General features: G+C 37.4%; 6 protein-coding genes across 14 annotated transcripts; all 6 read left to right on the top strand.

Moving 5' to 3' along the window:
- The first annotated feature begins 7872 nt into the window (after nt 1-7872).
- On the top strand, nt 7873-8325 carry LOC113561907. The gene has a single exon (XM_026969498.1). It carries the CDS (start codon nt 7873-7875, stop codon nt 8308-8310), a length of 438 nt encoding a protein of 145 aa, XP_026825299.1. The 3' UTR covers nt 8311-8325.
- A 17-nt stretch (nt 8326-8342) lies between these two features.
- Nucleotides 8343-9125, top strand: LOC113562313. Its single transcript, XM_026971362.1, has 2 exons — nt 8343-8566; nt 8637-9125. Exons 1-2 carry the CDS (start codon nt 8354-8356, stop codon nt 9087-9089), a joined length of 666 nt encoding a protein of 221 aa, XP_026827163.1. The 5' UTR covers nt 8343-8353; the 3' UTR covers nt 9090-9125.
- Nucleotides 9126-27435: 18310 nt separating this feature from the next.
- Nucleotides 27436-35345, top strand: LOC105277942. 9 transcript variants are annotated; one of them, XR_003406826.1, is made up of 11 exons: nt 28310-28559; nt 28663-28775; nt 31773-32034; nt 32109-32335; nt 32426-32710; nt 32830-32880; nt 32960-33180; nt 33266-33428; nt 33500-33612; nt 33830-33910; nt 34012-35345. XR_003406826.1 is itself a non-coding variant. In XM_026971317.1 (10 exons), exons 4-10 carry the CDS (start codon nt 32119-32121, stop codon nt 33842-33844), a joined length of 1065 nt encoding a protein of 354 aa, XP_026827118.1. In that variant the 5' UTR covers nt 28310-28559; nt 28663-28775; nt 31773-32034; nt 32109-32118; the 3' UTR covers nt 33845-35345. The 9 variants fall into 9 exon arrangements, 6 of the variants coding, with proteins under 6 accessions (XP_019886760.1, XP_019886761.1, XP_026827118.1 ...); XR_003406825.1 differs by having other exon boundaries at nt 33830-34181; nt 34272-35345; XR_003406823.1 differs by having other exon boundaries at nt 33830-34401; nt 34541-35345.
- A 3143-nt stretch (nt 35346-38488) lies between these two features.
- On the top strand, nt 38489-40284 carry LOC113561994. Its single transcript, XM_026969805.1, has one exon. It carries the CDS (start codon nt 39139-39141, stop codon nt 40258-40260), a length of 1122 nt encoding a protein of 373 aa, XP_026825606.1. The 5' UTR covers nt 38489-39138; the 3' UTR covers nt 40261-40284.
- Nucleotides 40285-40385: 101 nt separating this feature from the next.
- LOC113561906 lies at nt 40386-42838 on the top strand. The gene is made up of 2 exons (XM_026969492.1): nt 40386-42044; nt 42761-42838. The coding sequence occupies exons 1-2, from the start codon at nt 40401-40403 to the stop codon at nt 42836-42838; spliced, it is 1722 nt and encodes a 573-aa protein (XP_026825293.1). The 5' UTR covers nt 40386-40400.
- Nucleotides 42839-51420: 8582 nt separating this feature from the next.
- LOC113561901 lies at nt 51421-52629 on the top strand. Its single transcript, XM_026969489.1, has one exon. The coding sequence runs from the start codon at nt 51421-51423 to the stop codon at nt 52627-52629; it is 1209 nt and encodes a 402-aa protein (XP_026825290.1).
- Nucleotides 52630-62742: the final 10113 nt, after the last annotated feature.

Raw genomic sequence — 62742 nt, 5'->3', positions numbered from 1 at the left:
CCATATTTCTTTAGCTTTTTGTCGATTGTGTTATTCCATGCTCGTCCACTCTGCTTTAATCCGTACAGCGCCTTTCTCAACTTCCAGACCTTTTCCTTTTCAGTCCTGGGAATGCCTGGGGGTGGTATTACGTACATTTCTTCTTTTAGCTCGCTGTTTAGATAAGCTGTCACCACATCCATATGATGTATCATCCATCCATTTTCCGCTGCAACAGCTAAAGATATCTTATGGTCTCGTACCTTATTACTGGTGAGAAAACTTCGTGATAATCTCTTCCTTTTATTTGTGCGCAACCCTTTGCAACCAGTCGCGCCTTATATCTTATTTCTCCTGATTCAGTCAATTTCTTCTTAAAAACCCATTTAACTGCTAGCGGCTTTACGCCTGGTGGACGGTCCACTTCGTCCCACGTGTCATTTTTCCTTAACGAGTGAATCTCTTCTAGCATTGCTTTCACCCAGTTCTGACTCTCTGTACCGGCCATTGCCTCTTCTATTGTACTTGGCTCGCTTGTGTGATCCTCCGATGCTAAGAATGCTACATAACCTGGTCTACTCACTGGTTTCCACTTACGTTCGGATCTTCTAGGCGCGGCTTCGTCTCTTTGCATTCTATTTTCACCCGCTTGATCAGTTCGTCTCTCCTGCTCGGGCTCTCGGGCTTCCTCCACATTTTCGTTTGCTTCTAGGAAAACAACATCTTCGTTTTCTTCGTCTCCTTCTTTGTCTGAGGATCTCGATTCGGAGTCGTGGTCAGAGTCTTCATTTTGCCCATACATTCTTTGCTCTTCTTCACCTAGTTGATAGATTGCGGTTTCCCGCAATCTCTTGCCCTTTTCTGAAATTTCTTTACGGTAATCTTCGCGAAATATAACGTCTCTACTTACTGTTATTTTTCTCGCCTTTGGATCGATTAATCGATATCCTTTAGTGTTCTCGCTGTAACCGATGAATATTAATTCCCGCGCCTTTGAATCCCATTTATCTCTTTTCTCGTGGTACGTAGGCTAAAGCTGGACTACCAAATACTTTTAGATGCTTTGTACCGGGTTCTCTTCCGCTCCAAAGCTCCTCTGGAGTCCTTCCTTTTAGTGTACTTGCTGGACTTCTATTGAGCAAATAAACCGCCGTAGACGTCGCTTCAGCCCAGTAACCTTTCGACAAACCCGCGTCTAATATCATGCACCTAGCTCGCTCTACAATGCTACGGTTTACGTGTTCGGCTAATCCGTTTTGCTGAGGACTATATGGAGTTGTCGTTTGATACGCTATTCCTAATGATCGTAACAAATCTTTGAACTCATTACTTAAGTACTCGCGGCCGTTATCCGTTCGAATTGATTTTATTTTCCTATCTTGTTTATTTTCTGAGTACGCTCTAAATTCTTTAAATGCCTTAATTGCTTCGCTTTTATGTTTTAAAAAATACACGAATTTTTTGCGACTATAATCGTCTATAAAAGTTATAAAGTATTTCGCGCCACTTAGCGATTCTGTATAGACATCGGTCCACAGACATCCGAATGTATTAATTCTAAAGGTACGCGCGATCGCTCGCCGGTGTATTTAAACGGTTTCCTACTTTGTTTACCTTGGACGCATACGCCGCATATCTCTTTTGTTGTCTCAAAGTCTCTTATTGACTTTGCCGGACCTTTGATTAAGTGCCTCATGCCACTTCTGCCGAGATGTCCCAGTCGTCTGTGCCATAAGCCTCCTCGCTGCTCCATTTCCGTTGTAGCCAGGGCCATCTCCGATGCTTTGTACAGCTTGTACACGCCTTCATCTGATTTGGCTTCCGCAACCAGCTCTTCATCAGTATCGTGTATGGTGCACCTGGTTTTACTAATGTTGACCTTATAATTTCGCTGCACTATAGTGTTCACGGAAAGCAGGTTTGCAGCTAGACCTGGAACATATAATACATTTTCGACGCGGATGACCTTATTAGCTCCATTTACCGTGACTTCGACTTCTGCTGTTCCATGTGCTACCGCCTTTAGCTGACCGTGATTCGCTGCTGTTATTGTCTTGCTGCACGTCTTCATTTCTTTCAGACAGCTTGCCCAGCCCGTCATGTGCGTCGATGCACCAGAGTCGAGGTACCACTCTTCACTCTTCTTATTGGCTCGGGTTGCGAATGTCGCGAACACCTTGTATGCTGAGCTGTCCTTCTCTTTAGCCTCGTCTTTCGTCTTACTACGGCATTTGGCTGCGATGTGTCCTATTTTGCCGCATGCGAAACATCTGATCCTCACCTTGTCTTGCCCCTTCTTGCGTGTCGCTTTCGTCTTCGAATACAATGCCGCTTCCGTCTCTGTTGATTGTTTACTCCCGTATTTGACTTCTTGGAGCAGCTTTACCTTGATCGCGTCAGCTGTTATGATCGTGCCAGAACTTTCTAGACCCATGATCATAGGCCTATATTCATCGGGTAGCCCTGATAAAAGTAATGCGCCTACCATTTCTTCTTTGACTTCAAAGTCAAGCTCCTTCAGAGTATGCGCCGTCGTCGTTATTTTATTGACATACTCCTCTACGGAGTTGCAATCTTGAAGCTTAGTAGACGTTAGAGTGCGTAACAGGCCTACCTTGCGTGTGAGTCCTTTGTCCTCGAACGCGTTTTTCAGGTTTTCCCACGCCTGCTTCGGGGTTTCCGCATTTTGTATGTGCCCGTAATTTTGTTTCTGCACCGCTAGAACGATCTTCGCCCTCGCCTTGGTCATCTTCTTCACGTCTGCCTCGTATGCTTCATCTCCAAGTACGCAGCCCCACAAGTCTTCGGCTTCCAGGCACGCTCGCATCGCGAATTTCCACGTACCGTAGTTTTCGCGACCTATCAGTTTCTCGATTTGGCATAGATTCTGCATTCCGGTCTCTGCCATGATTGATGCCACGTGTGCTCACTCACAGTTCTTTTCGCTGCGCGCCCTTATATTATCGCTCCACTCTCCGGTATAGTTACGCCCTCGCGAATTCGACTTTTCTTTTAATCAAACTTGACTTCTTTAGTTATAACCGCACCTGGGCCCATAACCTGTTGTGATATTCGGGAGGCAATGTTTACACGGTCACTGTCGTTCTAAGAAGCAAGTTTATTCAGTCTCGCATACATTTATATACTCACGTATTACATTAGATAGATCGACAGGCATCGATCGACTATCGATTTATCGCTCGCGTCTCTAACGTATCAGTGCGCGCGCGGAGATTGAAAACATAATGAAAACATAAGATTCTTTTTCGCATAACTAACTTTTACATTTCTCCAACAGACAGCAACAAATATACTAGAAATCCCTGAAATTCCTGATTATATTGAAAACAAAATTATTGAGCTGGATAATGATGAAAAAAATGCTTTTTATTGTGTTTGCGGCTATGTTATTTTTAAGATTGCCAAGTATTATAGGGTTTGTGACGAATGTATAAATTCTGCAGGATCAAAAAGATATAATCCTACTCACAAATATTCTAAATTCCTTTATATGCGATGTTATAAGCCATTGACATTGTTTTTCGTGAACAATAAAACATTTGAGTTCTTTTATGAGATGGAAATTATCATTCGCCGATACTTACCATGTTTAAGAGGTGTGAATTGCGATTTGCATACATTTTTCTTAGAAAAAATGCAACACATTAAAAGTGACACTTTAAAAAATTGCCATAATTTGCCCACTAAAATTATGAAATATTTTATTAGATATAGAATAAAAATTAATTGCGTTAAGCAACATTTTAAATCGCCAATGTTTAACAGCAAGACAATGGCAATGCACTCGATTGTTCAATAATTGCTTTATATAATATATCTATAATATTTTATGTTTTATATAATATATATAACATTTTATGTTTGCAATAATAATGTTCTTGTTAATTTATTAGTCACAAATAAATTCAAAGTGTTTCTTTTTATTTTCCATTTCATCAAAGTACAATTATTTCACACTTACCATGGTGTTTTGACATTAACAATTGGTCGCGCCATATTCTTTCCTGGCCAATGAAAACGAAGACATCATTGTCCAGACTCCTATTTCTAGGGACTCTAATCCGTATGACTCACACATAACGATCATATGTAGAGACTCTACATTAGAAAACTCTAACTTATCGACCCAACCGTCATGTGTAAGTCACACGGATATACGGACAGCATCTCCGCCGGTCGGTGTACAACAAGTGTACAACGCGATGTAGTGCAAGAAGTTGGAGTGAGAAAAGATATATTTGCGAGAAAACGAGTGAGTGAGTGAGCGAAAGGGCGAGTGAGTGAGAGAGCGAGAGGGCGAGTGAGTGAGAGGGCGAGAGAGGCGAGAGAGAGGCGAGAGAGAATGAGAGAGCGAGAGGGCGAGAGAGAATGAGAGAGCGAGAGGGCGAGAGAGCGAGTAATATAATGTCTATGCGTGCAGCGCATAGCGATCCCTAACAGCGCATGTAGATACTGAGAATGTTCGGAGAATATCGCAAAAGTATGTTGCGAAAATTCTCAGAACATTCGAGATACGTACCACGATATATACTGAGTACATACTGAGAAAGTGTCTACGTCCCACATATTCTGGTTCGTAGTATATACTGCGACTATCTTTCAGTATATTGATAGTATATTGATAGAACGTTTCCAGTATCCCGAGTGGAAATTTAACCTAGTCGGTAGCCGCAGTCACTAGCTAGCCGATACGTGTTTTATATTATATATTTTATATATTATTTATATTGTAGCCCCCGTCTAGCAAACGTAGCTAGTACTGAGTCATTTAGAAGTCCTAGCCACTAGACAAATATATTTGTCTAGTAATGAGCTAGCCTGGACTAGATTAAAAATATATATAAAAAAACTAATTTGTACCTATTTATCAATTAATATATTCTTACTATATTTACTCCTGAACTTTGCTATTTGATATATATGTATACTATATACATTTTGTTAATTAAAATTTCCACTTACCTCACACGGGATTTGAACCTGCGTCGTTGAGCTCCACAGCCCTCGTTCTAGTCCACTACGCTATCGAGTATATTTAATAAGCGCCTTTTAAATTCTGTTTTTAATATGTTAAAGAACACTTATGAACAAACTTAAAAATTCAAAAATATACATACAAATAAAATATTCTTAAACTTCATTTTATGTCTAATAAAATATTTAGAAAAGAACTAAAGATTACCTCTAAATTCGTCGATAATTCTTAGAGAACCAACCAAAAACCATGCGGTATCAAGCGACAGTCAAGAAAACCGGTACCGGCAATATCGGAAATGACGTAAAATGCGCTAGCTACTATCTGCATAAATCAAAAGTATATATTCTAAGAATATATGGAGAATATACGAAACATAATATACTGTAAAAGATATTAAAAGCATATTCTGAGAATATACGAGAATATACGAAAAATAATATACTGTAAAAGATATTATTAGTATATTGTGAGAATATGCAAGAAATAATATACTATAAGAGATATTGTAGAGATGTTCTCAGTATATTATGTTTAGTACGTACATTTACAGTATGTGTATAGAATATTCGAATGATATCATGTGCTGTTAGGGATCCGAGAGCGAGACATCAGTGGGTCTCGAACCCTCGTCTCGTGAGAGTTACGTACTGTAATCCGGTAAGTATATTCAGTTTAGCGGCTTCATTAAGCTCTTTCGAGACGATTTACACGAAACGAAAGAATCTGGAAGAAAAAAGCGTCGCTCTGCCCCGCAAAGCGGGATATTAATCGTTAAAGTTGATCACTTTTCAGGTTAGGAAATCTGTCAAATACATTACTAAATACAGGGTGTTTCACACAAGGGTAAAAACCTTTCGCCCACAGGTAGATAACGTCAGATCGAATTAAAATGTCCTAAACCATTTTGCGATCTGCGCAATAGTTAACGAGTTATTAAGTATTAAAAATCGCGGTATTAGTCCGGCCTACCGGCGAGTCAGTGCGCGCGAGCCAGAGCGGGGCGGGGTAGGCAGGAATAATAGGATGAGCCGCTCGCGCGAGTCGCGGCGCGACGCGATAGCGGGTATCGGATTACAGCAGCAAGCGAGACAACGCGTGGAAAATAATTGTTACATATTTCTTTTTGTGATGTACACGCAAGTTTTATTTATTAATATTAATAATGTTAATTAATATGGTTATTAATTAATATTATTAATATTATTAATATTAATAAATAAAACTTGTGTGTACATCACAAAAAGAAATACGTAACAACACTTTCTCGGCAACTCGCGCGCGTGAATGAGATGATAAGAAATTATTGTATGATTACTAATTATTTACCATATTGATTAATATTATTCACCATAGTATTATTTAATATTTTCGTGCTATCTTTTCCACACCACCTGGCGGTAGATAGCATGGCGCGTTTTTTTAAGTGGTTTCCCCAATAGGCCTAATCCACTCTAATTACTTAATGTAATAATTGTTCGAAGTGCCGTCCTCCCTCTTGTACACAGATTTCGGCTCTTCGACTAATATTGCGCGTCGCACGGTACGCCATGTCTGGCGTGATGGTATCGAAGGCCGCAACAATAGCTTCACGGACTTCTTGTTCTGCACCATCACGCCGGTGCTCTATCGCATTTTTAATATACCCCCATACGAAATAATCTAATACATTGAAATCAGGCGACCGTGCCGGCCAGATGATTGGGTCACCTCGACCCATCCACCTGTCCGGAAAACGCGCGTCTAAAATATCCCGCACTTGCCTGCTGTAATGTGCAGGAGCTCCAACGTGTTGATAAATCAACTCCGCCCGTACGTCGAGAGGGACATCTTCAAGAAGAGCTGGAAGTTGATTTGCGAGGAACTCTGCGTATAATTGCCCGGTTAGCCTGGGCGGAAGGAAGTACGGACCGATCTGAGAATTATCAAGAAACGTTAGTAGATAAGTGCGGAAGAAATTAGCTGAAATACAAGGTGCACTCACCACTTGATCTCCAATCATGCCGGGCCAAACATTTATGGCCCAACGGCGCTGAAATGCGCCTTGTCGAACAGCGTGCGGATTTTCTTCTTCCCAACGTACGAAGTTGTGAGAGTTAAACACCCCGTTCGGTGTGAAGGTGGCCTCGTCCGTCCACAGGATGCGGTCGGGGAAAGAAATATTCCGCCGACACTGCGCGAGGAACCCTACATGCATTTTATTGAGAATTAACACGAATGCACAACAAATACTGTAAATGTTAAATAAGAGTAATGAAAATACCTTCACAGAAGAAGATGCGCGGTTGTGCATCTCCGGGAAGAAGTTGCTGCACACGTTGATAGTGGTAAGGTCTTAGACCACTACGCCGTAATATACGATGCACCAAACTGTTGGAAATTCCAAGTGCACCAGCAACGCGACGCACGCTGTTTCTGGGATTTCGTTCGAATTCCCGTAAAATCCGTTCTTCTGTACGAACGTCGTGACGCATTACTGCACCGGGTCGTACGCGATTTGGAACGACGGATCCGGTTTCCCGTAATCGCTGGATACAGCGCGTAAGTGTTACATACGACGGATGTACACGGTCAAGAAATCTTTCCGCGTAAAGACGTACCGCGGCATTTCCGTTTTCACCCGCCATCCCATACGTTATCACCATATCGGTGTATTCTCTCGCGGAGAACTGGGCCATCATGCAATAATCGTTAGACATTTTTCGATGTATCAATAGAAAAGTTTGTTGTAGTTAAAAAATTGAACCGCAGGTACGGAATGTCTTTCTTCCTGCACTGGCGGCTTTTGTCGACTGTTTGCGATCGTCAATTGTTTATGTCGCCGTTCTCGTCTTCGACGCTTACACTGCAGTGCACGATTTGATTCCGTACGAGACAAATCGAGCTATTGTTGCATGATGGCCAAGTTCTCCGCGAGAGAATACACCGATATGGTGATAACGTATGGGATGGCGGGTGAAAACGGAAATGCCGCGGTACGTCTTTACGCGGAAAGATTTCCTGACCGTGTACATCCGTCGTACGTAACACTTACGCGCTGTATCCAGCGATTACGGGAAACCGGATCCGTCGTTCCAAATCGCGTACGACCCGGTGCAGTAATGCGTCACGACGTTCGTACAGAAGAACGGATTTTACGGGAATTCGAACGAAATCCCAGAAACAGCGTGCGTCGCGTTGCTGGTGCACTTGGAATTTCCAACAGTTTGGTGCATCGTATATTACGGCGTAGTGGTCTAAGACCTTACCACTATCAACGTGTGCAGCAACTTCTTCCCGGAGATGCACAACCGCGCATCTTCTTCTGTGAAGGTATTTTCATTACTCTTATTTAACATTTACAGTATTTGTTGTGCATTCGTGTTAATTCTCAATAAAATGCATGTAGGGTTCCTCGCGCAGTGTCGGCGGAATATTTCTTTCCCCGACCGCATCCTGTGGACGGACGAGGCCACCTTCACACCGAACGGGGTGTTTAACTCTCACAACTTCGTACGTTGGGAAGAAGAAAATCCGCACGCTGTTCGACAAGGCGCATTTCAGCGCCGTTGGGCCATAAATGTTTGGCCCGGCATGATTGGAGATCAAGTGGTGAGTGCACCTTGTATTTCAGCTAAATTTCTTCCGCACTTATCTACTAACGTTTCTTGATAATTCTCAGATCGGTCCGTACTTCCTTCCGCCCAGGCTAACCGGGCAATTATACGCAGAGTTCCTCGCAAATCAACTTCCAGCTCTTCTTGAAGATGTCCCTCTCGACGTACGGGCGGAGTTGATTTATCAACACGTTGGAGCTCCTGCACATTACAGCAGGCAAGTGCGGGATATTTTAGACGCGCGTTTTCCGGACAGGTGGATGGGTCGAGGTGACCCAATCATCTGGCCGGCACGGTCGCCTGATTTCAATGTATTAGATTATTTCGTATGGGGGTATATTAAAAATGCGATAGAGCACCGGCGTGATGGTGCAGAACAAGAAGTCCGTGAAGCTATTGTTGCGGCCTTCGATACCATCACGCCAGACATGGCGTACCGTGCGACGCGCAATATTAGTCGAAGAGCCGAAATCTGTGTACAAGAGGGAGGACGGCACTTCGAACAATTATTACATTAAGTAATTAGAGTGGATTAGGCCTATTGGGGAAACCACTTAAAAAAACGCGCCATGCTATCTACCGCCAGGTGGTGTGGAAAAGATAGCACGAAAATACTGAGTAATAATATCAATTAATATTATTAACCATATTAATAATAGTAATAAATTAATATAATTAATAGTAATAGTAATAATAATAATATTAATAAATTAATAAAACTTGAAAACTGTATAAAAAAGAAATGTGTGACAACACATTCTCGGCGCGCGAACGAGACTGTCAACACGTGCGCGCGAATGAGACGCCGAGAAATTATTGTCCACGCGTCGTTCCGCCTGCCCTGTAACCCGATACTCGCAGCCATCGCGTCGCGCGCGTAACGATTCGCTCAGCTTCTTTCATTAATATCTCAAAATTTTGCGTGCAAAATGCAAAATGGTATAAGACTTTTTCGTTCAACTTAACGAGATCTACCTGCAGCTGAGCGATTGGACAACTTACGCGAGACACCCTGTATATGTACAATTATGCGAGTAATAAAAAAATATAGCTAATTTTATGTTTTTTTTTAACAAATGCATTCGAATTGCGCGCCAACAATCGTCCGCCAGGTTCCACTGTCAATGACGCGCGCAGATGCGCCACACCATTGCGCCACACCATTGCGCTATTGTTTATGTCTTGTTTCTCCTTCTGTTCTGTTACATCCGACGACCTTAAAATCTAACGTGTCTATCGTGTGTTTGGAATTATTCGCAAAGAAGAGTGAAAGAAAAGGAAATAAAGACCTTAGAAGGAAGAACGAACGAAAAGAATAAGTACAAGAAAAGAAGTTTTAATTCCAGTTTTGCTATATCAAAACGTAAGTTAAAGGCGTTATATATACCCTCCTTCCGTCTCATATCCAGTTTAGATAAATTAAAAAAAAGTTGTTCTAAATTAATATTACAAAAACGAAGAGTGAATACGCTGCCGAGTCTTATAGAATATAATACATTCTGAATCAGATAAATTTGAACAATGGCAGAGGAAGACAGACCTGTAAGTATTTCTTCCAAAAATGCAATTATTCATATATATTATTTATTGAACCAGCCCGAATAGTTTCATGCAAGACTTGCGAATACTTATAGATATATTATGATTCTTTCATTTGAAACTAGACATGTCAAAATCACAATGACGTATATACATAGACCGAGCATAGCAGCCTGAAAGGTAACTAGTTGGCAGAGAGAGTGCGACAAAGAACAATCTTTGAGTATTCTTCTCTTTGTTCTTCTAAGACAACTGTCAAGACAACGGTAGTCAATTCGTTTTAATGTACATGATATTAAATATTATCAATATATTATCAAGTATATTCGGTTATATTTTATAATACAATGCTTTTAGCGACTGTTACATCATAAAAGTAAAATTAATGAACTATTTAGTTAAACTTTCGTAGTTATATGTGTTAACAAGATATATAACCTATTCGACAAAATAGTTCATTAATTTTACTTTTATGTAACAGTCGCTAAAAGCATTGTATTATAAAATATAACCGAATATACTTGATAATATATTGATAATATTTAATATCATGTATATTAAAACGAGTTGACTACCGTTGTCTTGACAGCTGTCTTAGAAGAACAAAGAGAAGAATACTCAAAGATTGCTCTTTGTCACACAATTTCTCTGTCAACTGTCAACTTCACTGATTGTACAGGGAAATGCTCGGTCTATATGTATATACGTCATTGCAAGATCATGGAAAGTCCACCTTCATTGTGGGTGTGACGGTTCTGCTTAGATAATACAAAGCTTTATTCATGTGTTAATTTTCGTAGGAAAATGTAAAAAAATGAAAAAGTTGTTGAGAAATGTTTGAGACCTCTAGCGAGAGAATTATTCTGTAGTATAAATAATAATGATTGAATAAATTGGATAGAATAAAATTATAAAGAATATAAAATGATACTTTATCAACATGTATATTACCCCAATATATTATCCCATGAATCAGTTGTTATATATCTATCGAGAACAAACAAGACATCACATATGTATATAATCTAATGGCTTTATATTACAACTTGGCATTAATATTTTTTTGTCCATCTTGAAGATCATGAAACAAGCCTTCAAAAGATCGTTAAATCGAAAAGTGCACAAATTTCTTGTAAAGCGCCTTAAAGTGGATAGAGTGAATGATGTTGTGAAACAGCAGTATTCACTGATTCTGACAGTGACAGTACTGATGATATGGAGGAAAATACTAACTCTAGTAATCTATCATCTAATGGCGATAATTATAATTGCGCTTATTTTCACGAAAGTCAAAATGAAGAAAATAATATTGAACGTATTGATTGTGGATTGGATCTGTCAGGAAGTGCAGTAGATAGTGTGGATACTACTTTATCTGAAATTGCAAGTGTTCAGAGTGATGATAATAGTGACAGTATTGTTTCTTCACAAGCAGAGGTTCAGGAAGATGTTGATTCCATCAGTTCTGCTGAAAGTAACGAAGAAAGTGACTCATCAGACGAAGAGCAAATGCATTTTACTAATGAGAACGAAAGGGCTGAGTATGTTAGAACTGCCATTGAAGAGTGGGCTCGTGAACCAGGCAAACTTTCAAAGAAAAAGCTAGATAATCTACTCTCTAAACTTCATCCCGTATTTCCAAACTTACCCCTTAGTTACAAGACCCTTTTACAAACTCCTGGGATTAATTTGATACCAGTTGATAGTGGAAAATTATGGTACAAAGGAATTGCATTCAATTTAGATTCTATGGATTTGCAGGAATATTTAGCACACTTTCAAGAAATTGTCATTGACATCAATATAGATGGGCTCCCTCTCCACAAAAGTTCCCCGGTCAGATTTTGGCCTATATTAGGTAGGCTTGTAAAAACCAAAAATGAGCCTTTTATTATTGCACTTTTTAAAGGAAGAGTTGATCCTAATGTTAAGGACTTTCTTGAGCCTTTTGTGAGAGAGGTTGGTCATTTAGTTCGAAATGGTTATATAAACAATGATAATATTTATAAATTTTCCATTAGACATTATATTTTGGATGCCCCAGCTCGTGCAAAAGTGAAGTGTTGTGTTGAGCATGGAGGGTACTATGCTTGTGAGAAGTGTGAAGTTGTAGGAGAATGGATTGATAATCGCATGACATATGTAGAGCTTGATGCGACTCTGAGAACTGATGAGTCGTTTCGTGACCAAAAACAACCATATCACCATAAGAGCTGCTCTCCATTGCTTGACATCCAAGCTCTTCTAGTGTCTCAGTTCCGCTTGGATGGACTACATCTAATTGATTTAGGTGTTTTCAAGAGATTCCTCTTAGCTCTTCGGAAATGGAATGGACCTTGAAAGTTGCACCGTAACACTGTTGCAGCTATTTCCTATGAGCTAGAAATGCTGAAGGATTCATGTCCATCGGACTTCAATAGAAAACCAAAATCTTTTGAGGACTTAACTTACCTGAAGGCTACGGAATATAGACGACTCTTGCTGTATGATGGTGTTTTAGTTTTTCGTGACAACTTTGATGAAAATATTTATAAACTCTTTTTACTTCTTCATTCAGCTATTTATATCTTAAGAAGTCCTGTGTTTGTGAAAAATCTTTGTGGCTATGCAGATCAGCTGTTAAGGACCTTTATTAATCATTCTGCAGCTGTATTTGTAAACAAATTTGTTGTGTATAACGTTCATAGCATGTGCCATCTGTCTAAAGAATGTGAAGAACATGGCGCACTTGATACTTTTAGCGCTTATCCTTTTGAGAACAAATTATTTTCCATTAAAACATCCCTGCAATCTGGATATAAACCGCTTAAACAAGCTGCATATCGTGATTTGGAGAAAAGACATGTTGACACTATCTTTGAAGATCTTGAGAATAAAGTGCATTTGGCTGGAAGGAGATTTGTAGCTAATGAGATGATAGATGGTCTGCAGTTTAGAAGGATCATAGTGAATAATACAACTTTTAAGTGCAACATGAAAGATTCCTGTTTCAAAACTGTTAATGATGATATTGCTGTCCTCCACAACATTGTACAGTTGAGATGTGGTGAAATTGTTTTTGTTGGATACTCTTTTACACAGATGGGAGATGTTTATCAGTACCCTCTGCCCTCATCGGAACTGGGCATTATACGAGTATCAGATTTGAGTGAAAAAAGGCGTATTTTTCCTCTTATCGAAGTTGTTGCTAAATGCTGGCTTCTGTCTGATGGAGATTCTTTTTTTTGTTTCCCGTTGCTTTATACTATGCCTCTTTTAAATTAATTCTTTTTATTCAAGTATGTTCTAATGTTATTGTATTAATATTATATATAATATAATTTTTCTTTTTTCCTTTGTATTTGCATATGTGCTTATGCAACGATAATTGAACATAGCAAAGTTGTGCTTTAGATGCTGTAATGTATACAGGGTGTAATTTAAACAGCGCCAATTGAGTTAGTATTATTCCTGATAAAAAATCGAGTAAAACATTCCTAAACCATTAAGTAAAGTCGCGCCAACCAGCACTGATCTTTAACTGGGTGCACGTCATTTTTTTAGTTCAACAAATTTTTCCTTTAAATTGTTAATAAGAAGTTATTGCTTTTATAATAATTGTCGCACTATTTTTTAAGTTCCTAATATTGATTTTTTAAGTTTCTAATTCATCTTTTTTTTGATCTTTTGTCTGGAAATAACAACAATTAATGTTTCTACAAAGTTTTAAGTTTTTTTCTTTTTTGGCTTCCATTTTGTTATATATTTTTTGCAGTTTGTAGTGTTGAAATTTTTAACACACAAAGGAAAGAGACTAACTTCTGAGGATGATGTGTTTTATGCTGTGGGTCTTACTCGATGATTCACAAATGAATTAAATGAAAATATGGAAGTACAGATCAAATGGCCTCCCACATCCATAGATGCTGGAAGCTTAGTGAGGAAGGAGAGACCACCTGATCCAAATTAGGGAGAGGAAACTGTTTTGATTAAGAGATTTTATGGTAAGTAGCTCTTTTATGAAGAAAGCAGGAATGTCAACATTTTCTTGTGGCATGCATGGTTTGAATGGTTTATGTTCCAATGACATTACAAATAATTTGAGATATCCTCGTATTTCATATTAGTGATATGTTGAAAACTTTAAATTTGTCCATGTATAAAAATATGTCTTAAATGCAATTTTAAAAATTTTTTGAGTTAGTATAAGTATGTTTTTCTTTTTTAGTTATACTTTACCGTCAGCAATTGTCCTTCTTGTTACTTCCTCATAATTTTACTGTTTGCCTTGTAATGTTTCCCTATGTTTTCATGCTAATTCAAAAATGTTCTAGGTTTCTAAGCCTTAAATAACTTCTATAGATTTTCCTAGACTTGTAATAAAAAGAATTTCTTTGGCCTGGTTTTTATTTATTATGTATATAGGCGAAGCCAGAGAGAGAGAGAGCTTGTTATTTATAGATTATTTCTTATTACCATATTTGCTTAGTTTATTTGTTTCATATTTTGCAGATTTATATGACAAAGCTGTTATTTCATGCAAGGGACATGTGGAGGATTCCAATTATGAGACAGACCATCGTGAATTAGGTAGAGGGTACAGAATAAAAAGAAAAGTACAACGCTTAGACTCTGAGTCTGAAAAGGAATCAGACTCTGGATCGGAAAATTCTAGAATTAAAAAGAAAGCAAGAATCCATAAGGCAACCAACAAGAGTCTTCCAAAATCAAAGAAGACAATACCAGCACCTCCTCCTGTTCCTCTGGTTACACACAGAACATTTGTCGCGTCTCCGCATGAGTTAGTGCGACAGAGACAGCATACTTCCCAGCTAGAGGAACAATCAACTAAAAAGATAACTGTTAGCAAATCCTCTCGAAACAGTAATAAAAATCAAGTGGTCAAACGTATCTTTAACAACATGAGGGAAAAAATGCAAAAAGAAAAAGATAGAAAAACCGTGCTTTGTGATAAACTTCGTCAATTGCTGCCGAGTAAGAAACTTCAAAAACCTTGCAAAGATAAAGCATCCCCGCATGAAGATGAAGAGACACTAGAACATGAAAATGTGGACGATGATGGTTTATTGGATAAGAATCAAAATATTAGAACAGGACAAAATACTGAGGAAGTACTTATTGAATATGATACTGAATCAAAAACTTAGAAGGAGATTATTGGTGAACACTGTCCATCCTCTGAAGTTCTTTTGGGCAGCGTACTTGAAAAGGAAAAAACAAACTGTTTTGTTTCTAACTCACCAAGTGAGTTGAAAAGAAATAATCCTTTGCCAAGTCTGCCCTCTTCTACTGTAGACAAAAGCTCATATTTCAATACAAACTCTGATGTTAATGATCACTGTCACAGTCTGTCTCAATTTTCTGAGAAGTCAGAAAAGTCTAGAAGCAATCGTTCCTTTCAGAGTAGTAGTAGTAATAAAGAAGCAGGTAAATAAATGAAGAAAAAATGAGTTATTGTTATGAGTACAAATTGAATTTTATTAATATATCTGTTTTGGTTTGTAGAAATCTCTCTTGTAGATCTTGTCAGTACATATCATAATGAAATAAAAAAAGAATTAAAAGAACTGAACAGTAAAATAGATTTCTGTTTAATGAATCAAGAGAAACTAAATCGGCACGTACTTCCGGGTGAGAAAGTTATGAAAAGACCCACAGGATTCCCATCACTTCCGGTTCGATCTGAAAAAGAGCTACATATTTTGGAAACATTTTTGACTAATGATGCAAATTTGTCAGCAGTAGTAAGTGTTTCATCATGTGTTCTTGGCAAAAGTTTTAAGTAACTTACACATTAATTTTACATTTCCTTTTGCAGAGTATGTATCTTGGAAGATTTGTGGAGAAAAATAGTCTGGACAGTTCAGTCAGGAAAATATTACGTAATGTACTTTGTAATGATGTGGCAAACAAATATAGCTTTCAAGGTGCCAAGGGAAAACGAAAATTTGAAATATTGAAGACATGGGAGCTTATTCTAGGTGAGCAAAAGTACTTAAAGTATTGCCAAGTATTTCTTTTGACTTGAAAACATTAAATTTTTGTTATATATCTTTTCCATTTAGAAAAATTTTCCATTTAGAAAACTTTTTTTTTACGATTAGAAGAAGGTTGAAGGTTGAAGAAGAAACCAAAATGATTAATTCTATAATGATTACTTCTATAATTACTTCTATAAGTGTCTCTAGTTTTTAGTTCTTCTAGGTTTTAGTATCGGTACAGCTTATAATGAACTTGACTTAATTAAGACATTAAATAATTTCAGACAGGTAAATCATATTAGAAATGAATTTAATAGATTTTTGTTGCATTTTATGTATATCCTCAACATAGCTAATGCTTAAAGTTTTGGTTTACTAATACAATTTACAATTTTTTAATTGTAATTACCTCTTTTTCTCTCTTTCTTTTTGAGAAATGTCTTAAAATTTTGTGATACTGAATTACTTTCTATTCATTTGTTAGAAGAATTTTCATAATTAGTTCATAAATTTCCATGGTAAAATTTGTTTTATTTAGAGTGCGCGCAGTGTCAGCAGAGAAAGTTAACCATATAAACATCTGATGTTAAGTGCTAAAAAGATAATTTTTATAGACTTGTTGAACATAACTGGCGTCTTTTTTCACCATCAAATACCAGAAACTGGAATTTGACTGTTATATACTCTTATTATTATGTTATATGAAAGAAGTTATGAATTGAGTTAGATTATATGAAAGGAGAGTAATTATTTAGATACAATAAAAGATGAACAAGACGAAGGACGATTTTAAATAAAAAATCGGGGTTGGGTTGGGTTAGATTATTTTTAACAGTAGTGGAGCCCCCCCGTAGAGGGGGCGGAACACACGGTATCCACGCATGTACTTTGCAAGACGAAGGACGACCTTAAATAAAAAATTGGGGTTGGGTTGGGTTAGGTAATTTTTAACTTAATCTTCTCATAATCTAAATAAAAGCATCCTACTTTGCATAGAAATATTCAATTTTTTATAGAAACCCGTCATACCTCGTTTAGGGCGCCTCGTATACTCTTTCTGGTATTTGATGGTGAAAAATGATCTTTCCATATTAGTCGCACAAAATCCTTTTAAGGGCTTTCATTTTGACCAAAAAGGAAGGTTTGTACCAAGTTTCATCGAAATCGGAGGTAAGTCGTTTTCGGAACATTATCCCTTATTTCATGTCTGCAATAAAGCCATGTGTGCAATGTGTATGTGCGCAATAAAGTTATGTGTGCAATGTGTATGTGCGCAATATGCCATGTGCGCAATATGCATGGGCGCAATGAAGTCATGTGTACAAAATAATAATGCAACTTTCTTATTTCTTCTGTGCAATAAAGTCATGTGTGCAATATGTATGTGTATAATAAAGTCATGTGTGTAATATGTATGTGTGCAATAATGTCATGTACGCAAACGTACATTCGTATTTTTAATTATTACATGTGTGCAATAGTGCTTGTAGGTAATCGCTCTGTAGGCAATCGAGAATGTCGGCAATCGGAGCTGTCGGCAAAATGTTGTAGGCAAACGAAGCTGTAGGCAATTGGGAATGTAGGCAAACGGAGCCCTCTCCAATATCTTTGTTATCACGTACACTTTTATTGAAAATTTTAATTTATTTATGTATTTATTATCTTTTGCGTAGGAACATTATCACTGGAAAATTTCTTTTTTTTTTAAACTCAATGTTCCTTCAATGCGATTAATTCCTATAAGGCTGATGGATCTCTTAACTGTTTGTGATTTAGATGTCACATTTCTAGTTAAATAGTGATATTATTTTGTTAAATAGTGGTATTATTTTCAGTTTAAAGCTAATTTTTTGGTTAATTTTATGTTAATTTTAATGAACATATAGGCTTTTATAGAATATTTTAAGCTGTTATAACTACTGTGATAGTAATGGTTATGCGAGATAAATCTGATTAATTTTATGAACTTTGTTGCTGCTGAGATCTCAACTTTCCACTGAACGTATTACATTTTCAGTTAGTGCCAGGTTTTATTTTTCTGCACTTAGACTTCTTGCATTATAAGTATATTCTGTTTTATATTGTAGATCTATCTTTTTATGTCATTAAAGATTCAATAGTTTATAAGATATGTAAACGGAAAAGTTTAAATTAAAATTAAATTTCTTATTTGAATTGACAAATATTGGTTTATTTACTGATTTTATATGGTATTTTAATATACTGCATGTTATGTTGGGGAGTAAGAGCAGGTAGGAGCATGAACTCAAGCAGGATTTAATATGATTAATTTATTATGATTCTAATAGTAGCACAGTAATTCTATGGATAGCAGATATAGGATGTTAAATGTGCATTATATCGGCATTCTATTTTAATCGATCACTAACTGGCAATATATTATATTCAGCTTGGTAGTTGGTAGGTAGAAACTCTCTTGTGTGAACTATTCTAACTCAAGTAACTGCGCGCTAACAGATTCGTTAATCTTAAAACACAGTCGTTTTCTTTTTGTTAGAAAGCTAACTTATTTGATTAGAATACATAATAAATTATTACATTCATTGCGAAAAATGTCCTTGGCTGGAGTAACATTTTTGGCATCTGTTTGGAATCTGTTGACGCGCAGTTATTACTAGAGTTAGGATAATAGTTCACACAAGAAAGTTTATCTGACTACCAAGATGATTATATATTGCCATATAGTTACTGATTATATATTGCCATATAGTTACTGATCTATTAAAATAGAATGCCGCTGATTTCATGATTTACGGCGAAGAAATAATTCTATACTTACTAAGTGCATTATATATGACACGAGAAATGATATTTGACTGCAGCGTTTTTTCGTTTTAGCTCTATTCCCAGTGAGAAATGACTCGACGATCGACGTCGAAACGATGTCGAATCGACGTTGATTTGACGGTTTCGACATCGATTCGGCATCGTTTCGACGTCAATCGACGAATTATTTCTCACTTATTCATAAATAGAATGGAGTCAATTTACAAAGAGATCGGAATGGAATTCCCTCCATTTGTAGACCTCATTTATCGCATTAAAAAGCGCTCTATTAATAGACGAAATATATCGATTTTTCAAGAATTTCGATATCGACGAATACTCGAAACTGTGACCACCCGAATATCGAAATTGATGTGAGCATCGATTATATCTTGACATCGAGATTTCAACATCGAATCAGCATCGATTCGACTTCTTATTTCTCACTGGGAAATCGACGCTTTTTTCTGCTTAATTCTTTCGTTTCGCGCAAAACGTCTCGAAAGAGCTTAATGAGACCGATAAACTGAATACTTACCGAATTACAATATGTAACTCAACTTTCTTTTCAGATCGGGAATATCTCTTATGTCCATAATAATTGTATACACTAATTTGTGAAAAAGCGCGATTAGACAGTTTTATACGTCTTTGAAGCTGGCACGACGTTCTACGAATATCGACAAAATATTAAAAATTCTAATAGCACTTTTCATAGTTCTACAGTTCCTGATAAAAATTAAAAAGAGTTCCGTATTCCTTCTATTGAAAAAATGTCGTGCTAACTTCGCGAATCTAGCACGACACTCTCCCCTCTAAAGTACTAAAACGCGTTGAAAATTAATATTTTTGACTATAGTTTCCGATAGTTCTAATCGTGATTCACATATATATACAATTTCAGATCGATATTCCACTAATTAACAATTTTTGAATAATTTGGTATATCTGCATTCAGCACGACACTTAGTGCAAATACGTCGTGCTGATGATTTTCAGCAGTTCTAACGATAGTTCTCGACAGTTCTGCAAGAGTTCTATGCAATAGAATTAGTTTCAAGAAGAGTTAACTATCGTTAGAACTGCTGAAAATCATCAGCATGACGCATTTTCACTAACAAGTAAACCTACGGAAGTGTCACTCTCCGATTTTTCTGAAATTTGGATATGTTATAATACATAAAAAACTAAGGGACACGTATTTTTTTTAGCGGCGGAAAAACATATTTAGGGGGTGAAACGACCCCCCAAAATGGAGGGTATAATGGAAAAATTGCGATATCTTTGAGACCAGTGAAGCGATTTTAATGATTTTTGGTATGAAAGTATCTTTCGATAGAAGACGAAAATCGGCCTAGGTATGTTGGAAGGGGAGTGAAAATTAGGGGGTGAACTACCCCTAAAGTGACCAATTTCTTGCTGCAAAAAATCAGTTTTGATCTGATCGAAGTAAAATCTATTAAAACTTCAAGAGGAAAGCTAATTAAGGAACACGTATTTTTTTGTTTTGTTTTATATAAATATTTAGGGGGTAAACAATCCCTAAATTGCCGCGTTCGTTTGGCATTGCGCATGAAACACCTTGTGAAACTATATTTTTTAACTGTTCGATCTTTTTAATATATTGGTTTTTTAAGTCGCTGAATTCGAATCTGAAATCAGATTTTCAAAATTCAATATGGCGGACGAAAACTCGAAAAATTACTTGAATAGACAGTAACTCGACATGCGACTTTCAAATTACAATAAAATCAACTTTTGACATTTATTGTTAGTTATGTGAAGTGAATTAAACATGTTAAAAATATTAATCGTTTATAACAAAATTGTTTAAACAATGTAGCTAAAAAATGAAATGAAAAATGATTAGAGTGAGTCCCCTTATAGAAAATAGTGAGAGGCAAGGGGACTCACTCTAATCATTTTTCATTTCATTTTTTAGCTACATTGTTTAAACAATTTTGTTATAAACGATTAATATTTTTAACATGTTTAATTCACTTCACATAACTAACAATAAATGTCAAAAGTTGATTTTATTGTAATTTGAAAGTCGCATGTCGAGTTACTGTCTATTCAAGTAATTTTTCGAGTTTTCGTCCGCCATATTGAATTTTGAAAATCTGATTTCAGATTCGAATTCAGCGACTTAAAAAACCAATATATTAAAAAGATCGAACAGTTAAAAAATATAGTTTCACAAGGTGTTTCATGCGCAATGCCAAACGAACGCGGCAATTTAGGGATTGTTTACCCCCTAAATATTTATATAAAACAAAACAAAAAAATACGTGTTCCTTAATTAGCTTTCCTCTTGAAGTTTTAATAGATTTTACTTCGATCAGATCAAAACTGATTTTTTGCAGCAAGAAATTGGTCACTTTAGGGGTAGTTCACCCCCTAATTTTCACTCCCCTTCCAACATACCTAGGCCGATTTTCGTCTTCTATCGAAAGATACTTTCATACCAAAAATCATTAAAATCGCTTCACTGGTCTCAAAGATATCGCAATTTTTCCATTATACCCTCCATTTTGGGGGGTCGTTTCACCCCCTAAATATGTTTTTCCGCCGCTAAAAAAAATACGTGTTCCTTAGTTTTTTATGTATTATAACATATCCAAATTTCAGAAAAATCGGAGGGTGACACTTCCGTAGGTTTACTTGTAAGTGTCGTGCTGAACGCAGATATAACAAATTATTCAAAAATTGTTAATTGGTGGAATATCGATCTGAAATTGTATATATGTGTGAATCTCGATTAGAACTATCAGGAACTATAATCAAAAATAATTTTCCACACGTTTTAGTACTTTAGAGGGGAGAGTGTCGTGCTAGATTCACGAAGTTAGCACGACATTTCTTCAATTTTGATTTTTCAATAGAAGGAATGCGGAACTCTTTTTAATTTTTATCAAGAACTGTAGAACTATGAAAAGTGCTATTAGAACTTTTAATATTTTTTCGATATTGGTAGAACGTCGTGCCAGCTTCACAGACGACATTTTTATTGTGTCATTGTATTATATATAACTACAAAAATGCATGATATCTCGATAAAATTACCTTTTTAAAAAAAAAAGTAAAAAAGGGTGCCAAGTATGCGCGTGGTATGTGCTCGAAAAAACCAATGTGGTAGTTTCTTTAATTAAAAAAATATTAAACCAAGTAATATGTACCTTTATAGTCTCATTCAATGATCCTATTCCAATCCAAGCGATAGTAGTTCTAATTGTCTTTAAATATTATTATTTTATAGTATTTTGTAAAAAAATTTATGAAATCCTCAAATTGCGCCAATTGCAAAGAGGATGTATTACCTCGAAAATTAATTATTGTACAACAATTTAAAAAAAACCAAGTGGTAGTATCTTACCAATTACAAAGAGAATATATGTATATATTGTCTTGAAAATTTGTTATACACCTACTTTCAAAAAATATCAAACTTTGATTGATTAAATAATATTTAATGCAAAATACTTGGCGCTGCTAGACCGAGTATTACAAGAAATCTCTCTTTCTCTGTTTCAGCGTTTAGTATGTAGCAATTTAGTATTTAGTATTAAGTTTAGCCTTTAGTATTAAACGCGTGAAATTTGTTAAACTTCTTTTTATATGAATTTGATATGTAAACAAACGGCTTGAGCTTTAGTAGGCGTGTAAGGAGCGCAGACGAGATGCTAGGCGCTGGCGAGGTCTAGCAGCGCCAAGTATTTTGCATTAAATATTATTTAATCAATCAAAGTTTGATATTTTTTGAAAGTAGGTGTATAACAAATTTTCAAGACAATATGTACATATACTCTCTTTGTAATTGGTAAGATACTACCACTTGGTTTTTTTTAAATTGTTGTACAATAATTAATTTTCGAGGTAATACATTCTCTTTGCAATTGGCGCAATTTGAGGATTTCATAAATTTTTTTACAAATTATTACACTCATCATATAGCATAATAATGTTTCTTTTACATTGTGTATTTTTTTCTTTTAGGTAAAACAGACAACTCGTATAGAATTATGGATGCATCAACTACAAACACAGGGATGTGATACTTAACAAATAATAAGCAACAGTAACATATTTATACTTTCTCACTTTACCTTGCAGTTACTACATAACACAAGTATATGTATATTGCATTTATCTACCTGACTTCGAAATTATACTGAACAATAATGTAACTGGTATTTTGCGTTTGCTGGATCATTTGTATTTTTCACATTACAAAGTTTATTCATTCTTGTAATATATACATCTGTAATATATATATAAATTAATATTAATTAATTAATTTTATAATAGGCAACCATTAAAAAACAAAACAAAATTATCCAAAACAATATTTGTATCGGAATCTAGATATGTCATCTGGATTACTCAGTTAATGACCTAATAATTTGATGTTTTTCTATAACCAAAATTAATTAAAAATATTGCGTTTTATTTTTAATACCGCGATTAAAATGGACGATATTTTTGCAGAATTCCACGGAATCTGAGACACATAACAACTTACCGAAGCGTCATGTAGTTGCATCCGCATCCGCAGCCGCAGCCGCATCCAGCGGTCTTCTTGGAGAAAAAATCCATGGGAAGTTGTATCTGTGACCGATTTGGACGCTCATTCTTGTGGAGTCGAGGCATTTGAATTTGGTCACGTGCACCTGTCGGGCGTGATAGTACACGAGTTCTTCTGCGAACTGAGGAAGCTCTAGCACTACGTTCTAATCATATTGCGAAATCTCAAGTCAGAGCTCACCCTAGGACCATTAGTCGCCGAGGACACAATCGCTACCAGCCACACCACTCTTTTTGGTCATTTCTTCCATCATAGTCCGCGATTTCTTCAAGCTATTATCAGAGCGCCCCACCATCTGCTATTTTTACTCGAAATACTCCGTGACGCCATACCGTTTCCTAGCATCACCGGTGCTATTCACCGATTCGTTCACATCTTCTTCAAACTAGTGCACTTCGTGCGTGATTTACTTTGCATGAACAAATTCTTATACGACTGAATTCTTTCAGGACTTTTTTTACTCGAATGTACGTTCTGACATCCTACTGGCGCCAGCCGCGAAAATTGTCTAGACGTTTATCGCGACTGGCGCCGGACCTAGTAGTATAGTGTTAGAACGTACTCGATAGCACGAAAAATAGTTTTCTCTAAATCCTAAACTTTCTCTCTGTTGGAAAATACAAAGGTGATATAGACTCACTCGCTGTTGGAAGTTTATTACCTACGTTCCCAAAAATTAACAACAAATCCCCTCCTTATTAAGTCTCATCTCCCGCAAATTTTGAAACCAATCCCTTTTCGCGCAAAGTCTCCACCCTCGCCTCTAGCAAACCCTACTCTTATTTTTTTCTACGGGCTACACGCGAAAAATTAGCTTCCTTCTTCCAAGATATTTCCAAAACGAGCATTCAATCTTTGGTTTCTGGACGATCGTGATCGGTAGTAAGAAGCTCTATATAAAGCGCTGTGAGAAAGTGTTTGAAAAATGGCACGAGCTCGAATAGACTACGATGATTTCGAAGAAGACGACAGCGACATGGATATTGATGACATGGATATTGATATGATCATTGCTGATATGGAAAACGATGCCGCCCGCAATCGTCTTGTAATGGATAGTGAGGAAGAGGAGGAAGTATTATTGGACGATAGCAATTATCATAGTGATGCGGAGGGACATGTTGAAACGTACGACAGGATTGTTCCGAACCCGGAATTGTTATCCATGGTCCCAAACACAGTTATGTACTGTATACAATTCTTCTACATGGCACGTGACAGCGTAGTGTTATGCAGTCCGTGCCTAATACGTGTCATTGGCACCGATCTGACATATGTCCGTACCATTTTAAGACACCAAACTAATGCACAGAGTGAACTTTTTGGGCGAACCTGTCACAATTGCAGGTTACCAGTGTATATTATAGTAGCTTGCAATATGTGCCCAATGTGCACGTGGATCGCCTTCATTCCCTCCATTGAGGGAGAGATGGAGGACCTATGAAGAAGAATTTATGTAAGTATGATATCATTTATGTATAATATGATAATAACAGTATGATAATCATAATATTCATTTATGTTACAGAAGGATTGCCACCGCAGGTCTCCTTCACCGTAGGTCTCTTCCACCACCACCACCGATGAAGCGGAGAGGAAGATTAAAATATAAAAATATAAAAAAACATGTAAAATACACACACACACATTTATAGAAAAAAGAAAAACATTTATATACTAATAATTACAATTTTATTCGCTTCCTCCATCGCCTCTTCCGTTCCTTTGCATGATATCATGAACTTAATCTTGCGCTGTGTTGTACTCTTGATCGCGATTTCATATGTACAAAGTTTTATAAACACTATTCTTTTTACTTTTTATCTTTTTCATACTTTTTTCTAAATTCATTTTAAAACTTTTCTCTCATTTTTTTCACATAATCTTCACCCACCGCGCCTCTAGCCAATCGCTTTGCGTGATGTCTCCCCTCCTCACTAAGTCCCATCTCTCGCAAAGTTTGAAACCTATCTCTTTGCTACACCCCCACCTACGTCTCTGGCCAATCGCTTTATGCGATGTCTCCCCTCCATCATTCCAAAACCCAAAGTACCAGCAAACTCCTCCTCATTCCTAGACATATCCAATATATGTAATGCGAGAAGCATTTCAAGATTTCGTATTTTCACTGTGAGAAAAAAGTGCTGTGGTAACAAGTTCTTCGAGAAGAAATGGGGAATACTCACGCGCAGCTAGAAAAAGATATAATTGATGTTCTCGGAGATCCACGAGAAAGGTGGAACAAGTTCGCGGGTATATCACCAGTACAGTTCTTACGAGATCGAGAACTAGGAATACGTGGAATCAGTGAACGATGCACGAGACAAGATGTTGAGGAGAATCTGTGGCGGGAGGATGTCTGCGGGTGGCCTCGTTGCTTAAAATGGAAATTATACAGACAAACACGTGAAGAGTGTAGGAGAGAGGAAAGTGAAGGTGTACAACCATACAATGAAACCAATCTTTATTACGTGGAGAAAACTGTTGAAAAGATCTATAGTAGCAACTTTCCTATGCATCTTAAGATTTCTGCGGGTTTCGGGAGACATGTGGATGTAACAATTATGGACAAAGATTTAGGTAGATGTTATGAACGTACTTGGCCTTGTCAACCATCAATGTCATCATCGATGTGTCCTACCTGGAGTACTGGAATAGCGATACACCTTGCTTCGACTGGCGTGACTTTGTGGGTACACACCATGCCTTTAATAGCATTACGCGATTTTGTGACGTTTGCCGTCAAAGCACGTGCAAGTACTCGGATCTTAGATAAAAAGGTATGTAATATTAAGTAAATTCCCAGCAAACATGCAAGGATCATTTACGTAACAATTACATAATATTCTATATGTATATGTTGCAGATGAGCGAAACAAAACTATGACGTATCAATTCTGTTAATAACGTAATGAATCTATAATTGCTACGTAGAATTGTTATGTAATTTTGACGTTACTTTGTTATATGTATAACATTTATGTAATTTGGCGAATGTAAATGTGTATACTCCAAAAACTGCATAAATGCTATATAACTCTAAGGACATAAGTGTAACGTTATGTTAAACATGTAGCATTAACATTATTTTGTTTACGCCAATGTACATTCTGTAAAAACTTTGTAACCGTTACATAACTATAATAACGAAATTACGATATCACATTAAAGACAAAAAAATATGTAACTTTGTTGACGTTTTTGGGCGTTCCGAAAAAATGGCATATGATTCGACATAAAATGATTATAATGTTATTGAAAAAACGTATGTATGAACAAATTTTTGAACATTTTCTTAATATACATATAATTACTTTCAACATTTATATAAATACTTTGTGAAAAAACTGGAATACGATATTACATTACGACATCATAATCACATTTTTTGAATTCAGTTTTTTCACAAAGGACTTAATAACGTTATAAATGTTGAAAGTAATTATATATTAAGATAATGTTCAAAAATGTGTTCATATATATACGTTTTTTCAATGACATATGCATTATGCCATATATATATTATATGCCATTTTTTCAGAATGCTCAAAAACGTCAATAAAGTTACATATTTATTTGCCTTTAATGTGATATCGTAATTTCGTTATTATAGTTATGTAACGGTTACAAAGTTTTTACAGAATGTACATTGGCGTAAACAAAATAATGTTAATGCTACATGTTTAACATAACGTTACACTTATGTCCTTAGAGTTATATAGCATTTATGCAGTTTTTGGAGTATACACATTTACATTCGCCAAATTACATAAATGTTATACATATAACAAAGTAACGTCAAAATTACATAACAATTCTACGTAGCAATTATAGATTCATTACGTTATTAACATAACTGATACGTCAGTTTCGTTTTACTCATCTGTAACATATATGTTATGTAATTGTTACGTAAATGATCCTTGCACGTTTACTGAAATTACTTATGTTCTTCATGCAAGACGCGTAATCAGCAAATTTTTCTCTGCATTATACGATTGTGTTTATGTGTACATGCTCTTACTGAATAAGTCTGCTGTGATTAGCTTAAGTGTGCGCACGTGCGCAATCACCGCCAAAAGAGCATCTTGCGCATTCCGCACGCCACGCTAGCCCGGCTAGTGATCATATAGTGATAGTCAGATTCTAACCTTGATAGCAAACGTACACGGGAAGGCACAAAGGTATTTTATTGGCTATATATATATACCCAGCAAACACAAAATATAACTATTATATAACACAGAAGTAACACGTAATATAACAACTGTTATATGTTATTAATGTTGAGGTTGCATAATTTACTTTATAACTGCGTTATAAAACTGTTATATTGCTCTGTTATACATTGGTTATAATAATATAACAGTAATATAACTGAAATATGCGATATTATATAACTATAATATTTGCATATTATGTCTATGTTATATATCATTTTTAACATTCAGATGTCGAGTTGTCCGGTAGATGGCTTCGTTTCTCGCATGCAAAATATAATACAAAATATATATAGGAACGGTGATCACGGCAGGACACAACTTGTATCGTAAGTCCATTTCTACGATGAAGTGGTACATTTTTGAACGAATAATAAATAAGAGGAAAGTACGAACTTGTACATAACGTTTAGGAAAATAAATTAAACATGCACCCGTAGTTATAGAGAGAGGAAGAAAGAATAAATAATATATATTCCATTTATATAACATTTAAATAACATTTTAGTAACACGTTATATTATTGTTATATTACTGCAATTTCGTTTGAGTGGGAAATTACAACTAACATATACGTTACATGTAACGAACATGTTATATTGCGTGTTACATTCTGTTATATTATGGCAATATCATTGTTATATGACTGTGTTTGCTGGGTATTATCTAAAATATCTTCCAAGATAATATATAGCCAATACAATATCTTTGTGCCTTCCCATATACGTTTGTATAAACAATTGGAAAGTACCCTTTAGTGTGAAGAATCTGGTATTACTACGCTAGGCTTTACTTTTCAATATGGCAGAATCTACGAAGACGGCAGTCGTACACGCATAACTATCGTCTCAAAACGTGAACAGTGTCAAGATTTTGGTAAGTTTGAGGTTAAAACTAATTTAGTAATGAATGATAATAAGTGAAAATTGTTGTCTTGCGGTGGAAAATCAATTCTAAAGATTAAATGTCTCTTGTGCAGTGAATGTGAACAAAAGATACACCACGTGGCAACCGCGTGTAACAAAGGATATATCACGTGACAACTTATAACGAAGTACACCTCCTTTTGTATCATTATTTTTATATTTGGCAGTGAGTACAATTCATTTTATATAATATCATATCTCCCATATCTTTTTACAACATTTGTTGAATGATCATATAATGAGAAAAATAGGAAACCTTAAATTTGTACTACTTTTTTGAATCATCAAAATCTTTAACAGTACGAGTGTTTTACATTGCATTTCATTGTCTCCTAATAATTATACATGTTTTATTTAGTTTTACATTGCATTGGATACTCAATACCGGTCTACAATCTTAATTGTTATAATAATTGTTATGGTAAATCTTAATAGCTTAGTATTATTGAGCAGGAAATCTTTGCATTAGAAAAAATGTAAATATAATATTGTTTGGAATATTTCACATATTTTGAAAGTTTATTATTGAATTTTTTCATAGTAAAGCCCAATTACAAAGAAAATATGTATCATTAATAAATATTTTCTATGCATGTCTTTTTCAATTTTCTATGCATGTCTTTCTTTTTCAATTTGGTGTTATTTATGAATAAATTTAATGTGAACTGATTTTTATTCAGGTAAAATAGTTATTTAAACATGATAGCATTTAGTTTAGAAATTTACTGGTTACAATAACATGCAATATAACAAAAGAAGCCATTCATGTTTACTTACAATAATAAGACATTACACAAATATTGAAAAAATTATCTATTATATATTATTATACAGGGTGGGCCATTTTAATGTCTCACCCTAAATATTTTTTTACACCTTTTACAAAACAATATTTCAAACAAGTTGTCACCTTATGTCCCCTTTGAAATCGTACAACTTTTATTTGAAACATTTTTTTGTAAAAGATATAAAAAAAATATTTAGGGTGGGACATTAAAATGGCCTATCCTGTATATTACAGTTTATTTCCTCATAATACTTAAAAATCAAATTTTTCATATAAATACTACTTAAGAAATATAGATTACATTTTTTTTAATTTTCTATTAGCGTTCTTTAAATATTATATTTTGATTATTGGATTAGTTTGTATTACAAAACAATGCAAGTATCCTCCTTAAAACATTTTATATTTATTCAAATTATCTTTTATAAATTATCTTTTATTCTCCAGATAGTAAGCTTCTTCAGTATACAGCCTCAGTGGTGAAAGAGGATATAAGTTTATGATATAACGCAAACTCAAATCTTTGTACACATAATCACAATCTAGTTTTTTTTATTGCTTTATAATGTCCAAATCAAAATTAAGACTAGACAGTATTTGTTTAACGTCAAGGCAGCGGCGACGTATTTTCTTAAAAAAATTATATGATATTAGCCAAATGACTGTTAATTCAAATTTGGAAGTTCAAAATGATATCGTAAGTGGATCAAATAAGCCAGATAACATCGAACAATTATCTCAGCAACAAAATGTATTAAAGGAAATTGTTTTTGATTATTCCAATGTAATGAACACTTACCAGTTTGAAAATAATAATGATTTAATTTCTGAACATTCGGGAATTAACACTGATAAAAATAGTCTTCAGTCAAGTATTTCAAATGATGAATTTTCTAATAAAACAGAAATTATTAACGACATCCGATTATGGGCTATTGAAAATCGTGTAAGTCATTCTGCTATTAGTCGTTTACTAAAAATTTTAGTAAAATACGGTCACGATCTTCCTATTGATGCTCGAACTCTGTTCCAAACTCCCAAACAAGTGAACATTATTGAAATGACCCCAAGAAAATATTATCATGCAGGTTTAGGTGATAGTTTAAGAAAATCTGTTCGTAAGTATTATTGCCCAAGTAATTTACCATCGCAAATAAATATTAATGTGAATATAGATGGTCTTCCTTTAACAAAATCTTCTGGCAGTCAATTTTGGCCGATTTTAGGTAGTATAGTTGCAGATTTTTACACCGAACCGTTTATAATCGGTGTCTATCATGGTTTTGAAAAGCCAAAATGTTGCAATACTTTTCTGAAATATTTCAAGAATGATTGTCTTGAAATTTTCCAAACTGGTATTGTAGAACATGATAAAAAAATAACTGTGAAATTGAATGTATTTATCTGCGATGCTCCCGCAAAATCGTTTATCAAAGGAATTAAAGGACATAATGCGTATTTTGGATGCGGTAATTGTATTCAAGAAGGAGATTACGTAGAAAATCGAGTAACGTTTCCAGAAATTAATGCAATATTACGATCAGATGAATCATTTAAATTAAAACAACAAGAAGAACACCATAAAATGATTTCAAATCTTGAAGATTTAAACATTAGAATGATTACTCAATTTCCTTTAGACTACATGCACTTGGTACTATTAGGAATAATGAAAAGATTGTTGCAGTTTTGGATTAAAGGTAAACGTAACGTTCGTATGAGTGCAACTCAGATAGCTGTTGCTTCAAGTTCTTTATTATCTATGTCATTATTTCTACCGAAGGAATTTGCTAGAAAGCCAAGGAAACTAGATGAGGTCGATCGGTTTAAAGCCACCGAATTTAGACAATTATTATTATATACTGGACCAGTGATCTTTTTCAAGAAATTATCACGTGATAAATATGTCCATTTTTTGAGTCTGAGTATAGCAATTCGAATTTTATGTAGCAAAGATAATTGCGTACAACTGCTTATTTATGCGCACAACTGCTTATTTATGCGCACAGTTTACTATTGTATTTTGTTGAAAATTACGGTACATTATATGGTCGTCAACATATATCATATAACGTGCATAATTTAATTCTCTGTGCTATTATGCAAAATTATGGGGACCGTTAGATGAATTTGGTGCGTATAAGTTCGAAAATTACATGCAAAAAATTAAATCAAAGATTAGATCTTCAAGTCGGCCATTAGAACAATTAGTCAATCGTTGTATAGAAGAAGATAATTTGAATGTAACAAATGTAGAAAAGATTTATCCAATACTAAACTTACATAATATAAATGGTAAAAAGATAATAAAATCGATTCAATGCAAAGGTTTCCATCTTAGTACAAAAACTGCTAATAATTGTTGTTCTTTGTTAGATGGTACAACGATTTCGCTTACAAAAATTTATTTTAAAAATAAACAGATTTATGTTACTGGTAAAAAATACTTGAATATTAAGTCATTTTTTCACATTCCATGTGACTCTTTAACTATTGGAATTAAACAAATTAACGAGTTACAATATGAGCTAATAACTGTTCCATTGTCTAATATTAAATCAAAATGTGTAAAACTGCCTTTATGTGACAAAGAAGCTGTAGTATTGCCTTTACTACACCAACAAGAAATATGTTTATGGCGAGTACTGATATTGATAGAATATGTAATTGAAAACTATATTAAATTATTTAACAAACTTAATTTTTTTACAGATTATTAATAATGGCGAAAAATTTCGCTGTCGTAACTTTTACAAGCGATGGGAATAATGAAGAGGAGATTGTATCAGAAGTTCCATCTTTATGGCTTTCTCCCAATTTAATACAATGCTGGTGGCCAACGGTAAAAAATATAAATACGTTTATCGCAAAACAAATTCCATCTGTTACTAATGATCCTAAATGGTCACTTCATCCCATTAAATTTCATGGATATTATGGTAATTTATATTTTATCTCTGAATTTATGTAATTGTTTTCAATGTTTTTTAAAAATAATGTAACTAAATTACGGTTTGGTCCCAATCAAGATTCATTAGATCAAGCTAGACAGAGAGCAACGAACTATTCTTCAAGCGAAGAAAGCAATATAAATAAAATAAAGAAGTCACGCACAAAACAATTACCAAAAATTGTTTCTAACAATGAGTCTGAATCTGATTGTAATGTCTCACCTTCAATTATATCAAATCCACCAAATCTTACAGATAAAAATATCCTACAATTAGTCGATAAAATATCAAATATTTTTAATTCATCAGTTATAAATGATATTAACATGGAGGCTCTTGAGGGAATTATAGTATCACACAAAAGTAATTATTATTTTATTTCTTTTATTCCATTTACTTTTATTATCTTTATAATAGTGTTTTTTATTATAGTTATTATTGTTTATTGTGTGAGTAATCTAATACTTCTTTAATGTTTCTAGGCATACAGGACGTACATACATTAGTATCAGAAATGTTCGATAAAATGGAAGGTTTTGTATTTATTTTTTGCCTTATAATATTATTAATATCTCATTTGGCATTGTTTACTAAAAATTATTACTTTTTCAGATCATTTTAAAAAATTATATACAGCTGTAACTACAGTTTCATTAGAAATACAAGATCTAAATGTTCGTTTAACAAACATAGAAAAACAAAATAATCAACATAAGCCTGAAGTATCTGGTATGGATATATCAAATATGCGACGATCTTTTCCGTTTCAAAGTATTGATGAAGTCATAGCTTTTGAAAACAGTTCACAAATTACAGATGAGTACAACAAATTTGTAAGTTTAATTTAATTATTTGAATACAAGTTTTATTGAAATAGAACGATAGAAATTATATTATTGATATGTTTTATTTCTAAAGGTGTTGTATATATCTCGCATAGGTGGAAGGTCCGCTAAGGAAACTTTAATTCGTATATACCGAACTTTATTTTCCAATGAAGTTGCCAAAGTATCGTCTTGGAAAGGATTACGCAATCATTTAAAAATCAGTAGCTTAAAGTCTATATTAATGGGAATACAAGGTAATATATCTTTTCATATTTATAAAATATAAAATTTTTTATTTTAATTTAAAACTTCTATAATAATTTAGCAACAATTTCGGATCAACATCAATTCACAAACAAAGAGTTTGAAGATATCACAAAAGAATGGTTCCGCCAAGGTGGTCAGAGGCTTAACAGACAACAAAAAGACACCGAAGAAGTAAATATATAGAAGTAAATCCGCAAGTTATTTAAATGTCTCAGAAATTTTGAAGCTTGATTAATGATTAATTTTCATTATGATCTTTTTTCTTATATTGGCGTGTACGCACTCTGATGTATCAGAGCCTTGATTAATGTAACAAACAAAATTATTTTTCTTTGAGTAATATGTTTTTTTTTTATATTAAATGATTCTAAATCTTAAGTTTTTATAGATTTTGGTGTTCTAAATTCGAAACACTACACCCCTAACAGCACATGATATCATTCGAATATTCTATACACATACTGTGAATGTACGTACTGAACATAATATACTGAGAACATCCCTACAATATCTCTTATAGTATATTATTTCTTGTATATTCTCAGAATATACTTTTAATATCTTTTTCAGTATATTATGTTTCGTATATTCTTCATATATTCTTAGAATATACTTTCGAGTTATGCAGATAGTAGCGCATTTTACGTCATTTCCGATATTGCCGGTACCAGTTTTCTTGATTGTCGCCTGATACCGCATGGTTTTTGGTTGGTCTCTAAGAATTATCGACGAATTTAGAGGTAATCTTTAGTTCTTTTCTAAATATTTTATTAGACATAAAATGAAGTTTAAGAATATTTTATTTGTATGTATATTTTTGAATTTTTAAGTTCGTACATAAGTGTTCTTTAACATATTAAGAACATAATTTGAAACGCGCTTATTAAATATACTGGATAGCGTAGTGGACTAGAACGAGGGCTGTGGAGCTCAACGACGCAGGTTCAAATCCCGTGTGAGGTAAGTGGAAATTTTAATTAACAAAATGTATATAGTATACATATATATCAAATAGCAAAGCTCAGGAGTAAATATAGTAAGAATATATTAATTGATAAATAGGTAAAAATTAATTTTTTTATATATATTTTTAATCTAGCCCAGGCTAGCTCATTACTAGACAAATATATTTGTCTAGTGGCTAGGACTTCTAAATGGCTCAGTACTAGCTACGTTTGCTAGACGGGGGCTACAATATAAATAATATATAAAATATATAATATAAAACACGTATCGGCTAGCTAGTGACTGCGGCTACCGACTAGGTTAAATTTCCACTCGGGATACTGGAAACGTTCTATTAATATACTATCAATATACTGAAAGATATTCGCAGTATATACTATGAACTAGGAAAAAGTGGACATTAGATCATTCTCAGTATGTACTCAGTATATCGTGGTACGTATCTCGAATGTTCTGAGAATATTCGCAACATACTTTTGCGATATTCTCCGAACATTCTTAATATCTACATGTGCTGTTAGGGACTGTCTATTTTTATTATGAGTTAAGTTCTTAACATCGTTATTTGAATTAAATATTTCTTTTAAGAGAATTAGCAGAATGAATATACATTTTGATATTTGTAATTCTTCCTTCGACAACTTTTTAATTACAAACAGTATAATATTGTATAACATTATTGCTTTTTCCAATAATATCGAATTACTTGCATTTCCATTTTCGTTTAAATTAGATACAATGTGTATTTTTGTTTAAATTAGATTGTTTAAATTAGAACTCTAACGGTACACCTATGTATTTTTGACGCATATTATTAATTATACATGAATAAAAGTATACACTTTAACGTGTATGTTCATGAAAAGATCATTGATGTAAAAATTATAGTTCTCATGCGAGGAGAAGTCTAGTAAAACTTACTTCTTATTAACGTACAGCATTAAAAAGGAAAAAAATGAGATCGCGAAATACACTGGGTGTACTGTAAGGGTTAAATTCATTATAATATTAATTATTATTTTATAATATTAATTATTATTAAGGATTAAATATATCATATTAAGTATACTTTTTAAAGTTCTGACCGTAATTGTGTTGTAAATGTATTAATACAACATAAGTGCAATTTACTGCTTATATATGTAATTATTCTATATTAGCTATTACAACATTTACAGTTTTCAAAGTGTTTATATTAAAAAAAATTCGAAACTATGTAATGTAATATACATTATCATTATAAGTGTGATATGTTGTAATAATTCAAAAAAATTAATTTTATAAATATTAATATTTGTTAAAAGACTCATTTATCTCGCAATTTATCAAAATAAAGAATTGTTCAAAAACTCAACTGTTTATTGAATGTTGTATACAGCAAAATCATGGATGAGTGGTTAATTAATATATTATTAATAAATTGTAAACCATGCAAGTTCTTTCCTGGCGAAAGCTGAAATAAATATAGTCATCATATACATCTATATCTTTATATATACACAATTTTTTAAAAATATAAATTATATAAGTTCTCTCTTAACTCTCTTAATTTTAATTAATGAAAAGCAAATCATTAGTAGTTTTATTCAATTAATAATAAGTGTACGCTGTAGAAATTTATGTATATTTACTACAAGTTGCTGAAACTATCGATTTTTAAACAGATTACTAATATATAGGTATAAAATATCTCTTTAAATAGTCTCTTTTCATTTTAATCATCGATAAATATATAAATATATAAATATATATTTATATATTTATCAATGATTAAAATAAAGAGAGGCTATTATAATTACGTAACTGTATGTCCAAATTTTAGGTATTTGTTATATTATTTTGTTACATATTATATACAGCATAATGTTGCTGTATATAATACGTAATATATTGATCTAATCATTACCTACAAATGACAAAATGGTTACCAGAAAAGCGAACATCTGTTCTGAAAGTGTTATTTAAATGTTACAGAACAGTGTTTATTACATTCTGTTATAGTTATGTAATTTTATACCTAAATTTTAGGTATCTATTACGTATTATATACAGACATACTGTTACAGACATTTCGATCTAAACATTACCTAATAGTGACATAATGGTTACCGGAACAGCGACTATCTGTTTGGTAAATGTTCTATAAAAGTTGCAGAACAGTGTTGTACTAGGTTCTGTTATACTTACGTAATTTTATATCTAAATTTTAGGTATATATTACGTATTATGTACAGGCATAATGTTGCTGACATTTCCATCTAAACATTACTTAATAATTGACGTAATGGTTACCGAAACAGCGAATATCTGTTTTGTAAATGTTCTGTAAAAGTAATAGAACAGTGTTTATTGGGTTGTATATTACGAAAAAGCCGATCTTAGTCTTCAATTTATAATATTTATTTTATAGAAGGATTGCCACCGTCATAGGCCTCCTTCTTCACAACCGCAGGTCTCCTCCGAAGAAGATGATTTATATAAAAATAAAAAAAAAGAACATTTATATATATAAAATAATTTTATTCCTCATCGCCTCTTCCGTTCCATTGCATGATATCATGAACTTAATCTTGCGCTGTGTTGTACTCTTGGTCACGATATCATATGTATGAAGTTTTATAAACACTAATCTTTTTACCTTTTATCTTTTTTCTTACTTTTTCTAAATTCATTTCAAAACTTTTCTCTCTCTTTTTTCACATAATCTCCACCCACAGCGCCTCTAGCCAATCACTTTGCGTGATGTCTCCCCTCCACCATTCAAAAATTCAAATTTGAAACCAATCTCTTTGCCACACCTCCACCCACACCTCTGACCAATCACTTTTCGCGCAAAGTCTCCACTCTCGCCTCTAGCAAATCGCTAACCCTACTCCTGTTTGCTCTCCAATCATCCTAAAATTACCTTCCTTCTTCCGAGATACTTCCAAAACGAGCATTTCAAATTTGAAGTTTTGTGCAAAGTACAGTGAAAACAACTTCCCCGAGAAGAAATAGAGGATATTTACTCAGAATCAGAGATAAAAGTCGGGTTAGGCTGTGTCGGGACACGGCCGCAAGTTTTTAACGTGAATACGTCATGTTAATGGAAAGAGTTCAAAGAAAGATAGTAGTTTCAATCAACTGTGTATATTTTCAATATCACAATATTACAAGTTTCTCGGGTTGGTCAAATTGGACACCCTATATATTTAAATCAAAAGTCGACACCGAGAATATTATAAAATCGCAAATAAAAATTTTTCGGTTGGTCAATAAAAATCGGACAACCTATATATTATAATTCAAAGTCGACACCTTGTATATTATAATAAGATAAAGTGAGATACCCTATATATTATAATTATAATTAAAATGAGACTGTATATTAAAATTGAATGAAAGAAATTCGTCACGCGTCCCGTGACGCGTGACGCTCAACTTTTCAAATTGGCATCCATCGAGTTATAAGACGTATTCACGTCAAAACTAGATATAATCGACGTTCTCGAGAACCCACAAGAAAAGTGGAAAAAGCTCACGACGGGTGTGCAACACATATCACCGGTACAGTTCTTACGAGACCGAGAACTAGGAATACATAGAACCGGTGAACGACGCACCAGACAAGATATTCATATAACTGATGCGTGGACTGTTGAGTGGTGGCCTCGTTGCATAAAGTGGAAATTATACAGGCAACTACTTGAAGAGTGTAAGAGAGAGGAAAGTGAAGAATTCGTACCGCGCAACGATGTTGAAACTGCAGCTAGTTACTACGCCTCAAAAATTACTGAAAAGATCAAGCGTAGCGATGATCCTGTGCGTCTTAAGATTTCTACGGGTTTCGGGAGACATGTGGATGTGATAATTTCGGATAAATATAAAAAGCGTTATATTCCTTTTAGAACGTCGAAACGTGTGTTCGACAAGGAGTACCGGAATATCTATGGGAGGCGGAGCATCAACTCGTGCACCATCAACTTGTATGATTTCAGGCATGTGCACGATACCATTAATAACATCGTGCGACATTGCGACGTATGCGAACAAAAAACGTGCAAGTGTCCGGATCTCAGAAAAAGGTATGTAATATTAAGTAAAATTGTATATTACGAAAAAGCTGATCTTAGTCTTCAATTTATAATATTTATTTTACAGAAGGATTGCCACCGCAGTTCTCCTCCGCCACAGGTCACCAACGAAGAAAATGAAGATTAATATAAAAAATAAAGAAACATATTCAAAATATATATACAGATATGATAAAAAATAAAAGAACATTTATATATAAATAACAATTTTATTCCTCATCGCCTCTTCCGTTCCTTTGCATGATTTCAAGAACTTAATTTTGCACCTTGCTATACTCATGATCGTGATTTCATACGTACAAAGTTAAACTATTATATTCAACAATAGTTAGTTCGATAACAAAACTGTAATTTCAAAACTTTTCTCTCTCATTTTTCACATAATCTCCACCCACCGCGCCTCTAACCAATCGCTTTGTGATGTCTCCCCTCCACCATCTAAAACCTCAAATTTTGAAACCCATCTCTTTGCCACGCCCCCACCCACGCCTCTGACCAATCGCTTTACGCGATGTCCCCATCCAAAAACTCAAATTTGCGGTAAACTCCTCCACCCAAGACATTTCCCTAATATAAAAGAGTAAGGACTTCAAGTAAAGTTCTTTGTAAGAAAAATCTGTGCGAAAAGTAAAAGTGTTGTGGAAAAAAGTTTCTCAAAATGGAACTCTACCAATTCGAAGATGTTGTGGCAGAATCTTCGCAAGTGGCAACATTGAGTGAATATTTCACGTGGCAGCAACGTTGTGACGAGTGCATCGAGCGATTAGAGGAACAATGTCGTGCTAAACGTCCACGACTATCTCTCGGACGCAATCACTCGTTAGTGGCTCGAATCGCACGGCTCGAGGGATTGAAGAAGGAATTGGAAACACGCTTCATACATGTCGGTAGCGGTGACCACGCCGAACAGCCTTCCAACATAAAACTCTCTTGGCGAGAGATTGATACCGCGTTCAAAAACCGTGTTCTGACCGGTGCAGTGATAAGCGTGGATTACATCGACCCGCGACGATTCCTGGAGGACGTTCGTGATGTAGTGCTGGAGCATGTGCGCAACGCTATTGAACAACACAACAGCGTAAAAGTGAATACCATGTTCAATGGGGAGTTCGTGGCGGGTGAGAAGACCGCCAATAAAAGTATCAATACACGAAACCGCGAACTCTTTAAGACATCGGATTTGCAAGAGTGGTTCACGCAATACGTGATCGAACCCACCCTGGCGTCTCTCGAGGAGTTCCAGGAACGCGATAGCGGGTGGGCATTGTCGCGTATATTGAACTTGACCATCAACGTGAACAGATACAATCCAATGCACGCTGGATGTCAAATCAAAATACCGAAGGAGATAAAGCTGAAGAAAGCAGTGGTGAACGTGCAATCGAAGGACAATGCGTGTTTCGCGTGGTCGGTGGTCGCCATTCTGTATCCAGCGGAAAGACATACGGAACGTAAATCTTCCTATCCGCATTATACAACGGTGCTGAATCTCAAGGGCATAGAGTTTCCAGTGTCGCTGAAGCAAATAAAAAAATTTGAGCTTCTGAACGACATCTCGGTAAACGTATACGCCGCCCAGGAGAAGAAGGAGGAAGAGGAAAAACTCACGATTGTGCCGATAAGACTCGCTGACGAGAAGAAGTGCAAGCATGTGAACCTGCTATACATGCAGGATCCGCTTGACAACGTGGAACATTTCGCTTGCATCAAGAATCTGTCTCGGACGGTGAGCTCGCAACTTAGCAGCAATAAACGAAAAAAATACATTTGTGATCGGTAAGTAGCGTTATTATACCTTTATATAATAAATACACTCTGAACTAGAATAAATTAAGTAACAAATCCTTCCATTCTTGCAGATGTGTACATTATTTCCATACCAACGAGAAATTGGAGGCCCACACTGGTGATTGCCAACGAATGAACGACTGCGCTATCGTTCTGCCAAATGAAGAGGACAAGTGGCTAAGTTTCACCAACTACAACAGGAAGGAGAGAATACCGTTCATCGTCTACGCCGATCTGGAATGTATCCTGCAGAAGACGGAGGAGGACGACTCGAAGCTGTACCAGCGTCATCAGGTATCCAGCATCGGGTATTACGTGCGATGCAATTACGACGAGTCATTATCCGGATACCGATCACGTCGCGATAGTAATTGTATAGCATGGTTCGTCGAACAACTAAAAGATTTAGTGCATCGCGTGAAAGTGATTTTGTCGAGAAATGTCCCCATGAAAAATCTAACGCGAGAGGAGTGTGAAAAGTATAATAACGCAACGCATTGCCATATCTGTGAGAAACCATTCGCGCCGGACGACACGCGGGTACGCGATCATTGCCATCTCACCGGTCAGTACAGAGGTCCCGCGCATTCTAATTGCAATTTAAATTATAAAGATTCTTATACCATTCCGATAGTGTTTCATAATTTATCCGGCTACGACGCGCATTTTATCATTAAAGAAATAGCTACCGCGTTCGAGGGCGCTATCGATGTATTACCAATAAACAAAGAAAAATATATATCATTCACGAAACACGTTAACGAGTCAGATGACAAAAAATGGCGTAACCACGTGCAATTGCAGTTCATCGATTTGTTAAGATTTCTGAATAGTAGCCTGGATAAATTGTCATCATTTTTGAATAAAGATAAACTCAAAATTGTACGATCAGAATTTGCGCACCTCTCTACCGATGACTTTGATTTACTTACACGAAAGGGTGTGTTCCCTTATGAATATGTGGATTGCGCCGAAAAGTTGGAGGATACTCGCCTACCGCCGCGCGAATCGTTTTACAGTTCGCTAACCGGTGATACGGTATCCGAGAGCGATTACGCGCACGCTGTTAGCGTGTGGCAACGATTCGCCATTCGAACGCTCGGCGAGTACAGGGATTTATACCTAAAAACGGATGTCTTGTTGTTGACAAACCTATTCGAAAATTTCCGCGATAGTTGCATCAACAGTTACGGTCTTGATCCCGCGTATTATTACACTTTGCCCGGTTTTACATGGGACGCGATGCTCAAACATACGCGTATAAATTTTGAACTCCTTACCGATATCGATATGGTCATGTTCGTAGAACGCGGTATACGCGGTGGTCTGAGCCAATGTTCGCACAGGTACGCGCAAGTTAACAATAAGTACATGCAGTCGTACGACCCATCGAATCCTTCGTCATATCTCATGTATTTTGATGTTAATAATTTATACGGATGGGCGATGTGTCAACCACTGCCCTATGCGAACTTTCGTTGGGTCGACAACATTTCCAATTTCAACGTGAACGCTGTCACTCCCGATTCACCAAAAGGATACATACTCGAAGTCGATCTCGAGTATCCGCGGCATCTCCATGACGCGCACGCCGACCTACCGTTCTGTCCGATGCGTGATAAGCCGCCGGGTAGTCGGCGGGATAAGTTGCTCGCAACGTTACACGATAAGAAGCGGTACGTCATTCATTACCGCAATCTGCAACAGTGTACGCGTCACGGTCTTCGCGTCACAAAAATTCATCGCGTATTAGTGTTACGTCCAGAAGACTCCAAGGTTCCTCGCTTCCATAGGAAAAATATTAAACTTAGAAATAAGAAAAAGTAACAAGTAAGAATTAGTCCCCTTTAACGGAAAGAACGACCGGACGAGGGGCCAAGTGGATAGGCATTATGCAAATCACAAGGCTCACGGTTTTCCAACCCCAGCTGCGCTCGGCCGGAACACTCGATAGGCAATAAACAACCGGAGTTAGTAGCAAAAAATCACTTAGCGAAGACCGCTCCCGATCTGGGAAAGCGGAGCGACACTTGGGAAACGTGACCGCTGACGGCCATAAAGTAATTCACCGAATTTAAATACTGAGAAATCTGCCATACATGGGGAGATGCAAACTAAAGATATGATCCAAATGGACTAAAGGAAACGCGAGCATGGATTGCAATATGGTAAACGGAGGGGTCTTCACAAGTGCCGCACTTTAACTTTCAAGAACAAAATCATAAATCCATCGGATACCAGCTGCAACTCGGGAAAAACAAGCGCTCTAATAGAAACGAATTTGTTTTATGTACTTTTCTTTTCTTCTGGGAAACGAATAACCCCCACCTACACTCTTTTAGCCCTATATAAAGGGAACAATTTGGTCAGAGGCCCTCTTCATCTTTGGTCAGCCTGCAATTGCACATCGTACTGTTACGTTCCCGTGATCGGGACGTCGCGTTTAAGAAATAGAGTCAGTGTTGGACGCCAACAGAAGAATCTCTGGCCAGGTTGGTCCCTTCAACGTATCGAAGAACGATTCCTACCGAAGATCAACTCCATTAGAAAAGCAGTACCACCAAAAGTAAGCCTAAGTTTACAAATTAATTTTATTATACTCCCCTCCACTTGGTTCGTGGTTTTTCTTTCCGTAATTTCCGATCAAAGGTCTATTTCGTTTTTCATTTCCGTTTAAGTGGCCAATAATAATCGCGTCCGGGGTAGTTCGCCGACAGAATTAAGTAATTTCTCGACTCCGGAATCAGTGACATTCGACCCAGGGGCACTCTTCCCCGAACCGACGACAACTGAAGAACTTAGCGAAACGACCGAGCGTTACTCGCCTCTCTCTGTGGACATTCCGACACCATCGTCTAGTCTTATCGGGAATCCTCCTTCCTCCCCCAGTATCTCCCTCTTTCCCCTTGCTGATCTATCTCCACGATGGTACTCACCCATCCCCTCCGAGGAGTTTGATCACCTCCAAAATTCAGCCATCCCTACCCTCACTCCAAGAGTCAGTCGAGGACCATTCTTTCCTCCTCTACCTCCAGTCCATGGAAACCCCGAATTTGCTGGGCTTCCAATCCCTACAATCGCAACACTCAGGGAATTTTCTCAGGGAGCTTTCCAACTGTGTGTCGAGCATTTCCTAGATTTTTTCCCCACTTACACTCATCCCCTTCACCCTCGGACTGTTATCTGCGGTCCTGGACTGATAGACATACCTGCCCTCAGGGAAGCGATCAGCTACGCTGGCCCCTACACCTACGTTCGCTTTATCACCCACCACCGCGCGTTCACCCAGTCCTGATCCCCGCGTCTTACATTAGAGAATTTTTATATAATTTTAATCTTGAAATGTAGGCGTAAATAATGTAATGATAATAATATGTATCAACGTTCTTGGATTAACTATTATACGATTGAGTTAGAATTAATTTAGAATTATAAATATGTACCGATGTTCCTCCGAATGAATCGGATTACACAGTTTTTAATTTTCAACTTGTACAAATATTTTAGTTAAAATTTGTATTGATATTATATTGTGTCTTCCGTAGCGGCGTTTTAATCGAATTATAGTTTTTGTAATCATGTTCAAATCCGCAATCCAGTTTCAAAACTTTAACCATTTGTACTTGTATTTCTGATGACCATTGACAGAATATATTATTGTTAATTTACCAAAATTTCATTTTAGTTAATTACCCTCGTTTCACCCTCTCCTTCGACAGATCGTACAGGTCCTATTCTTGGTAATAGGGATTCATTTCCCTTACCTAAAAAGGACCATCGAGTTGACCGTCTCGAATAATAGGGTAAAATCGACTTTGGTCGTTGACCCGAAAATCGAGTGACCGTTTTGAATAATAGGGTAAAATCGACTTTGGTCGTTGACCCGAAAATCGAAACGTATCGGTCGGCTCGAACACACGAGGTACTGCGGTTGTGTGCCTACGTACCTCGAGAGGCATCTGGTTGCGCCCTTCCTCGAGCTCACGGAGCTCTGGACGTAACATTAGAATTTGCACAATCTCCATGGCTCCGCGAGTACATCGAGTTGAATACGCGATTTAGAACGGCCGCGAAAAACGATTTCGAAAAAACCTTATATAAACTAATGAACAACGCGGTATTTGGAAAAACCATGGAGAACGTGCGCAATCACGTAGATGTTAAACTTGTAACACAATGGAACGGAAGGTACGGTGCGGAGGCAATGATCGCGAAACCGAATTTCCATAGTCGCAGCGTCTTTTCGGAAAATCTGGTCGCGATCGAAATGCGTAAGCTCGAGGTGAAGTTCGACAAACCGATCTACGTGGGTATGTGCATCCTCGACATATCCAAGGTCTGTTTGTATGAGTTTCATCACGAGTATATGTTACCTCTTTATCATGATAAATGCAAAGTTGTGTACACTGATACGGATAGTTTAATTTACCACATCGAGTGCGAGGACGTGTATGAACAAATGAAACGCGACATTTCGAGATTCGATACAAGCGATTATGCGTCTGACAACATTTATAGTATTCCGCTCATGAACAAAAAGTGCCAGGTTTAATGAAAGACGAGAACAATGGCACGATAATAACCGAATTCGTTGGACTTAGAGCGAAAATGTATGCTTTGAAGGTAGACAGTACGAAGAAGGCGAAAGGTGTTAAGACCAATGTAGTCGCACGAACAATAACGTTTGACGATTACATGCAATATTTGAAAGATCGCATAGAAATGACTCGAGATCAATCCCGTATACAGTCAAAGCTGCATAACGTATACACCGTTAGCGAGACGAAAATCGCTCTGAGTCCGCATGACGATAAACGATACATCGTACCCAAGTCCACGAACACCTTACCATGGGGACATTACCGCATACCGTTATAAAATATGTATCATAGGATAATAATAATAAAATATGTATCACAGGATAATAAAGAGTTGTATTTCATTGTATTTTCTTATATTTTCATATATTGTTATATATCCTTATGTTTGTGAAGAAAGAAATAAATGTATTAAACGGCATTGTTCTTGTGTATCCATGAATTGTGCGATCCATCGAATCCTAACCACTTCACGTAGACCTTGTCACCTCTCCTGCGCAGTACTTTCTCCACGAGATACACGTCCGGATACCTCGCACGATGCAACTCGTGCTCATAGAACGCTCCAGAGATAGATTTTCCACGATAATCTTCGAGTATATAGGTCACGGGATTGGTATGTTGCACTTTGATGATCTTAAACACCTCGGTGGTCCAATTTGGTGTGTAACCCTTTTCAAAGACCGTCTTGTACTTGCTGACGCGTACCGAGTCGCTTACTTTGAACCTGGCTGGACCCGCTATCTTTATTGCGCTGTACACCGTACTCAAGAGTCTCTCAGCCTCCGCGGGGGTAACGTCGGCGGGTCGCATGTCGATCGTTCGATGTTTTCGGGTGTTGTACTCCGCAACGAGCCGCGGTAGCGCGTCGACCCACTTGTAATTTCCGTTGAGCGTAAACATCTTCCACATGTTATTCTTCAGCGTTCGGTTGAATCGCTCGACGACCGAAGCTTTCAAGGTTGAATACGTGGAGTAGTGATTGATGTTATGTTTCCTTATGAGTCGTTGCACGTCAGTATTGTAAAATTCCTTTCCCTGGTCGGTTTGCAAGTTTTTCGGATATCTCTTGCTCTCTCGAATTATCCCGGCGATCGTAGCAGCTACCTCGCTTCCACCTTTGCTCTTGAGCGGCACGGCCCATGCGTACTTGCTCAGCCCGTCGATGATAGTAAGTATATAATAGTATCCTCTGTTGACATGAGAATACGGACGCATCTCAACGAGGTCAGCCTGTCACAGATCGTCAAATCCACGCACAATGACGCGTCTTCGTGGAAAATTCCTTCTCGCTGGTGCATGCAGTTCTTCGACGAGTCGACGCTTTTCGAAACTTTTGACAACAGATTTCACCGATGCCATATCGTAGGGAGTGAAGAGCTATCGACCAATCAACTCGCAATGACGCTGTTTTCCAATGCACTGTTGCGTTTATATTTAATTTTTTGGATGCTTCGATCGGAGCTCCAGTATAGCATCCCATGTCGAGTTAACGTTCTTCTCCAACGCAGTTATGTTTCCTGCATTGACCTTTCTCTGCTCATGCGTTGTATCGTTAAATTCTTTTTGAGCTGCATTAATCTTTTCCTGCTCACGTGTTCTATCGTTAGATTCTTTTTGATATGCATCCAAACGGGCGTTAACGTTTTGCAAATCCGCAATGAAGCCTACCTGTGTATCGTAGTTGATGTTTACCACATGATTTCTAAGCGTACTGTAGACGGTAGGGAATCTTTTATCCATCTTATCTATTTTTTCATTAAATTCAGCGACTCTTCTGTCTATTTTCCGGTCAGCACTGTCTCGGAAGAAATCTAACATGGCGATTTTTTTCTGCATATCGATGATTTCCTTCTCGAGCTCTTCATGTTTAACTCTTAAAGTATCGATGCTCTTCTCCATATTAGATTTTGTAGCAATGTTATCACTCGTCTGCAATAACGTTTCAGACTCGTTGATCGTCATCTTCGCGTTACAAGTAACACCGCTCGATTGACTCGCGTACTCAATGGTACATTCAATTATAATGATATCAGCCTCGCGAAGTTCGTTCCACGTTCAAACACGTTCGAAAGCCGTTCGCTATCTGTTCAAACATGTTCGATACATGTTCAAACACGTTCGATACATGCTCAAACACGTTCGATACACGTTCGTTCCACGTTCTTAAAACTTGTGTTCTCGTTCGTTCCATGTTCTTGACTCGTTCGTTCCACGTTGTTGAGCCGTTTATACACGTTTGATACACGTTCGATGCGAGTGACGTCGACGGATTGAGTCATCCTGACGATACACGAGTCAATTTATTATGAGACCAGCTTCTCGAAGTTCCTCGATGATCGACAGCATCTCGTTGTTGTGAGAGTTGTGTCCAGCCTGACGCGAAGCGTTGAGCAATCGTAGACGCTCCACCAGCTCGTTGGGATCGTCCCAGTGCACGTAATCGATCGCATTGTCATTCAGTGTCATAGCGCGGGGTAATCCTCTTCCGGATTTCGTCTTAGGTTCAGTTGATAGTAACGGTGCGATTATGTATTTGTACTTGTGTCCCCTGTTACTCTTTACCTGACCTCGCGCGCTGTGATCGCGTCTATACGCGTTCGTCACCAACAGCATGCTCCTGTACTTTTCCAAATCATCATCCGTGTACACGATGTCATCGGGAAGTCTCTTGAAAACCAGCTCGTAAAGACCTGATATACCTTTGTATCGAACATTGTCGAGAATTATGTGATCTTCGTGGTCTACGTCAAACCGCTTACAACCGAACTTTATTTCATCGTTGCTCAAATAAACTCCGTAAACGTTATCTATGTCTTTGTCACCGCGTATGACAGCCTCAACATACTTTTGACTCAGCGGACCCAATTGAGCCCGCAACGCTTCTTGACCCTTTGGCGTTTGCACTTCTTGTTGAACGGACGTCGCGAACGATTCGTTCGTGGTTTCGAAAATACTCTCGTCCTTGGTTGGAAGATTCATCGGCGATTGTACGGTTCCAATCATCGTAAGCGGTGTAGAGGTTATCGTTGGCGCATCCGGTGCATCACTCGATTCGATTCGAAGCTGTTTCGATTTATGTGATTTGCGACCCAACGAGCCGTTCACTAGTTTCCTCTTTATCCCAGTCCTTATCACAGTCTTCTTCTCACACTTCGGGGCGCGTAGTATTTCAAACCCTACGTCTGGCTCGCGCTTCGGGGTGCTGGATACTTCAACCGCCACGTCCGGCTCATCCTTCACCACGCGCATGCTCGAGTTGTCAACGATCTTTTGCAGCGGTTCGATAATAGGTCCGAGATGTGTCCTCACAGCGATATCGTCATCGATCATACCGGTCTTCAGAGCACGATGTTTCTTGCGGATTGATTCGTTCATTTTCTCAATCGCCCTCGCGATCTTTTCACGCTCACGAATATCGCTGCTCCCAACCATGTTGTCGATCGTTCGCGTTTCATCCCGACAGGATATCGACAACGACTAACCGCTCTGCGGTACCGCAAATTCGTTAAATCCTCTTCTGTACCGCCCGTTAGTGAGCGCACTATCCTTGTCTATCACTAAGAATCCATACTCGCGTTGCCAACAACTGTGACACAATGAACAAAAATCACCGTACGGCATGTCGGTATTCACGTGATCATTGTACACGTGTTTCAAGTTGGTACCATCCTGTTTGAACAGGATCAGCAGGTTCGCGTTGTCGCGTATAAGATGTTTCGGTATTCTCGCGTACGTCTGACAGAGATAGAAGGAGTCGACGTTCGAGTGACGTCCCATCGAGAAGTATTCTCTCACCGTATCTTGCTTATCGCACGCCACGTCATCAAAGACGAAGATCGAGTTTGGACGTGCCTCGCACGGTGGAATGACGTCACTGTTATTGGAGAACGTAAAGTAACCAATTTCATCGATTGATGTCAACAGATTCTCTAGGTACTGATATTTCGGCTGCTGTAACGACTTCGAGTACACGTACACGTTCTCGAAACGTACACCGTGCGGACTTTCCAGTAAGCTTATCAGAACGTTGGTTTTATCGCAGTTCGAGGGACCGCAGATGATCGCGCGTATAGTGGTCGGCAGCATCGGGCCATGTTTACGTATCGCCTCATTGTCCCCCATCTGTCGTAATCTGTCGTCGCAGTTTGTAACCCGTATCGTCAATAGTTGCTGCACGAATCTCATTTTGTCACTTCTAGGTGGAGGAGTCGCACTCGTATTTATAGGCGCGTGAAACCGCGGATCGCTCAGTGTCAAAATGTTTGTCACGCTGACGAGTCCTTCCGATATACTCGGTTTAACCGCTGAGCAGTTGCAATGTGTGCCAAAGGTAATTCTGTTGCGGAAGTGCAAGGACTATATTGAACACGTGTGGAACAAGCTCCCGGAACATATAAAGGTGGATGCAGAGGTGCAGATTTACCGCCGTTGTTACGAACATTACAATCAACCGTGGCAACGAACGCACATCGACGGTCCGGCACCGTTGATCAGGAATTGCGGTGAATGTCAGCGCTCGCGACGAACGAATCAGTGAGAGGCGGAAGTCTTCTGAATCGTGCGATAAACACGCTTCCTTTCGAGCTGCACATCCCCGGCTATCAGTTTTGCGATCCGGGTACGCGACTCGCGAAACGGTTAGCCAGAGGTGATCCGGGTATAAATCCGTTGGACACAGCGTGCCGCGAGCACGACACAGCGTATTCTCGGAGTAAGGATCTCACCGAAAGACACGCGACTGACAAGATACTCGCCAAGAGAGCGCGAGAACGTATTTTCGCGAGGGATTCGACTCCGGGAGAGAGAGCCGCCTCCACGGCTGTCTGGGTAGCGATGAAGGCCAAGACGAAGCTCGGTATGGGTCTGAGGACGACGAAGAAGAAGACGAAGAAGAAAAGACCGACGAAGAAACGGATACTTCCGATAGCGAAACGCGGCGGTGTATTGCCGATTCTACCGATGCTGGGTGCGCTCGGATCGTTGGTCGCCGGGGCAGCGGGGATTGCGAAAGCGGTGAACGATAGCAAAGCCGTGCAGCGTCAATTGCAGGAAATGCAGCGTCACCATCGTGCAATGGAAGGTTGCGGACTGTATCTCGCCCCGTACAAACGAGGACAGGGCGCAGTAACAAAGAAGAAAAAAAAACGTCAAAAAAGCGTTAAAGATGCCTACGGGTGTAACCACCAACGTACAATTGGATCAACTGGCAAGGCGTATGCGCGTGCCTTTCTTTCGCGGCGTTTTCATGCACAATTCTTTACCGATGGGCGGTGTACGTCGAAATGAGAGCGGTATCGTGAATTTGGATGATGCGGATGGCCCCGGTACTCATTGGATAGCGTATGCAAAGAGAGGCGACCGCGTCCTATATTTCGACAGTTTCGGTAATCTTCAACCTCCCAAGGAGTTAGTTCAATATCTTGGCGGCAATGCAGTGAAGATCGAGTACAACCGCACACCCTATCAGAAGTATAATAAGAGAATTTGCGGTCAATTGAGTCTACAGTTTCTCCAGACAGTTGACGAATTTAAGGCTTGACGATTCAGTGCAGTGGTTCAGTATTCTCTCTGCATTTTGTGAAACATGTCGTTGACGTTTACATTGACAGGCAAGAGTAGCATCCTCGCGGCAAACTACTTTCCAGACATAGATTTGAGTGACGGTGATTACAAACTCGGTCTGGTTGTCTTCGAAACGTATCACACGATACCGAATGTGAACGCTTCGAACAATAAATGCTACTATAGTGATGATGATAAGGAGATTACGATTCCCGATGGATCATATGAATTGAACACCATAACCCAATATCTAAAACGCACGCTCATATACTCGCAACGTATGAAACGTCCCGTCGACGGTGCACGGCGCAGCGTCACGCATCTGACGCAACGAGAGGACGACAATGATGAGGATTATTCGATAGTACTGCGCGCTAATCACAGCACGATGAAGAGTGAAATCAAATGCGCATACAGAGTGAATTTCAGTAAACCTAACAACATAGGATCACTGCTAGGATTCTCTGCGAATCGTATCTTACAACCTGGAAAATGGCACGAATCGGATGTACCGATAAAAATAATGAATGTAAACATTATTCGTGTGGAATGCAGCATGACTGCCGGTGTATACAGCAATGGCAGACGCGTGCACACGATACATGAATTCTCGCCGAGGGTGACACCAGGATATAAGATATCAGAAACGCTTGCGTAGATCATTTACCTTCCGATCATCGTCAAGAGCGTTACGGAGCTAACGATACGCGTTGTAGATCAAGAGGGACGACTACTCGATTTTCGCGGTGAGGAAATTACCGTCAGATTACACGTGCGGCGGCGGCAAGAGTAACAGAACGTGGGAGCGTTGGTGATGCTCGTGTTAAACGACAATTTGGCGAGAGGTAATATTTTTCCGAAGAAGTCAACTGTTGTTACGGTATCGCGCGATAATAATACAACTCGACAACCTGATAAAAGAAGGAAGCTCACCGCATCAAACGTTGCATTTTTGAAATCTTTGGGTTTCGCAGTACGAAATATCTAAAATGACAGAGATTCTCAACATCGGGGACAAACCGATCTTTGACGATCGCATCGTCAAAATCGAGACTCACACGTACAATCCGTATGCCAACACAACGTTCGGATACAGCGATGACATACGAATACCTATACAACATCAAGATTTGTATACGTTACTATGCGAGAGTTTTCTATACATCGAGGGTAAATTAACGATAAAGAACTCCGCAGCGAATAAGCGTGTTGTATTGGAGAACAATTGCATAGCGTTCATGTTCGATGAGATTCGCTATGAACTCAACGGTGTGGACATTGATCGCAACAGAAACGTTGGAATAACCTCCACTCTGAAAAACTATGTATCTCTAACGACATCAATGAATGAGATGTTGAAGAATGCCGGATGGGATATCGCGAGTTTTTCAAACGGTGAAGAGGGCCACTTCAACTTTTGCGTGCCGCTTAGCATGCTGCTGGGATTTTGTGAAGACTACAGGCGTGTAGTGATTAATGCACGTCATGAATTGATCCTCATACGCTCGCGCAACGACAACAATTGTCTAAGAGGAGATGCTGAGATTCAGCCTGAGATTGAATTACTCAGAGTACAGTGGCGTATGCCCCACGTCGCATTGAACGAGATCAACAAGCTGGCTATGCTACGAACTCTGGAGAGTGGAAGATTTCTAAGCATGAGTTTCCGCTCGTGGGATTTGCAAGAATTTCCTCTGCTGCAGAGCACGACTAAGCATTCGTGGACCGTCAAGACCACTACTCAGCTCGAGAAGCCGCGATATGTTATCTTTGCGTTGCAGACTGGTCGAAAAAATAACATAACGAGAGCGATAACTCGATTCGACGATTGCAAATTAACTAACGTGAAACTTTATCTAAACTCGGAATTTTATCCATACGACGATTTAAACCTCGATTTCGATAAGAAGAGATATGCCATCCTGTATGATATGTACGCGCGGTTTTACAAATCGTATTATGGAAGCAATCATGATGAGGTGCTTCTTCCCATCGACAAATTTGGTTTTTGCGGCCCCTTCGTCGTCATCGATTGTTCGCGACAAAGCGAATCTGTGAAGACTGCCACCGTCGACGTGCGATTAGAGTTCGACTGCATGGAAGACATACCGGCGAATACTACAGCCTACTGTCTCATCATACACGATCGCGTGGTCGAATACAGCCCGTTGACCAACGTTGTGCGCAGAATCACTTAAGCGCGCGACAACATCGAGAACCTGATATATAAAACATTTACGATTCATCGAGAACGATTGTAGTCTTCTTCTCGACGCGTTGATACAACGACCAACCATGTCCGTACCAACGTTTGTGGATCTGCAAGGCTTCATCGTCGGTGGGAACTTTATCGTGAAGGAGTTTGCCGTGCTGAGAAATGGAAATATTCTCTCTCACTACATTTTTGGACCCTGCGGACCATGGCGCGGTCTCACCAGAGCGGAGAGATCGCAAGCCTCTTGGCTGACGGCGCATCATCATGGAATACAATGGGAGGATGGAACGATTCCATACTGCTGGGCAAGGCGTTTAATTACGAAGGCGGTGATGGACGATGACGACGACGAAGCACCACCCATCCTGTACGTCAAGAGACTCGAGAAACGCGAATGGTTATGGAATCTGCTTCTGGATGATGATATCTACATCGAAACTATTGACGCTCACTATGAAGACGTACCATTTTTGAATAAGCTGGACGTTACGCACACTTTACGTTGTAACAAACATGTATCGCACTGCGCTTTGCAAAATGTATTTAAAATGTTCAACTGGTGGTCTCAACATAAAAATAAAATATATTATGTATAAAATACGTTTTAATTTTTTTACTTCCTTTATCCATTCTTATTTTCTTTTTCCCCCGCTGCGGTAAAGAATCGTATACACGTTCCAACCTGTTCACGCACGTTTAGTTTGGATAACTCCCTCCCCTGTTGTGGTAAAGAATCCCTTCCCCTGTGGTAAAGAATTGTATATATACGCGTACAGACGTGTTCGCGCACATTCAGTTTTGCATCAGCTACAGCGTGTGAAAAACCTCAATTCTAACCAGCAGCAGCAATGAACTCCGCTGCGGGAAACAGTATGAACTATTACGTTCCATACGTTCCGCCTCAGGATGCTGAAACTCCACCGAAAAAATGTACCAGGTACGTTAAAGGATTTTCCTTTATCTTATACTTGTGATTTTAAAGAAAATATTTTTACTCATGATTTTTTTCCCATAGCGTTTTACCCACACGTCACGCGATTCGCATACTGGGCAGGTGATATGCACTGACGGCTACGGGGTATAAGTATTTGGAAATCGGCATCAATGTCGGTCCACCGAGCTACGTCGAGATTGCGATAGGAGATAATCGCGGGAACGAGCTGATCCTGTCTCTCGAAACGTGGAAGGGGCTCTATGAACAACGATTGGATATTCAGAATCATCTTTACAAGGATGTTCGCGATCGTCCTATCAGCGTTGGACCGTTGATGGTGCGATTCAGTGAGAGTCCAGTGTGTGATGCGAAACTCATATGTCTGGAATTATTCAACATACGTTTAACGATGATCGAATCGACATTCTTCTCCATGTTCAACCTGGACCGATGTATCGATTTGATGTTCGACCATTTGAACCGTATGGTCGGTAAAGTCGATGCAAAGATCACGCAATTTTCGAACATGACGTCCACCAAGCCTAAAAATGTATCGAATGCGATACGAGCTAGCGATTGTTACGATGAGAATCACCTTATCGATTGTGAACTGTTGGCTCTAGTGTTTAGTAAACCGATGTAAAAAACATACAATAAAAAAAATACTGTTCTAAGCATAAATTGTAATATTATTTTTCCACACCTATTTCCCGTTTTCCTCACACGAGTGCATCTATGCGACAAAGTATTAATCTTTAAGGGGATCCTGGAGTCATCTGTATTACCGACATGAGTGATTTTTATGGGGATCTTGGAGTATCCCGTATTACCGAATGACATTTTTTAAAAATCTTTTTATCGGTAAAAGAGAAAAATTTCTATTTATTTATTTATTTTCTATAACGTTTTTACGGAAATCAAATCTTTAGAGTGTGTGTATAATTAGGAGCAAAAAAGTTTTTTAACAATATTGCAATTTCAACTAAGATATGAGCAAAATGTTAGAGCGCGCACGGTCGAAAAACAGGTTTCATTAAACAATAGGGAGCCGGGTGAAACGTTCAGGTAGTAAGGATTTTGTTACAGATTTATTAGGGAAGAATAAAATTAAGAAGTAGGGTAAGAGATACAATCATTGACACAGATATAGTTATTGACACATTAATTTTTTTAATTTAAATTTCTCGACACATGCATGGCTCTTGTGTGAAACGTTCATATGCTCGTACAAAGTACTCCTTCACCAATAAATTTACTGAGTTGTCTTAGATTTCTGTCATTGCGTTTCGAAGCGGTAGCAAAAACAATCACTGACCCACTCTTAGCGATGCTCCGAATAGATCAGTGCATGTTTTTGCTGCCCGCTTCGAAACGCAATGACAGAAATCTAAGATAACTCAGTAAATTTGTTGGCGAAAAGGTACTTTGTACGAGCATATAAACTTTGCGTACGAGCGTCGTGCATGTGACGAGAAATTTAAGTTAAAAGAATTAATGTGTCAATAACTGTATCCCTATCAATAACTGTATCTCTTACCCTAATATTATTTTTATTTTTCTTTTTATTACAATATGTTTTTATTACAATACGTCTTTTTTATTACAATACGTCTTTTTTATTACAATATGTCTTTTTTTATTTTTTATTATATTTATATATTTTACAAAACGTTTATTTTTATATATTTTATAAAACGTTTTTATTTTTTAATTTTTGTCTTCATCTCCGCTCTCCTGTTCCTCTTCGTCCTTGTCTTCTTCCTCTTCGCTCTCCTCTTCCTCCTCGCTCTCCTCTTCCTCTTCGCTCTCCTCTTCCTCCTCGCTCTCCTCCTTCTCTTCGCTCTCCTCTTCCTCCTCGCTCTCCTCCTCCTCTTCGTCCTCTTCCTCCGCGAACCTTACGCGTTTGCGTTCACGGAGGAATACTGAAAAAAAACATCAAAGACGCTTATTAGTTAATTTAAAATAAAGCAATAAATAATAAAATAAAAAGAAAACTCACCGACATCCTCGTCGTCCCTCCTCAGTCTCTTTCTCGCAAATACAATTTCTGTAACATGAGAAGAGTTGGTTATTACACTTATTCATAATAAAATGCAGTTGAAAAGAAAAAATAACTCATTTATATCGTCATCCTCCTCCTCTTCCTCAATTCTCCTCAATCTCTTTGAATCGTATACTATTTCTGAGAAAATTTACAAAAAAATTTATTACATCGTAAATAAATGCCATTATAAAAATAAAAATAAAAAATACTCACCAACATCTTCGTTCTCTTCTATCCTCAATCCTTTTTCTAGATCCTCACCGATGTCATCCCACTTTTCCTCTTTCCACTCCTCTAGCCCGAATAACTATTTTAAATTATATATGTCCTCGCTGACATCTCGTCGTTCCCACAATTCGTTGCAATATTCATTTTCAATCCTTATTCCTCTACGCTCCCACCGCGTCCACTTGACGTTCTCGATATTCATGAATCCCTTTATTGTAATATTAACTGCATCTAGAAACTGTAAAAAGGTTAAAGTAAAGGGACAAACGGATGTATGCAAGTATGTATGGATGATTGTATATTACTTACCCCGACATCTGGGTAACGTATCTCCAACATATCTTTTATTGTTTCAACAACTTGTTCCATGTTTTTCACTCGGCACGTTATATATATAGAGCTTCTTACTACCGATCACGATCGTCCAGAAACCAAAGATTGAATGCTCGTTTTGGAAATATCTTGGAAGAAGGAAGCTAATTTTTCGCGTGTAGCCCGTAGAAAAAAATAAGAGTAGGGTTTGCTAGAGGCGAGGGTGGAGACTTTGCGCGAAAAGGGATTGGTTTCAAAATTTGCGGGAGATGAGACTTAATAAGGAGGGGATTTGTTGTTAATTTTTGGGAACGTAGGTAATAAACTTCCAACAGCGAGTGAGTCTATATCACCTTTGTATTTTCCAACAGAGAGAAAGTTTAGGATTTAGAGAAAACTATTTTTCGTGCTATCGAGTACGTTCTAACACTATACTACTAGGTCCAGCGCCAGTCGCACTAAACGTCTAGACAATTTTCGCGGCTGGCGCCAGTAGGATGTCAGAACGTACATTCGAGTAAAAAAAGTCCTGAAAGAATTCAGTCGTATAAGAATTTGTTCATATTATAATAAGAGATTGTTAAGATATAATGTAAAATTACTTACCTATGTCGGGATCGAACCTGGGGCGGGCCACCCATATGACCACTCACTCAATCACCTGAACCACGCAGGTTACGATAAAGTTTAAATGTTATGTAACACATAGCTTATCCGCTGGAATGTTTGATATATTATAACATATTAAACATTCCTGCAGCCGAGTGTCGGCGCTCAAATGGCGTTAGTACCGCATGGTCGTGAACATAATCTTAAACAATAATTCCTAGAATAAAGATAGAAAAGTGCCGCAGGGTAATAAAACATACCCTTCGTGACGTCATACCCCCTCGCCCCCACACTCCCTCGGGTTTGGACCACCGCCGGCCCAGAACCTAAGTGGATTGGGACCAGTGAAGCCAATTCGGCCACGGGGCCCCCAGCAGCACCGAAGTAGTGGGGATGACACACACAAGCGAGAACGTACGTACGTGTGCGCTCAGCGCTTCGGCTGCCTTCGAGTAGTAGACGAGAGGCAACATTTGCTGTCTCCGTCTAATCCTACCGAACCGTGTGACGTCACGAGACTCGCGAGCGATACAGCCGAAATCGCGGTTATATGTAATCAATATGTATAGATTATATATAATCAGCCAAATATGATTATATAAAAATAAGATGATATCACGCCAAACGGCGGATATTATTATGTATAATCCTATAAAATTACATATGTCATTAGATCTTTTAGATCAATTTACAATTAGTTAAATTAATAGACCTCAATGCAACAGATTGTAGCGCAAAAAAATTATTTTCTGCATTTGCAATTGAAATGGAGAAATTCAGTATTCCGTTCGTAAATATCGTTGCTTTGTCTTGCGATAATGCAGCAGTCATGGTCAGGAGGCATATTTCTTTAAAAAAAAAATTAGAAGCAAAATGTAAATATGTGCAAACCTTTGCATGTCCCTGCCATGCTGTTGCAGTAATTGCACATGCGGCATGCGCAAAAATACCCGCATTTTGCGATGACTTTTTAAAAAAATTGGTGTATTTATTAACAAAACACCAAAACGTTCCGCAGTTTTTCAAGACTTTACAGAATCTTTCCAACAATCAAACCATAAAATGTTAAAATTAGCTGGGACGAGATGGCTTTCTCGTCATTCTTGCATTTCAAGACTTCTAAAGTATTGGGATACTATACGACATTTTCTCAATGAAGTAATTATAACAGAAAAGTCGAAATCTGGAGAATATCTGTTATCCATTATGCAAAATGTAGATACAAAAGCATATTTTCTTTTTCTACATTATATTTTAAATTTTTTCAATATAATGCTTATTTTCAAGCTGAAGAAACACGAATTTATTTATTACAATCGAAATCTTTTAATTTACTGACTGACATGTCTCGAAATTTTTTAAAGCCAGAAATTTTAGAAAGTTTGCCAAATGTTACATTTTCTTTAGAAGAAAATCAAAAATTGCTTGATAATATTTCTTTAGGACAGGAATGCGAAGAATATCCTTCTTATTTAACATAAGAGGGTCATATCGATGTAGTTACGACTATTCGATGTAATTGTTTACAATTTTATATAACTGCTGCTAAAGAAATGTTACAACGATTACCGATTAAAAATAAATTTTTATATAAATTAAAAGTTTTTAGGTCATGTACATCATTATTTGATGATGATAGAGAAACATCATTTAATGATGTAAGTTTCATTGCTGAAACTCTTGGCGACTTTGACAAAACTGATTTAAAGGAATTCTTATATTATATATTTTATTTTATATATATATATATATATATAATATACCCGAGAAAACATGGACATAATTTAGTCAGACGTAAGTATACATAATTAGATCCGAAAAGATCTAATGACATATGTAATTTTATAGGATTATACATAATAATATCCGCTGTTTGGCGTGATATCATCTTATTTTTACATAATCATATTTGGCTGATTATATATAATCTATACATATTGATTACATATAACCGCGATTTCGGCTGTATCGCTCGCGAGTCTCGTGACGTCACACGGTTCGGTAGGATTAGACGGAGACAGCAAATGTTGCCTCTCGTCTACTACTCGAAGGCAGCCGAAGCGCTGAGCGCACACGTACGTACGTTCTCGCTTGTGTGTGTCATCCCCACTACTTCGGTGCTGCTGGGGGCCCCGTGGCCGAATTGGCTTCACTGGTTGGGACCGATCTTACCCCCCCCCCCCTCCCGCGGGTTATGACCCCCGCCGACCCAGAACCGACCTGGATTGGGACCGCCCCTGGATCAGAACCCGCTTAGCCTATCTACTATAATAATATTTATATAACCTTGGGCGGCGCTTCCAAGGTCAAGTGGAGGTGAGAATGAAATTTTTAAATGGAAACCCATATTTTTTATTATTATATCTTTTTCTACTAATTAATTTGAACAACTTTTGTCTAAAGCATTTTTTTATTTACCTAACATTTTTTAAGATATTCAAGAAAAACTTAATAACTCTTTCAACATTCAGTTTACGATATTGAAGATTAAATGACGGAACGAAAGGACTCAGAAAAGAAAAAATAAAATAATTAATGAAGTAAATAACAAATAGACTTTATTAATAAATCTTCATTCAAAAATAAAAGAATTTGGCTGACTTCGTTACTTTTTCTAAAAATTCTTTTTGCAAAAATTCTTTAATAGTAAACATTCTACTTGTAAATGTGATTATAAATATGTGTTTTCAGATAACTTTTACTAATTCTTGAAGATGCGGACAATCAGGATATACAGGGTGAGCCATTTTAAGTAACGCATTGATTTTTCTCGAAAACCAAATCTTGTATCGAAAAATGTTTCAGACAAAAGTCGTTTGGTTCGAAGGGGGCAAGATGATAGCATTATCAATTTAATTGTAGATGGCGCCACTTTAGAGATTTCATCATGGCGGCCATTTTTTAAATGGAAGGCGATTTTTCTTTCGAAGTAAAAGTTGTAGCTGACAATGAGACGAATACAACGGTTTTTTGTTTTTTGCAATTGGTCCATTTTTTAGTGAGTTACAGCGTTCCAAAGTATACTATTTTATAATTTAAGTATACACATAAACCAAATCTTGTATCGAAAAATGTTTCTTACAAAAGTTTTATGACTTCAAGGGGGACATAAGATGCTGCCACTGATTTGACCTTGGGTGCACCTGTCAAGGTTATGTGAAGGTTAACTTTGTTTTAATGGATCTCTTTATTTCTCATTATACAGTCTTGTAGCTTACCTTGAGAGCTTTTCAAAACGCTATAATAAAGTATTTTTCGCTAAATATTATTCGAGTTATGCGAACTACAAGTTACAGTACTGCCGGCATTTGCATTACCCAAAGTGTACCGTTCTATCAACTATCCTACTTTTAGCGCTACCCAGGAACAACGGCGTGGACGTAGTAGGTTTCTGTTCCCTTCGGGGTGCTTGATTAACGCGAGTCCCCTAGCCTCTCGCGATTCGGGGTGCTTGATTTACGCGAGTCCCCTAGCCTCTTCCCAGATTTCTTTCTTAACTGATCTTTTCTGTATCTCGTTCTTTATATTCTCGCCAATTTCTACCGTCCGTTCTTTCAAATTCTTAATAATTTTTTCGACTTCGTTTGTGAAGTACTCTTTCATTTTATTGAAGTTTTCTTTAGTTTTTTTCCAAGACATCAGTCACTATTGTCGAGTTTTGCTTTTTTATTTTTTCAATCTCTTAAGTCTACTTCAGAATGTCGTCTTTCACATCCTTAAGTACTTCCTTAACTTGTGAAATAAGCATCTCAAGTACAACTGGAAATTTTTCACGGAATTTCCTAAGTTTGCTGAAAAGTTTTCTCCTTATCTCCCTCTTATCCATAATATTTTCAACTTACTTTTTAAGGCCTCCTTCTTATCCTTTAGTTTCTCTATCATTTCTTCTCCGATCGTGTTGATTTTGTTCTCGATATTTGTTTTCAGTTCTGAGGCAATTTCCATCGTTTGTTTCTTTATTTCTTCGATAATCTCTTGTGCCTTCTTCTGATGCTTGCTGACTTCACCCTTAATTTTCTTCGTAAATGCGTCAACGTTATTTTCCAGTCGCACTGGGATAGTCTGATAAGCGATTAGTAAAACAAGGATTTATATTTTTAAATTCATTCCCAGTAAACACAAAGTAACAGTAATATACATGTTATGATATAATTTCCCACTCAACAATGTAATTGTTACATAACACGTATGTTATGTTGTATTTATATTAATGAGTGGGAAATTATGAGAGGGTTCCGTTTGCCTACATTCCCAATTGCCTACAGCTTCGTTTGCCTACGACATTTTGCCGACAGCTCCGATTAATATGTTGTAATGAGCTGTTACTAAAAAAGTTTGTGTATCTTCCCGAAAAGGTCGGTTTTCTGTACCAATTAGTAATGAGGGCATTGTCCTCTCGGATAACCGTTACATCGAGAAAATTAAGACAATTGTTACGTTCTAATTCTAATGTAAATTTCAGTCTAGGATGATAAGCATTGAACTTCTCAAGAACATATTGAATCTTATTTGTTGGTAAGATGGTAAATATGTCATCAACGTATCTGTAAAATATTTTCAAATCAAATCCCAAGTTCCCGATGCAACTATCCTCGAGGTCGTCGAGAGGGCTTCGTTTGCCTACATTCCCAATTGCCTACAGCTTCGTTTGCCTACAACATTTTGCCGACAGCTCCGATTGCCGACAGAGCGATTGCCTACAAGCGCTATTGCACACATGTAATAATTAAAAATACGAATGTACGTTTGCGCACATACATATTGCACACATGACTTTATTGTACACATACATATTGCACACATGACTTTATTGCACAGAAGAAATAAGAAAGTTGCATTATCATTTTGTACACATGACTTCATTGCGCACATGCATATGCGCACATGGCATATTGCGCACATACACATTGTACACATGGCTTTATTGCGCACATACACATTGCACACATGACTTTATTGCGCACATACACATTGCACACATGACTTTATTGCATACATTAAATAAGGGATAAAGGTCCGAAAAACGACTTACCTTTGATTGCGATGAAACTTGGTACAAACCTTCCTTTTTGGTCAAAATGAAAGCCCTTAAAAGGATTTTGTCCGACTAATATGGAAAGATCATTTTTCACCATCAAATACCAGAAAGAGTATACGAGGCACCCCTAAACGAGGTATGACAGGTCTCTATAAAAAATTTAATATTTCTATGCAAAGTAGGATGCTTTTGTTTAGATTATGAGAAGATTAAGTTAAAAATAACCTAACCCAACCCAACCCCGAATTTTTATTTAAGGTCGTCCTTCGTCTTGCAAAGTACATGCGTGGATACCGTGTGTTCGGGATCCGGACCACGGTTAAACCATTTTTGTAATTAGTCTTCGATTAAAATTTCGTCGAGTCTTGCGTGGCCAATCGAGCACCAGATGTTTGTCGCGCGCTATCCGGATCTAACAATATTTGCGTCGTTCGCGATCGAAAATTGACCTCGTACGGGCGCGAACCCCGACGATCTCGCTCGCACGGCTTAAATCCTTACGTGCGATGGACAGAGACGAAAGAGCTCGCTTGTTTGGTCGCGTATGCCTATTTTTCTCCACCGACGGCGACAAACAAGCGACGTCGCTGTCGATCGCTCGTCGAGAACAAAGCCAGAGAAGATTCAGCCTCGTTCGCTAACGAATCTTTGTCGCAGACAGTACTCATCTATTTTCGCCAAAGTTCAGCCGCCCGTTAAATCGTTCGAAGTTCTTGAGATCGAGTTCGGCGTGCATCCGTGGAACCACGTCGCGGGTTCCACTGTAGCAGAGACGCGCGTTCCCGATCTACGCTCGATATCTTCGACGGACGATCCAAGCACGCAGATTCGCGTTCTCTCGACACCATCCGTGCCTGACTTTTTGTTCGTTTGTTTTTTGACTGTGTTACAATAAACCTGGTACACGAACATTCCGCGGACTTAGTGAACT

This window comes from Ooceraea biroi, chromosome 1 (genome assembly GCF_003672135.1).
Source record: "Ooceraea biroi isolate clonal line C1 chromosome 1, Obir_v5.4, whole genome shotgun sequence".
Taxonomy (NCBI): Eukaryota; Metazoa; Arthropoda; class Insecta; order Hymenoptera; family Formicidae; genus Ooceraea; species Ooceraea biroi.
The sequence above is the reverse complement of the archived record's forward strand: the minus strand, read 5'-3'. Positions and strand labels throughout refer to the sequence as shown.

What these genes read in the sequence shown, in the direction of transcription:
- LOC113562313 (XM_026971362.1), top strand. Translation starts at nt 8,354, where the DNA reads ATGCATGTAGGGTTCCTCGCGCAGTGTCGGCGGAATATTTCTTTCCCC. An exon ending in GCATGATTGGAGATCAAGTG is followed by an intron (nt 8,567 to 8,636) that starts GTGAGTGCACCT and finishes GATAATTCTCAG; the next exon opens with ATCGGTCCGTACTTCCTTCC.
- LOC113561901 (XM_026969489.1), top strand. Translation starts at nt 51,421, where the DNA reads ATGACAGAGATTCTCAACATCGGGGACAAACCGATCTTTGACGATCGC.
- LOC105277942 (XM_020031201.2), top strand. Translation starts at nt 29,962, where the DNA reads ATGTCCAAATCAAAATTAAGACTAGACAGTATTTGTTTAACGTCAAGG.
- LOC113561994 (XM_026969805.1), top strand. Translation starts at nt 39,139, where the DNA reads ATGGAACTCTACCAATTCGAAGATGTTGTGGCAGAATCTTCGCAAGTG.
- LOC113561907 (XM_026969498.1), top strand. Translation starts at nt 7,873, where the DNA reads ATGGCCAAGTTCTCCGCGAGAGAATACACCGATATGGTGATAACGTAT.
- LOC113561906 (XM_026969492.1), top strand. Translation starts at nt 40,401, where the DNA reads ATGAACGACTGCGCTATCGTTCTGCCAAATGAAGAGGACAAGTGGCTA. An exon ending in TACGTCCAGAAGACTCCAAG is followed by an intron (nt 42,045 to 42,760) that starts GTTCCTCGCTTC and finishes ATCTCTGGCCAG; the next exon opens with GTTGGTCCCTTCAACGTATC.